The sequence below is a fragment of the Crotalus tigris genome, unplaced genomic scaffold, assembly GCF_016545835.1.
Source record: "Crotalus tigris isolate CLP2741 ecotype Arizona unplaced genomic scaffold, ASM1654583v1 scf7180000018227.753833, whole genome shotgun sequence".
Lineage (NCBI taxonomy): Eukaryota > Metazoa > Chordata > Lepidosauria > Squamata > Viperidae > Crotalus > Crotalus tigris.
The window spans coordinates 126,425-183,985 of record NW_024096893.1 but is presented as its reverse complement, the minus strand read 5'-3'; the positions used below and the strand labels follow the sequence as shown (position 1 = coordinate 183,985).

General features: G+C 35.8%; 2 protein-coding genes across 5 annotated transcripts; one reads left to right on the top strand and one right to left on the bottom strand.

The window, feature by feature from the left end:
* Positions 1 to 3,615: 3,615 nt before the first annotated feature.
* SOWAHC (sosondowah ankyrin repeat domain family member C) lies at positions 3,616 to 8,844 on the bottom strand. Its single transcript, XM_039349119.1, has one exon. It carries the CDS (start codon positions 8,568 to 8,570, stop codon positions 6,867 to 6,869), a length of 1,704 nt encoding a protein of 567 aa, XP_039205053.1. The 5' UTR covers positions 8,571 to 8,844; the 3' UTR covers positions 3,616 to 6,866.
* A 214-nt stretch (positions 8,845 to 9,058) lies between these two features.
* Positions 9,059 to 55,838, top strand: SEPTIN10 (septin 10). 4 transcript variants are annotated; one of them, XM_039349121.1, is made up of 12 exons: positions 9,059 to 9,231; positions 18,106 to 18,174; positions 20,657 to 20,765; positions 22,285 to 22,480; positions 25,882 to 26,068; positions 29,718 to 29,879; positions 32,047 to 32,143; positions 36,307 to 36,475; positions 41,395 to 41,430; positions 44,812 to 44,944; positions 46,606 to 46,796; positions 54,555 to 55,838. In XM_039349121.1, the coding sequence occupies exons 1-12, from the start codon at positions 9,202 to 9,204 to the stop codon at positions 54,568 to 54,570; spliced, it is 1,395 nt and encodes a 464-aa protein (XP_039205055.1). In that variant the 5' UTR covers positions 9,059 to 9,201; the 3' UTR covers positions 54,571 to 55,838. The 4 variants fall into 4 exon arrangements, with proteins under 4 accessions (XP_039205055.1, XP_039205054.1, XP_039205057.1 ...); XM_039349120.1 differs by having other exon boundaries at positions 20,654 to 20,765; XM_039349123.1 differs by lacking the exon at positions 54,555 to 55,838 and adding an exon at positions 46,973 to 47,734 and having other exon boundaries at positions 20,654 to 20,765.
* Positions 55,839 to 57,561: the final 1,723 nt, after the last annotated feature.

The following is a 57,561-nucleotide window of genomic DNA, read 5'->3' as shown; positions in this document are numbered from 1 at the left end:
TTGCTGTAATAGGCAACTGAATAAATGTTAGAAAATCTATTAGAACAGTTGTACTTTATATGGACTTGATCAGAATCACTTTAATTGATGGTACATCAGTTAAATATTCTGTATGTACTGACTACTGTTTACCATCAGTTTGAATGTGATTGGTTAATTCTGAACACAGAAATATCCCTACTTATAAGAGGGAGTGTATGCTTAGGCAACCATGTCATTGTATGTTTTTTATTATTTCCCTCCCTAAAAGATTTGTTTGTTTCTCAATTGAAAACTGATGTGTAGACTTTTTATATCCACTATAGATGAAAGAATGCGCCACAAATAGTCTGGCCATCTGTGAACTCAGCTATTGAATTTGCACTTTTTTTAAATGACTACACTAATTTCATCCGATGCTTGAAGTGCTATATTGGATAACACTTGATAACAGCATTATGCCTGCAGTTATATGTATGAATGTTGCACATATTATGTATGATTGATGGTACCCCTTCAGAGGTTAACTGAAAGTGTGACCAGTGCTGTTTTGGTACTGTATTCAAGTACAGCCTGTATCTTGCCTGAAGTGATTCCAGATAATTTCCTCCAGGACCCTGTTGAAGTTGTAGCCTGACTATCTTCTACCTTCTAGCACTGATGATATTACCTAGAGTAATAAAATGTCTGCAAGAAAACAAGCAAGCCCAGAGAGCATCAAGGACCCCTCATTTCAACCCTGAGCTACAAATATTCTTCTTCATTGGTACCTTCTACCTTTTGACATTTCCTAAAAAAAATAGTTAGTTGAAAATTGGACGAAAATTATCAGTATCTTAGTACTGTAGTACAGTATTTTAGAATACAGATAGCTTTTGGAGAATAGGGTTTGAGAAATAAGGAGTACAAAAAGGAAATATCAAAATAACAGACATGCATTCAGAAAGCTCAGGGATTGGAGCATTGGGCAAAATTGCCAAATTAGAAAGAAAAACTGCCCACGCTTCAGTGATGAATTCAAAATAATTTTGACCCACTTATGTTTGAGTTCTAATACTTCCAGAAACAGATTACATTAAACACAGCTCCAGAAGGTAATTTACAGGTTTACAGTGAAAGCCTGATATTTTGTCCCCTCCCCCCAACTGGAGTTCCCCTTCTTCTTTATTCCTTCTACACTGGTAAGAAAACATCAATTTTATCATTCTCATCACTTGGGCCTGAAGGGGACAGTTGCTGATTTCATCATTTTATTTTTAAAAGCAAGTTTGACTGAAGTAAAACTAGCGTTACAGGATAGGATAATGAAAGACAATTTTGCAGACTGAATTAACCTCGAATCTGTTTTGGAGTAGAGTTAAAACAATTCTGGATGCCCTGGCAGAAAGAGGATAATTGGGTCTACATTCCAACATTTTGTAACTCTGATAATAAGAGCTTGGAAACTGGATGTAGGAGAGGCTCATGAATAATGCATGAACAAAATTGATGTAGTAATATAAAAGACACACTACAAAAAATGAGCAGTTCTAACATGCAACAGCTTTTGTAATTGATGTTTGTTAGCATTCTGCCCTGGTTTATGGAAGGGGGAACACTTCAGAATTAAATGGACCAATTTGCACATGGGATAGCGAGTTAGGTGTTACTTTATATTTTAATGAAATAACAGTTCTGTAAAGTAACTCAATTTCAGTTTTTCTATTTACATCAATAAGTCTGTAGTATTATTCTTAACAAGTAAAAATTGCAGCTCAATTACTGTTAGAACAAAACTGATTGAATCTTGAAAGTATTTTGTAACAGTGTTTTAAGTTTGCAAAGTGCTCCATATGGCTTGTTTTTAAACAATCCAGTAAAATTTATATTTTGATACTGTAGATAAAATAGCAAATGTTAAGAAAGAAAAGCTTGTGTAAGGTCACCTCGTTAAGAAAAAAGGTCAAAATGAACTAATGATTTTCTGATATGTCACATTTGTTTGAGATTTACTGCATAAAAACAATTGGCTCCATTCACATATGTTAGCCTCAAAACTGAATCACAGAGTTTGGCTTACTGTTATGTGTAAACCCATGTTGTCTCATTTTTTTGCTGCTTGATATGCACCAGCTCTTTATGAAGGAAGAATTTTGCCTGAAATAATGTTCATAAAGAACTGGCATGCAATCAATAAATGTAGATTTAAGAAATGTTTTTTAAATTTCTAAGTACTTTTGGAACTCTCTTCATTTTTCGTTTAATGCAAACTTCTCATAAAAGACTAATAAAATATCAGACATTGTTATTCTTACAATATACAATTTGTATTAACATTAGAGCGGCGTGGTGGCCTAGTGGTAAAAATGCTCACCTCCCACTTGGAAGGTTACGAATTTAATCCTAAACAGTGACTAGGATTGAACTTCTCTCAAGGAGTAAGTAAACAAACAAACAAACAAACAAATCTGCTGTGAACTCTTTGTAGGCCTCAGGAAAGGCATCTGGCCAATAAACACTTCAGTTCCATTCAGTCACCCGGACTCTACCCAAAATTAAAGGATTACAGGGTTGTAAAAAGAAAAAAAATGTAATATTAGTCCTGCACATTCAATAGAATAATGCAATAATGATAAGCAAATAATTATGGCAATGTGTGAAGTTTTGCACTTGAAGAATTTCAAATCTTTAAACATGGTGCAATAACAATTCCTTTTGGTTTTAGAATATTAAAATAATGTATATGTTCTGGATGGGATATATTCCGTATCCAAAGATAGAAAATGTTTCTAGACCAGTGGTTCTCAACCTGTGGGTCGGGACCCCATTTGGGGTCGAACGACCATTTCACGGGGGTCGCCAAACAAGGCTGTCCGCCATTTTTTCTCCCTTTTCTTTGGCCACGCCCCTGGCACCTGGTGATGTATAAGTGGTTGGGGGTCACAACATGGGGGACTGTATTATGGGGTCGCGGCATTAGAAAGGTTGAGAACCACTGTTCTAGACCCAATGCTATCCATTAAAGTCCAGCTTCCATAAAAAAGTATGCTAATGTCAACTTCAGTTGCTATGTCTTTTCCGGGGCAGATAATTTTGATTATTGTGAATATTGTGACACAAGTATAGTTAATTTCAAATCTGTAAAGGAAGAGGTGTAGGACTTCCACTGAAGTTAGTTCAACAAAGCCAATGTTAAATGAGTACAAATAATTCCAAAATGAAAAGTACAATGATAATTTAAAAAGTTAGCTGTACAATAATTCTTCTCTCATTCATTCAGACATGTTTTATAATCAGTTTTACTAAGACAGTCTTGCAAAATTCTACTCTATTCAAGGATAAGGTAGCAAAAAACCACAACCTATTCCCATGTATGGTTGCTAGAATTCAGTTGAAGCAACCTCAATAGCAGGCGAGCATGGGGCAAAGCATTGATTTTGTATCTCCTCAGAAAGAAACAGCTCAAGATTCCCGGTTTCATTCCATGTAAGTCTCTTTTTATATTAAATGTTGGTATGCCAGTTATGTCACAAAGATTAAAACATTTCTATTAGTGGGAAGTAGACTTACATGTTTGTGCTTGGTAAATATGAACTGTGGTTTGAGCAAAAGACTGCTAGTGTTCTCCGTGTTGTGCAATTTACATATTAAGTCAAATTGAATTTTGTATTATCAAAATTTATTCTTCATATATTTCTACAATTTGCAGACCTTAATTTCTCATGTACACCTACCTGTAGTTGTGAAAATGCAACCTATACACAAGACATTAGTTTTTAGTATTTAGAATTAAAGTATTACACCTTCTGTAAGTTTTCAAAATTTACATTGTGCTCCAATGTCAAATACTATTTACATATTCTTGTACCTCTATTACTAGTTTGTGACACAGAAAATAGTGCCTAAAATTTCTGAAATTGATGCATTGATAACAAGTTTCAGTTGTTTGAGGAATACATTCAAAATATTTTCTGTGATTCTCAGATGGATTGTTTAGACCTAAGTTTCAGATGAACATTTAAATACACATGTACAAAAATACAATCTCAGTTATAAATATGACAGAGAGCAATTTAAATATGTTACAGAGCAAACACTTTAGAAAGGATGGGGAGGAGAGAGTATTGTGGTCTTTGAGATCTCAAATAAAGTTAAACTTTTTCATGCTCTTTTAGTAAGATTTATAATATTGGGCTTCAGACACTATTCTGCACCACAAAATTTTTAACCCTTATATAATCTTTGCTAAAATTATAAAACCTTTAGTGCTATAACGCAGAATGACACTTTGGAATATTTATTTTGCTACAAATAGTATGTTGGTAAGACACTAGTGGCCTTCAACCTACTGAAATAAGAGAAATCCTCAATAAACTCTTTTCTTTGTAGTTTGCAATGGTTAACAAAGGCACCTGTAATTATAGCTTATAAACTAAAATTGAAAACACATTTGCATGTTTTAGTTGTGTATATAAAAAAGTACCAAAGTAGTGTAACAATTGTACAGTAAGCAATTCTTTGCAATTTAGTTCTTTTCAGCAAAGTTTTTAGACCCTATTATATATTTCAATAAGGATATCATTACAACTTTTGTCAAACTCCTCTCGTGTTTCTGACAAGAATATAAAAAAAGATAACATTACAATTTTTTCCAATTTCCAGGTAGAAATTATACTCTATACATTAGTTGGGTATAGATAGCTGCCTACAGTGCTGAAAATTAAAATAAAGTTTCATTACCAATACATGATCATTAGATGACGTTTAACGTTCAAAAAGATAGTTGTAATGACAGAAGGGACAGCTATACACTTTTATTTTTTATACAATTTTTCAATTTATGGTAATTGTGATATTGTAATATATTTAAAACAACAGTAGTAACTATTGTTTCTGAACTACAATCTGCCTTTAAATCAGTATAAAACTATCATTTCCAAAATATTTGAAAACTAATTTGGAAACATTCTTTAGCTAGTTCTGCATTTATTTGGCAGCATTGAATTGTTAATAGTTACATAAGCAGCATCTGAGGACCAGCCCAGATACTCTTTGAAGAAAAAGTGCTAGTACATATTTAATAAAAATCACTACATTTGGAACAAATATTTTTAAAAATATTACTAACTTTCCAGACACTATTACTATTAAAGTAAAAAATGTGTTTAATTTTCACACTATAAAGAATTCTGTGCTTTTTAAAAATCACAGGTTTGTTCACTTTAAAAAAAAAAGAATTGTAAAGCAAAATGTAAGCAATGAAAAGATTCTCCAACATTCTGTAACATGCATCAGCAAATGAATCACATGCTTTTTGATTTCTGTATCTTATATATCAGATTGGATAAGCATACACCCATATAATTTACATTTCATTTCCAGTGATATAAATATGGATTCTTGTGGAACTGCTTGACTTTATCTGTAGCAATATTTATATACATATTTATAAGCTAAGCACTATATTTAATGGCATTTCATTTCACTAGACCATCTTCTATTGCAGACATGTCAAACTCACGATGTCACGTGATGTCATGTGATGTTATCAGGACAGTTTTGCCATTGCCAGCAATGGGGTGGGTGCGGCTTCCATGTGACGCATCTGGCCTTTGACACCCCTGTTCTATGGTCTCCTGATCTCTGAATCGGCAATGTTCCAAAATACTAAGAGATCTACTTAAGGTTTTAAGATTATTCTTACATTCTAAACTCCCATTTCATATTGAACAAAGTAATGGCAAAACACTAGAACTAATATTCAGGACAGCTTATCCAAATGACTATATTGTTTACAGAAATGACAACATAAAAAGTTGTGCTACATGCTCATTACCATTGCTCTACTGTAATCATTCAAGAGGAATGTTTAAATTATTTTTCAAATTAAATAGTTTTCAGGTATAGGGTAACAGTTGATCAATGTCTTGTCTCACAACAAAACCAAATCAACGTTATCTGTTAGTATCTCATCCCCAAAGGCATTGCACTCAGTAAATAAATCAGTCAAAGGTCAGAGCTCAAAAGTACCATCAGAAAACTATAATCTTACAAATTAGGTGCAATGAATATTCTTTAAGTCAATGGCACAATTGCCATCAAGTTTACATATTTTGGATAACTAATACAGCCTATATCACAGTTATCATATAGCATTTTATATGGATTTCCCAATATATATATCTTAATCCATGTCTTTTCTGACAAAAAAAGGAAAGGAAGCACGGGTTGCCTTGCCATGTTAATGTGCATGAGAGGTGACAGAGAACACTTGGAAAGGACCGTAAGAATGGTTAACTGTCCCCTTGTCCCATTTCTTCCTGCACATATACTCCCTAAGCAGGTTTAATCACCTGGTTCAATTGGAATCTGACTAGGCTAATCTTGAAATTGCCTTGCATGGCAATCAGTAAAACAATCACACCTGCCTGTTCATCCAGTGCAAATTCTAAATTCCTTTTCCTCTGCAAATGTGTAATGTTTCATTTGGCTTTTTTAAAAATAAGTATGTTGAATACTTTGACAAAAATAAAAATCATGAAGAAAAGTTAAAGCATTATCTTCTCCCCATTATAAGTTTCTATGTGTGATGAATTTTAATAAGTAGTTTTCCTCCTTGCAAGCCCTACCATATGCAAATTTAATTTGATAAGAGCCCAGAAATTTAATGTTTCAATAGATATCGCTTACACTGGAGAAACAGCAGATCTATGTAGCCAATATAAAACTTTAAAAAGTTTTAAATTTTGGTTCAATTAACCACTGAATATGAAGCCCTAAAATATATCTAACCTAAAAATCAAATTCCAAATCAAAATATTTATTCTGTTTAAGCCTGCTTAGAAACTAAAGGCATCACCTTTAGGGTTGATTTTAAAACCATCATAACAAAGGACACATTTGTTCTTTTAACCAAATATGTTGGATTTAGGTCTGAGCTTGAAGGAAGCTTTCAGGGACTTTTCCTCTTCTTCTGCATCCCCCCTGAAAGAAGGGGTAGTATGGATGATTTGAGTATGGAATCGGATTTTGTTGAGTCGGGGTTTTATCCTACCACTGCCAGAGATTTTTCTACTGAGCTCTTTGCTCTTGTTGGCTGCTGCCGACCCCTCTCCCGATTCCCTTTCATCCCCATGGTGATGGTGGGAAAGCTTGTAAGTAATGAGGTTAGAGGGGAGCACCCTGGAAAGTCTCCAGCGGCTGTTGCCATTGGATGCCCCACTGTCGACCTCATCCTGCAGAGCCCCTACGAGGTTGCGTACCTCCTCGGCGGTGCCCCGGCTCAGGTAGTGCGAGGCCTTGCGGCCGCTGTAATCCCGAATATCAATATCGGCGTCGTAGGCGCCCACCAGCAGCTTCACCACTTCCAAGTGGCCGTGCATGGCGGCCAGGTGCAGCGCGGTATAGCCGCCGCTCGTGCGCGCGTTAATGTCGATGGGCAGGCACTGCCGGTGGGCGAAGTTGACCAGCCTGGCCAGCAGTTCGGGATGGCCCAGCTTGGCAGCCCAGTGCAGGCACGTGAAGCCCGTGATGAAATCGCGCTTGGGCAACAGCGCCGGCTCGCAGCTCAGCAAACTCTCCAGGCTTTCCCAGCGTCCGTCCGAAGCGCACAACATCCACGCGTGCTCCAACGGATCCAAGGCCACCGAGCCCCCGCCGCCGCCGCTCTCGTCCTCGGCCGACGAAGACGCCAGGGAGCCGCTGTCCGAGTCCCCGCCGCGGCTCCCTCCGCTGCCGCCGCGGTGCAGGAGCCCGCCGCGCTTCTGCTGAGGGGAACTGCCCAGCATCCGCTCCCGGAAGATTTTATGCCCACACCTGGGTGTGTTGGCGCCGGCAGAGGCTCCGCCCGCCGGGGCGCCGACAGCCGGGCTCGCGGAGGACGGCGAGTCATCTTCGAGCAGGGCCTCAACGGTGCCTCCGCCAGGCTTCTCTTCAGGCACGGCATCGCCCGAGGGCTTCGGTACGGCCTCCAGGCGCCGCGGGCTGCTCTGCTCTTCCTCCCGGCAGCCGCCGCCGCCTCCTTCTCCCGGGCTGTCTGGGCTCGCCAGAGGTGCCTGGGGGATTCGGGGTGAAAGCGCCTCCGGCGGTGCTTCTGAGGCTGAGGTGGCGGCGGCGGCGTCGCTCTCCTCGGGCGGCAGCTCTCCAGAGGCGGCAGACGGATCCCCTCTCGCCACTCTTTCTCCCTTCAGCGGTTCGGCGCCGGCTTTCTCTTCGAGGGCCGCTCCTCCATCCTGGCTGTCCCCGCCGTCGCCTTCGCCGTGAGGAGCGCCAGGGGGACGAGGCGTGTCCTGGGGGTGCCCGACAGTCCCGGAGCCGTTCTCGGCTGTAGAGGCCGCCGCCGCCGTTGCTTCGGATTTGCAACTGCCGGCAGTGCGGAGATACTTCTTGCGCAACTGCACATACTTGGTCCCAGAGCCGGGCTCCTGCCGCACCGTGGCTACGGCGTTGACCAGCTCCTTAAAGTGCTCGCGGGCCCGGCCGCGACTTTCGGGATCCGGCGAGATGAGGAAGCCACGGAAATGCTCCAACAGGTCGGCGTTGCGAGTCCGGCCTCCGCGCTCTGCCAGGAACCGGAGCACCGTGTCCTGGTCCAGTTCCCCCGACGTAGCCATAGGCCCCCACGGACCGTTGGCGGCGCCTCTCTTGACGATTCCGACCGCTAGCCTTCAGCGCGGGATCCCCTCTTGACTCCTTCGCTTGGTCCGCCATGGCATCGTCGCTGCCACAAGCCGCCCGACGGCATCGCCTGAGTCCGGCTTCTCCTTCTCCGCCCTCCCTCGGTTGTTGGACCCCACCAAGCCCTCCTTGCTCACGTGATGTCCGCGAGGGAAACAGGGAGGCGCCTATTTGCCGTTTTCAAACTGCCCTCCCCTCCCTTTAATGAATCTCGGCGCTGGAGAGGCTCTAAAGAAGCTCGCCGCTGAGAAGAAAAGCTCGGGGTGCTCGCCCGAAACCACGCCCTCGCGATGCTCCTCCCACATTAAGAGAGTAGGTTTCCTACTCCCCCGTAGAAGATAGTGCCGCTCATTACCCTTCTCCCCCCTACGTTCGTTTGCGGTTTGTGCAGCATCTTCTCCCGTCGAAACGGGATTGGCTGGGCCTTGGTCCCGCCCTCCTTTCCGCGCGGCCTCTCATCGCCACCAGTTACATTCCAGCTGTTGGGATTGGAGTTGGAAGTTCGGCACTGGCTCCCACCCTCCCTCTCTATTGTCTTTGGCGCGCGGTGACCCCTCCCCTCATGTCATGGCTTCTTCCGATGTGGCTCGGCAGCTGGTAAGTCCGAAGCGCGCCCTGGGGTGTGGGCAGAGGGAGAGCCGGCCTTGACTGGGCGACAGCGGTCCCTCTGTCTGCGGCCACATGCCTGCTTTGTGGGTAGGAAATCCCATTGGCTTACTTTTGGTAAAGGGGAAGTTGCAATCCCGAGATCCGCCTCGCCCCATTGATTTCGGCGGGCAGAGTTCGTCTTACTGGGCACAGGATCTGGCCTAAATTATCCAAAAAGGGCAGCTCTGTTGGACCCAGATTGTTTTCATTCATCCCATATAAAGGCTTCCAACTTCTGCAATCACTTACAGCTTTGTGTAAATCCGAAAACCTCTTGTCATGACTGCAGGCAAATAAAACTAGGAAAGTTTGCTGTCCCCAAATCAGTGAGTGCTTGCTTAGAAATTTTTTCTACATTGTTATTGGTTAGATTTATACTTCTTTTCTCCAGGAATTTGAGATATTGTACCTTGTAAAGTAGCTGACCTGAGAGATGGTGACTGGCACAGAGTCACTTTCCTGATTTTCCATGTCTGAATATGGAGTTGAACTTGACTTCTCATCCTAATCAGGACATTGCATTAGCTTCTGAGAGTTCAGGAGATTTACTTTCAAATGTAAAGTTCTCAATTGGTGGTAGCATAAGGCTAGTTGTGTCTAGGTTAGAAACTAAGTAGGATTTGGGTTGGTTAGGACTTGGATGGGAGATTTTCTGAACTATAATATAGAATGGAAAGTCAGAAAAGCATTCTGGAAGAAGCAGTAACAAATCACTGCAATGATTATGTCTGTCTGTGTCTATCTATCTATAACTAGTTTTCTAAAGAACATACATGCATGTCAGCCTTGCTGCAGTATTTCTTAAATGACTCAGGTAAGACATTAAAGGCTGCTAACAGGCTTGTTGTGATACTGGTTTATTGGATTAAACCTGGTGTACTTCACAAGGTCTGTGGCCCTGTTAAATACTTTAAAGGTTTCTCCTATATTTTTACCTTATTATTTCCACACAGTATATACTACTGCTACAAATTCCTAGGCACCCCCTCTGTCATTAATATTTCACCTTATTTATTTTTCCTTATTTTCCTTTCCTGCTTGAGAAACTGCTTGAATATTCATCTTTTAACTTTTCTATAAAACTTTTGCTTTTTTTCGGAGCTTTTTTTTTTTAATTGTACCACTTCAACTTGAACATTTCTATATAAAAACTTCACATAGAGGAAATTAGGTGTTAGGAAAGAAGAGTATAGAAGTTGTTTCCCTTATACTTGCATGGATTTAAGTCTTGGAGTGTTGGAAAATTATCTCTTTGTATATGACAGCATTAGGCCATGTTTTTGCATATATCCAGTCTAAAGTATTACAACTACAGTAAAAATAGTTCGTCCTTCAATAGTTATTTGGCAGTTCAGTAAGTTTTTAAATGGTCAACTTTTACGCACATATTTAATTTAAAAATAAATTCACATATTAACCAACCAAATTGTTGCTGCTGTCCAATGATAATATGCTTGGAAGACAATTTCATTGAACACAAGAAAATTTATCTTTGAGTCAGTTTGAACAGCACTGCATTTCCAGTATCTTTATGGTACCAATGTAATTCAGTTGTATGTATCTATATGAATGTAAGCTGCTGATGCTATAGAGGCAATTTAGATATATTTGAAGGTTTGTGTATATATATTTGTGTGTGTGTATGTATGCGTATGTATGTATATACACATATGCACATATATACAGCTTAATTGCTTCTGTAGCATAAGCCAGTTTACATTCACAATATATTAATTTGTCAGGTTGCTCTTATTAAATACAGCCTTTGAATTACTTTCCATGCCTTTCTAAGCTTTTATCACGTCAAGATTTTCCTCCACACCCAGCACTATTCTATAATCAAGTATCTTTTATGCTGGTAACTCAACATTCTACCCTTATAACTAATAAAGCAAGACCCACATTTTCATCATTACTCTTTTGAATCTATTTAGCCCAGTCTTTTTTTCTATAAAGACAACATTTCCTAGTTATGTTAACATCTAGGGATTATAATTTTATCAGCTGTTGTACATATTTAACTTTTTGTATTGTGTTTGTAATTTGATTTTAACTGATTTTATGATTGTTTGCTGCCCAGAGTCACTTGTTTGAGGTGGCCATATAAATACATTGTTTAAAATAACTATTCAAATTATGTTTTAAATATTTAAAAATTTCCCTGATGTTGAAAAATGAATTGCATACTAATGAGGTAAAAACCTATCCATAGGCTGCTTCTATCGTGGATTAATGAGAAAAAATACTAGTGTTTTAAAATAATTGCATATTTTAGTGTAATATTCAGCTACAGTTCTGAACAAATCCTGTTTGTATATATACATTGAAAACCCTCATTCCTTACCCTATTTATAAGAAGAGTGTGAGGTAGCTTGCAGATTTAAAAGTGTATTAAATGCTGTGGCAATTTTCCACACAATTATGAGCAAGCCTAAAACTGCAGTATGAATGCATTAACACCTTCAAGGGAAATATTAGAAATATGTACAAGTAATCTTTTACTATCTTTCATTGTGAAAAAAAAAACATAAAAAGGTATCATCTATTATTAGTACTATATCAAAATTTAAATTGTTTGTGCTTGGAGGAATGTTAAGAGATTTTCTAAAATTTATACACTGATTTCCTTTGCATAGATTTGAATCTAATTTATTTGCTGTCCCCATTCTATTATGAAATAATTGGATTGAAAAGAACAATAGTCAATGATATACCTTCTATGATTTATAGACTTTTATTTTTCTAAGTTTGACTCCAAACTGTACTTTAGCAATATACAGATGTTGTGAGCGTACTTGTTTCATAAGAAATGGGCATATTTTGACTACTGTATAGCACTCTAGATGATAAAGCATTAGTCTTGTTATTGTTGTCCATTGTGTATGGCTAATTTTTGAAGTGTGTATGATAGATAAAGAATGCATTCTGTAAAGATAGTGGCTTCTTCAGGTAAGGATCTGTGAAGATTCAAGAGAAAAAAGTAATTAAAAAGATAGCTATTATTTAAATTTATAATACCAATATAAATGATTTATAACAAAGTTATTTAAATGTTCAAGCCCTTCGAAAGATTTCCGTATCGCAGACACTTGAGTCACTTAACTTCCTGATTAAAACTTGCATCTACAAGTATGTTCTTTGGCAAAGATTCAGGGACACAGAGAAATAATTGGCTCGGTATTTCTTATACACTGTTTGCAGCAGTGTAGGAGACAATTTGTATCCTGTTTAAAAATGCATATTCAGTTATATTTTCGTTCTAGAGATTTACTCTAGAAATGGGTTTTTTTTGTTTTCTACAGCAAAATGTAGATTTTGCTTTTTTTTTTTTTTTGAAAAAATAGATAATTTGCCAAATGGCAAATTTCATTGTTCTACAAGAGATAAAACAAAATTGCTGCTTCCGCTAAGTTTTTTATTATTACCTTTTCTTTTCCTTTATTTTTTCCTTTATTAAAATGATTAACAGGGAATTTTCAAGCATCATGAATTAAGTTAAAAATGCAATACAGTATTCCATTTTAGTTTAAAAAACTAAATATACTATATAATTTTAAAACTACAAATCGCTGTTAAGCTCCAAGTAATATATGAATATCAACAACAATGATCAGCACTGATATTAAGAGTTGTAATTTACCAAAGTAATTTCTGTTAAGAAAACCCCAAATTTCAGATGAGGTTCAGGTGCCTAAATAGAGGTATAATATAAAAATGGTTCTCCAACTGAATTAATTTCTTTAAATTCTTTTGAAATCCAAGCTGTTTTTGACATTGATCATATTTCCATAGTTTAATAAGCCATTCTTCTGCAAAGAGAATTATCCATACTCTTCAATAGGAAGTGTAGAGCAATAATCCCCAATCTTTTCAGCTCGGTGGATCAGTGGAAGTAGCAGTGGACTAGTTCCGCAGACTAGTTCCAAACCCTAGTTCCCTGGTGTAAAGTATCCTGGCAACAGATACCATGTTCAAAGTTAATTCAGTATAGTAGCTAAAGTGGATGTTCAGTGATGATGAAGGGTGAGACAATGAACAGTGAAAGTGAAGAAGCGGTGGACTGGTAGAAAGAGTCTGCTACTAGTTTCCTCAGTTGTTTGTACGATAATGGAGTAATTGCTGTCTTTATCTTCTACCTGTACAAGTAGTCCTCAACTTACGACCACAATTGAGCCCAAAATTTCTGTTGCTACACGAGATAGTTGTTAAGTAAATTTTGTCCCATTTTACAGTTGTTGCCACAGTTATTAAATGAATCACTGCAGTTAAGTTAGTCACCACGATGTAAAAAAGATGTTGAGACTCTAGAAAGAGTACAGAGAAGAGCAACAAAGATGATTAGGGGACTGGACGCTAAAACATATAATGAATGGTTGCTAGAATTGGGTATGTCTAGTTTAACGAAGAGAAGGACAAGGGGGGACATGATAGCAGTATTCCAATATCTCAGGGGCTGCCATAAAGAAGAGGGAATCAAGCTATTTTCCAAAGCACCTGAAGGCAGGACAAGAAGCAACGGGTGGAAACTAATCAAGGAGAGAAGCAACCTAGAACTAAGGAGAAACTTCCTGACAGTGAGAACAATTAATCAGTGGAACAGCCTGCCTCCAGAAGCAGTAAATGCTCCAACACTGGAAGTTTTTAAGAAGAGACTGGACAGCCATTTGTCCGAAATGGTGTAGGGTTTCCTGCCTGAGCAGGGGGTTGGACTCGATGACCTCCAAGGTCCCTTCCAACTTTACTGTTATTATTATTATTACAGTTGTTAAAGTGAATCTGCCTTCCCCATTGATTTTGGTTCTCAGAAAGTCATAAAAGGTGATCATATGGTGATCACACTGCAACCATCATAAATATGATTCAGTTGTCAAGCATCTGGATTTTGATCACCTGACCATGGGGATATTGCAATAGTGGTAAGTGTGAAAAATAGTCATGAGTCACTAAATAAACTGTTGTAAATCGAGGACTGCTGAATACTTGGTGGCAATGTAAGATCTAATAACATTTTTTAAAAAGAGTTAGAAGGGAAATTCAGCTTTTAAAATGGGCTTCAATCTATTTAAATCGCTTTCCATAACAATTGAGCTTTACAACAATTCTACAAAATACAGAAAAATATTCTAAACTGGTTGTTATATTTTAACAATTTTTAGAGAAGGAACTGACCTTCAAAATGGAGTAATATCCTGGCAGTAAAGCATCTCGTATACCAATTTTCTTTAAGTACAACATTCAGTGTGCATTTCTTTTTGTGTATCAATGATTTTATCTAAATGTTGTCTTGCATTTAATTGTACAGTTTATTACTTGTAGAGATTCAGAGTTATAGTTCATGATTTATTAATAAATTAGGCCTAGCAAATGCTTATTTGAAGAAATTAAACTGATCAAGGGATGTTGATTCAATTTAAAAAAATAATCCATTCTCATTTCTAGTATTTCAATAAAACATTTGCAGTCTACCTTCATTAAAGAAATAGGCTGGATAATTTCTTTTTTTGTAGATGATAAAGATGAAGCTTCTTTCCATGATGAAAGAGTTTTTTGTGTTTTTGAGTCTCATCAGTTAGGTAGTGGTTTGATCAAAATGTCTTGAAAAGTTTTGTAGTATATTATAGATATGTGATCAGAATCAATCTTTTATTTTGGTCACAGCCAGAATAAAAATTAAAACAAAACAGGACAAGATATAATATTATGTATTAGAAATAATGGTGAGATCATCAATGGGTGGCCAAAGTCTATTTTTGCAGGTAATATAGCAGAATTTAGTTATCTTCAAAGAAACTGTATCATAGTCTGATAGTAACAGCTATCCAATTTTTCCAGGTACAGTATTTTGTCAGATAAAGAGTTATAAAATGAGTCCCTGAGTCCTTATAGAGCAGGGGTGTCAAATGTCCGGCCCATGGGCCGGATGCATCACGTGGAAGGCGCACCCACCCCATTGCTGGCAATGGCAAAACAGTCCTGATACGTCAAGTGATGTCACATGACATCGCGAGTTTCACATGTCCGTTATAGAGGGTGCAATATAACAGGAAAGTGGTTTCAAGGCCCCTTGTCCACAGGCCACCATCTTGGCTCTTACCAGATGTTTTTGTATTGCCCCTCCAGAACTGCTGTGGAAAGGGCATTACAATTTGATAGAGTTAGTGCCCTCTGAAATTTGGAGACAGTTATATGCTCCAAGTATCAAGTCTTAAATTCTTAGTTTCAGCTTTTAAAAATTAATTCTTTAGTTTTATCTTTTTTCATGGGTTTATTAAGTATCACCTTTTGGGGATCTTCAAGGGAGGCAAGATTTGTTTAATATCCACATGATTCACTTAACAATTGCCATGATTCCTTTAACAACCATGGCAAAAAGTTCACAAAATGGGGCACACTTAGCAAAGGAAATTTTGAACTCAATTGTCGTAAGTTGAGGACTACTTGTATTGGTTTTTCTACTAAAAGTCCAAACATATTCTGCACTCTGAATGTCTTAAGTTTTGTTACAAAGGTGAAAAGCTAGAGTAGACTTTTTTTATGTCAGAGCTCCCTCTTCTGGTTACTGTAGAAAAATCTTATAAATTCCATAAAAAATAGAAAAATATAAAAGATTAACCTTATGCAGATAAAATAAAGACAATTGCAGGACAATAAACCCCAATAAGGCAAATAAGACAATAATAAAAATAAATTATTTCCAGATTGGCAAAATCCTTACTGTATCATTGTATCAAATAGGCATTGATCTCTGGATTTGTCACACAACAGAAAAAATGTAATGAGCTATCATCTGGAATCCATTATGCAGCTTTTAAAATATCTTAATACCTAGAATTTAGGTATTAATATTATGTTATGAAATCAAAGGATTCCTATTGCAGTGGTTGTTGACTGTTTTTTCTTGATGGTTAATCATACAGAATAACATTTCATGATTTGTTTGGATTCATAATCTTTCTGATCAGGTATAAAGCAGATCCCAGTCTTATTGCTAACCTTGGGCAGGAAAATGCAACTAATAGGTTGAAATGGAATTTGAAAGAACCTATGTGAGCAATCAGTTTCAGATTTGTTGTAGAGGAAGAGAAAGAGTGTGCTATCTCTGACTTGGATGCTTTCCTGTTGCCAGTGGAAAGCCTCTAACAGGAACTTCAAAGGGAAAAAAAATCACCTATTGTTCCCTGAATCAAGAGTAGGAGTGGATAACCAATGATTTTCCCATTGTTGAATTATCATTGGTGGGATTCTTTGCTTTAGAACATGCTGGCTAGAAATGCAAGGAGTTGTATTTTAGCAACAGGTCCCAAATCTCCACTTTTATAACTGTTCAAGACCTACCTCTTCTTCTGGTACATACATTGTGTAATGTGCAGTTTTTTCTCTTGTTCTTTATTGTGTGGTGACAGATTTAGGTTATGGAACTTACATCACTAAATTAGCTGACGCTTAAGGTGAATTCATAGTTAAAGTAAATTTCCAGTTGCCTCTATTTAAATTTTGGTCTTTGCCTTTTAAGATAATGTCAGTGGCATTAAATTTTTGGTAGGTTATCATATCATAAAATATACAAGTAATTTATGGCACAACTATTGAAACACAGGATTAGGGTATTAGAAATGTAAAGCTAATAAAAGTGTAAAATGTTGACACTACATAGAAAAATGTTACACCGTAGTATATTTCTGTAGAACAATCAGTGAACTCTCTTCATGCTGAATATAGTTTCAGAAAGGATTGTGGAGCAATCTTGGCATGTCTATCCAGAAGTAAAGCCAATTTGTTTATTCCAAGGGACATTGATATAAGGATGCTTTTTTACTGCTGTTGTTTTTATGAAAGTGTATATATATTGAATGGGAGGATTGGTAGGAACACTGAAATTTTAAGAACATGTTGGAGGTAGTTTCAAAAATCATTACTGTGAGGGACATGTCTACTCACAAATCACATACCGATGAATTTGTTCCCTAAAATATTATTTCCAGTTCAGCCTACCTTTGCTTTTTTTTAATAACAGTGGCTAGGTAGCCTCAGATGCATTTATGGAAATGGACACTAAAGGCTGATGCTTTGCCTTATAGCATACTATTTTATTTACTTTTTTAAATAATTAAATAAGCAATAGGTAAGATCTATTAAGTAGCGGGAAAGTGTCTGCTTGCAGGCTGAGTTGCCATATAGCAATAACACTTAGATTTATATACCTCTTCATAATGCTTTACAGCACTCTCTGGGTGGTTTACAAATGTCAGCATATTGCCCCCAACAATCTGGGTCTTCATTTTACCAGCCTTGGAAGGCTGGAAGGCTGAATCAACCTTGAGGTGGTCAGAACCAAACTCCAGCTATGGGTAGAGTTAGCTTGCAATACTACATTCTAACCACTGGACCACCATGGCTCCATATTACAATGTTTTCTACAATACTGCTTAATTAATGTATTTAATTGAAATACTTTTAATTAACCAAAAAGTTATTTCTTTAAATGTATTTATGTCAGCCCTTTGTGGCTGGCCAGTTTAAAAAACTGAAGTGATTAGAACTAACCTCATTAAGATTGGTTATAATAACAGTTTCTTGTAAGTCTGATTATGTTGATCTGTCCTCCCTCTCATATTCCTGTGAATCATGGAGGAGCTTGCCTATCTTTTTTCTAAATAATGACTTGATTCCTAGGACTTAAGAAATATTTCAGTCCTCATTTTTTATGTAATGGTTTTTCCCATGTCCTTTATTCTCTATAATTTTGCAGTTGTGACCAGAATTATTTCTCTTTCAAATTTCTTTAATTTGACTCTCACAAAATTATTTGATTTACTATTTCAGTACCATCAACCTGATATTGGAATGAGAGGACCCTTCGCTTCACCAACAGATAATCATGATGCAGGAAAAGTGAGTTGTTCTATTCTATTCTGTTCTGTTCCATTCCATTTATCTGTATCTCACCTTTATTATTTTTACAAATAACTCAAGGTGAGAACATATCCCACACATCTTTCTCCTATTTTCCTTCAATGACCTTTTGAGGTGGTTGGGCTGAGAGAGAGTGACTGGCCCAAGGACTCCCAGCTGGCTTTCATGGCTAAGGCAGGACTAGAACTTCTTCCCTTCCTGTCCGGTCCAAGGCACTTAAATGTCTGCAAATTTATCACAGCATTATATAAGTTCCTTCCCCTTCCTCCACCTTACCATCTACATTATCAGAGCATTCTTTGCATTCTTTGGATATTTGTAGGGGATCATGAACAATTACTTGTTTATTCTGGCTCCGGGGAAGACATTTCTCTAAGTGGGAGCAGTGGCTATTCAGAGAGGATTTCAGCTGATAAATCTCTTGCTGCCGAGAGCTGCCCAAAGCCATTTCACCAGAGTAGTTCCAGTTTCCATTGCCACGTTTCATAGGACTGCACTTCTCAAAGTGTGCAAGGTTATGCTGTACTCTGATGTGGCCGACAGATATTTGCATGGCATTATTAATAAATGTATGGGTCTAGAAAGATCCTTCCTTTGAGAGAGCACTGCTGTCATCAGTTCTCTCCTGGGCATTTGTCTGTTGCCCTAAAGTAAGTGCTACTTACCTATAGTGGGATGCACAGAAACCTCAACAAAGAGTAGGAAGCTTACTTGTAGCTATAATTCCTAAAACACTCATGTGTGCATTCACACAGCCCCATTCTCTTTCCCCTTTCATGTGCCTTCTTTACTAAGTATCCTGTTAATAATGAATATCAGTCCTTTAGAATGAAAGAAGAAGAGGGAGCATTATCTTAGCGATTCAAATTTCCTCAGTTGTGGAATACTGTATTCCCAATGAGACTTTTGCACAGGTGCAATATCTATATGCATGAATATACTGTTTACCACTTGATACATGCCTCGGATTTATTAGCTAAGGACACGTTGTTATGGGTAGCTTAATGAAGACATGTTATTATTTTAAATATTAAAGATCAAAATAAATATCGTAATACTTGTGATGTTACTGAGTAGTTTTGGCTATGCTAAGGAATGACCAGAAACCTATTCAAGAATATATTTTAGAATTTGGATTTAATCTGTAAGGATATCTTCTTATGACATTAATATTGCAAGCTGCTCAGAGTCTCCAGAACTAGAGCAATATAAAAATTCTGTGAACACATAAAATGTCTCCAAACTAAGAACTTCCAAACAGTGCTTGGAAACAAAATGAAGTCCCTGAAGTTATCTATATCTATAGATTCTCCAGGGAATGAAATGTCTCAATAATTCCTGAGCACTAGACATTAGAGAAGCTGCAGACAGAGTTCACAAGGCTTCTTGTCTTTTCTAAATCCAGCAGAAGAGTTCCTGGCCCTCCTTGAAATTCTCAATATATATACACATGACTAAGAGATAGAAAATGTGTCTTTTTTTTCAGCTTATCCATTTTCAAGGAAAATTGAAGCAGTGCTAGACTTCATGCCTCTTCTGTTTCTCCAAAATCTTTTTTAGAGTGACAGAACATTTTGGATAGCTGGAGTCTGTGGCAATCAGAATTAGTTGTCAATCAATATTGTGGAACCCTCGTAAGCAAACATTTAATAGCTAGACATCATCATAGATTTGTTTGATGTGGTGCTTATGTCATGAAAAAAGTGATCCAGTCAGTTTTTCCAAATGTACGCTTGTTGAATTTTAAGGATGTGTATATACCTATATTGTGGCCATATGTTAAGCTTGCTGAGAGAATCAGCTGTGCATTCCATAGGAAACATTGCAGGGCAACCCAATTTTGGGGGAGGGGGACATTTTTTAAAAAAAATTACTGTTGGGCTAGTATTGAAGCTTTGCAAATGAAAGGCCAGGTGATTTGGTAATATAAGCATCAAAAAGAGTACACAAGTTTACAAGAAGGAAGGAATAGGAAACAGAAGGAAGCAGAAAGCTTCTGAAGGGATTAATAAAAAGAAGTGGTTTAGGCAAAAAAGGATGGAATTAATGAAGGGGTTGAGGAGAAGAAATGACATACAAAAAGGAGAGAATAGAATGATAGGAACCTAAACATGCATCTTCTTTGGTGTTAGGCTTATTGACATATACTAGTACTTATTCAAGAACTGGAAATGATTACTCTTTAGTAAATACCTTGGAAGTATTGTAATAAAGAAAAAATAACTTGTAGTGATTGTGCAGCAGATTAGTAACAGTTGTGTAGGCTTTTAAATTCTGTTTGCAGATTAACTACCCTCAGTGGTTTTTATTTGGTTGAAAAAAATTAAACCAAATGTCACCTAGTGAAAACTTTTAATATGTAGAATATTATCATGTTTAGATTTGTCAATATTTACTAGTATCATAGATAACTGTATTGCAGTCTTATACCCTAATTTTTTTTACTGTTTCACTTCAGCAGAATTGTCGATCTTTATTCTTGTCTGGCCATGTTGGTTTTGATAGTTTACCAGATCAATTGGTTAACAAATCTATCCACCAGGGATTTTGTTTCAACATTCTCAGTATTGGTAAGTAATTTAATTTTCAAAAGTGTAAATTAATTTGAACAGGTCCTGTTGAAAAGTCTGAAGCAATGAAAATAATAAAGATATTAATGTTGACCCTCAGATACTGATTCAAAGGTGACATAACTAAGTTTATTTACCTTTTTACAGTAAATTTCTTAATTTGTTTAATTAAATTTATTTAATTTCTTAAGTACTTTATATTTCTTAACTGTTTTCATTCTTTAAGCTTCACAAACATTATAAAATCTACTGATAGCTTAGTGCTTCTTTATGGTTAGCAATAATTCCACATTGGTGTATTTTGATAGTAAAAAATAGCTTTTACAGCCTTTGTATTTATTTAATGAAAATGCTATTCCATTTTTTCTAGAGAGCATTTCTAAACATTTTCCTAACTATTTTCAGGAAATACTTATCAGGATTAAAAAAACTTAGTGAATAATTTGCAAATACAACCTTTAATAAATATTATTGTTCCTTTTTAAACTCAGAACCTCATCTAAAGCAGAATAGGCTATAAGCCTAATTTTGATAAAAAGTATGCTATTATGAATTAAGCAGTGGAGTTTAATAATACAGATAGTTCTCAACTTATTTAACTGTCAACTGTTTAACAATGGTTCAAAGTTACGACTTGGAAAAAGTGACTTATGACTTGTACTTGCACTTGCACTAATGACCATATCACTGCCATTTGTGCACTTGACAACTTATTTACAACCAGTTGCAGCAACCTGCAGTCACATAACCATGGTTTGCATTGTTTTTTTTGCCGGTTTCTGACAAAACATGCCCACTGGGGAAGCTGAATTTGCTTAACAACTGCCATTAAAATTGGTGCAACCTGACTTATGACCACAATGATGTACATTGAAAATTATTGTCTCAATATATCATAAGTCGAGAACTACCTATACATATGACTGATTAAAAATGGATATTTTAGCCCATATCAGTCATTATGAACTTATTGTTTGGTTCAGTTATTGTGTCTCAGCTTATTGTATTTTAGAAGATTAATATGAGAGTAACAGAGAATAGAAAGCCATGTAACTTATGAAGACAGTGTGTGAAGACAGTTGAATGACATGCAATGTTTTAAAATGATAGCATGTTAGACCATCTTCTGAAAATTCAGCACTTTGGTTTCAGTTTCTTCAATATGGTTCCCACAGAGCAAAAGAGAAAAACTGAAATGAAATAAGGGATATGGAAATGACAGGGGAAGACAGAAAGAAATAAAGACTTGATTAGAAGGAATAGTTCTTGCAAGTTGCAGAGTGAAGCTAATGGGCACCTGATGTCTTTTTGAGAAATGTTTTTGCATATTGTTCAGATGTTACTATAAAAATTACAGAAGGAAACCTGCATTTCTAATTGTATCCATAATGAAGTTATAACAAAACTCACTATTACTTTTAAATGGTAGAAATGAAGTTTTTCTTTTTGTGTTTCAGTGACATTTATGAAAGTGAATTTGTGATATAACTGTACTTTTTAAATCTCTCTTTAATTTTAGGAGAGACAGGAATTGGAAAATCAACTTTGATTGATACCTTGTTCAATACCTCTTTTGATGATCATGTGTCAACACACTTTCAGCCAAATGTGAGGCTTAAAGCTCAGACTTATGAGCTTCAGGAAAGCAATGTCCGATTGAAGCTAACAATTGTAAATACAGTTGGATTTGGGGACCAGATAAACAAAGATGATAGGTCAGTATCTTTTAATTCAAATGAACTGCCTGCTGCTGATCTGGATTCTTGACATTTATTTTATGTAATAGAACAAATACAACTGTGGATATCAGTAAAGCATAACATCTAATAAAGCCACTGGTAATCATTTCCAGATAGTTGGCTATAGTTGAAAACTATGTTCTTTCTTAATGTTGAACAGGAGACATTTTGTTTTCCTCATTAGTTTATCAACAGAGTATTAGGATCAACAAATTATATTTGACTAACGGCTTCCATGTGACAACTTCATTTTTTCATTGAGCAGCTGTAAGCTGCTCTAGATTTCCATCTGTTGTAAAATAACTTCAGAGAAAAACAAGATCTTCTAAACTTGCAAATGATCAATTGTTTGGATTCTCATGTTATGGTCACTCTTTGGACTAAGTGTGTGCACACACAAACACACACACACACGCATGCAAACTTTCTACTTGTAGAACTCTTTGTGGATCTACATTGAGACTTTGCCAGTTTGCCCACTGCCTTGGAATGTCTCCCACAATATTTAATTGAGCCCTTAAATCAGCCTCACCCTTCATGAAAATTTCTACCAAGTCTGGCCCCCAATATCACAGCAATACCTTACTGGTTTGACCTCTCATATCTTCTGTTTGCATAGATATCTCTACCAAATGTGACCTTAGATGATCATTATTACCCCCATCAATTTGGCTTCTAAGATGTTTTTCTCTCTTTCTCTCTAATTTACATGCTGCCCATCTCGCTATCCAGAGTGATATTTCTTTTCAGAGATGCATTCCTTACCTTTTCAGGCACAGCCATGCAATAACGTTCAATGTTGTGCCCTTTATATTCTTTAAATAAGCTGTGTGCATGAGGCTTAAGAATCGGACAAGGTTTGGATTTTACTGTTTCGTTACTTAAAGCTTAGTGGATAGCCATAAAAGGTCAGATATTGTTTCTTCTATTTGAATTTTAGTCAATTGTTACAAAATTCAACATTTAAACTTTGATGAGTGATTTTACAATTAAACATCAGAAGTTTGGTAAATGATTAGAAAGTTAAACAGCCTAGTTCAAGGAAATAGGGAGGGAAGAGAAAAGGGGAAAGAAGATCAGATACGTCTGATATATTCAAGCTGTGAGTTAGTTAAATTGCCATTATATGCTACATAGTTTCTTTGTATTTCATTGACGTCTCAGAAACATGGAAAGTGAGTGCTGGAAAAAATAGGAACCAATAGGCTGGTCCAGCCCAGTCTTCTTTTTCCTCCCCTTTCTGTAGGCATTTCCCTTTCTTAAAAACTTAAGATACAAGATCTCTTCTTCTCCTTATTCAGCCCAGACTTATCATTGATTCTTTCTATACAGGTAGTCCTGTATATCACTGTCACTTAATGGCTGTTTGAAGTTATCACAGACCCTCTAAAAGCTACTTAGAATCCTAGTTTGAAGTTAGATCGCGGCAGCGCCCTATGGTTATTTGCCCTTACAACTGACCATAGGGATGCTGCAGTTCTCCCCACCTCTCTTCCTCACCAGTTCCCCCTATCCTGCCCCACCGGGACCCCATAGGCCTTAGACCTGCCCATCACCCATCACACACTTACCTTTTGAAGATCTCCAGCTGTAGAAAGCTTCCTTTTCTCATGAAGACTGGAGTTTTTCAAAAGGAAAACTTTTGCAGTGCTGTGCAGACCGCATTAAGGTAGCAAAACAGAGTGGTTTGTCCCTGGACTATGTATTGGCCTTGTAGAAGCAGCCACCATTTTTGCACACCCTCAAGAAATAGCGGGCATGCTGAAAATGATAAGTGCTTATGGGAGGCAGCCATGTGGCCCAGGGATGTGTGGTCTGACTTTCCTTAACATGATATCTGGAAATCTTCAAAAGATAAGTGAGGAGGAAGGTGTGGGGCCTGGTGGAATGAGAATCAGACCTAAGCCCTGCAGGGTCCTAAGGCCTGAGAGTGGAAAGGCCTGTGGAGACCTGGTGCAGTAGGTAGAGTCCTGCAGGGACTGGAGAGGGAATGCCTGTGGAGACCCAAGCAGCTGGAAGCCGAGTACAGGGTATCTCTGAGGGTGGGGAATATTTTAGAAGGCCTGGGGCAGGTGGGCCTGGGCCTGCACTAGGCCTCCCAGGGCCTCCCACACCACTAAGGTACCCTATTCTCCACTTAATGACCCGCATGTTTAACAATTGCATCAGGGAAAGCAGTGGTTGAGGGTCATTAAAATGAGGCCATCTTACTTCACAGTCATCATCACTTGCATCCGTAACAGGCAGACTCTATTAAGGTCATATTTCGAGGACTACCTGCACATGAGATAACCTTGTTCTCTTAGTTTGCCTCAGTATCTTGTATCAATTTGTTGTTCTTCTTCAGTGTTCTGAATCAACTTATCTATAACATTTCGAAGGAGGTGCAAGGAAGGAATGGTTCTCTATATTTTGACAGAGCACATTTTTTGCAGAACAAATTTATATTCAAGCAAAACAAGAATCAATGATTCTGATATGACTTTATTCGTTGTTTATACCACTGGTTAGTTTCTAAGAAATATTTGGCACAAAACAGAGTACTTGGATGGAATTTTAGTTACTAGAATTTTTGTGAATTTCAGCAATCCAGGAACCTCTCCACACTGGTTAGTATGACAAGTCATCCATCTCTCAAGTTTGAAATGTCCTTCAACCCTAATTTAAAGATTGCCCAGTTCTTGTTTTTCTCTCTCTTTGTCCCTTACAACCCACAACCAATAAAATTACTGGTGCTAAATATGTTTTCCTCCTTCCTAGGTTTCACTATACTAAGTAATAGTGTTTGGATTAGTATTCTTATGTCCTACCCTTCCATTGTAAATTGAGTGAAATAAGTTATGCAACTTGCATAATGGACAATAATAGGAAGATTAAATTTGACTCTGCTGTAGGACTTTACAGTTTAGTTTGTTCTAAATTAAACAAAAAATTGCTGTCATCTGCTTGGTTTTTTTCTAGTATACATAGGGAATGGCTCTTAGGAATGGTTTTATAACATAATGGAATGAGTTTTGCTGGAATATTAAATGAATCTGAAAGGAATGAAGACTGCTGAATTATATTTTTAAAAGCTATTTTAGATATAGATTTGTTGCACTTGTTAGAAAACATTTTCTGTCCTTGGACAGAATTAGATTATATTTGCATGCATTTTTTTCTTCTGTACAATCATGTCTGATTCTGAGACTGTTTTACAAGATCTTGAACTCTACAGATTGTTTATACCTTATAATATTCTGAGTTATTAATATGTAGTAAAGTTTTATAAAAATAGAATTGAATTGTTAAAATTATTGTTATCCTCTCCAATTTCTGCGTGCATATTGGAATGGAATTTAACTCCTTGTTCTAAAACGGATTCTTGTTCTCTCTAGTTATCAGCCAATTGTTGATTATATCGATGCGCAGTTTGAGGCCTACCTCCAAGAAGAGCTGAAAATTAAGCGATCCTTATATAATTATCATGATACTCGCATCCATGTGTGCCTGTATTTCATTTCACCCACAGGGCATTCCCTTAAAACTCTTGATTTGTTAACAATGAAAAATCTTGACAGCAAGGTAAGATTTTAAAATCATAGCTCTGAAAAAAGCAAAATACCCAACCTTTTAAAATAATGTAGGGATAGTCGTTGATTTACAACCACAGTTGGGACCAGAACCAGTTGTTAAATGAATCATGCCCAGTTTTATGATCTTTTTGTCATGGTTGTTAAGCATATCACCATGGTCATTAAATTAATTTGGCTTCCTCCATTGATTTTGGTTGTTGGAAGTCCCTTGGGATGGTTGTAAATGGTGATCATGCGACCTCAGGATGCTGCAACCATCATAAATATATGCCAGGTACCAAGCACCTGAATTTTGATCATATGACCATGACAACATATAGGATCAGTGATAACTTTGAACAATAGTAAAACAAGTGATGGTAAGTTGAGGACTATCTCTAATAGTATTAGCTACTAACAACTAGAGCCACACAAGAGTTCAATTAGCTGTTTTATTGCTGAAGCCTATGTACAGGAATCTTTTCAAACTGGGTAAAATTAATGTTCAGTGGCACTCAGGAGGGGTCAGACTTCTCCATCTTGTGCCCACATAGGAATTCCAGACTAATTCCCCATTTAACTCTCCACCTGGCTCAGCCAGTCTCTTTCCAACATAAATATTCAATGTAATATTTTAAAATGTAATGCATTTTTTATTGTTGTAGCATCAAAAAAGGTTTTAGTAAAAATAAACATTGTCTTAATTTGATGAGTAGGTCAGTGTAACTGAGTAAGACAATTCACTTATTTTGGAAAAAAATCAAGAATAAAATTATTTTGTTATGGAATAAGGAAAGGATGATCTTATCTATTTTATACAAGGCATTGGTGTTTGTGGCAAAATCTAGTCAAAAGTCTGTATGTTCCCAGTGGTGTAAGTTACTTGCTAAATAAATTGGCAATCTAAGATTGCTATTAGGAAATATAGGATGACTTTTTTCCTGTTTGGAAAAATAATTTAAAAATATCAGATTTGTTTCTGGGGATTTATTTGGTCTATAGTGCCCATCAGAACACATATGCTAATTAATACGCTAATTAATATTAATGTCATGGCGTCTACTCAACATCAACTTCTTCTTAGATATTAATATATTTGTGTAAGGATATTCTCTGTTTGCTCTAAAACACATCTAAATTTCAAATAAAAAAATAAAAATTAACCATGTTTTGACATAAGGTATGAGCTGCCTCTAAAAGTAACCATGTACAGGCCTTGGTGCATTTCAATATATTGCAGAATTGAATAGTAGTAGAAAACAAAATCAACCTTTAATCAGGCTGTGCAGGGAGGGGAAAGAGGGGAAAGTGTATAAGAAATAAATGGGAACCATTGTTATCAAGTAGCTACATTACATAACTAGAGGCGTGTTCTGAAATTATATTCTAATTAAAAATCTTCTATGTAATTAGGATTGTTTTAAAGTAATGAAGACTGAAGGAGGATATTATGATAATAATAATAATAAAGTTGGAAGGGACCTTGGAGGTCATCTAGTCCAGTCCCCTGCTCAGGCAGGAAACCCTATACCATTTCAGACAAATGGCTATCCAGTCTCTTCTTAAAAACTTCCAGTGTTGGAGCATTCACCACTTCTGGAGGCAGGTTGTTCCACTGGTTAATTGTTCTAACTGTCAGGAAGTTTCTCCTTAGTTCTAGGTTGCTTCTCTCTTTGATTAGTTTCATGGTCTATATAAATCTGAAAGTTAATCATGTTGAAGAGGGAGTAGGTCGTTTTTGTTTTGAAACTGAGGTTAATATTGAAATTGAAAGAAAAGACATTCAAGCTGAATATTAAAAGGAATTTCTTGACAGTAAGAGGTCACTAACAGCTGAATGGTCTGCCTATTACAGTAGTAAACTCCCCTTTTTAAGTTGGATCTTAGTAGCTATCAAGGATGGGTTGGAGTAGATGACCATGAAGTCCCTTCCAATTAGATTCTAGTTTCCTATGAAATGAATAACTGCCTATATAATATTTCAAGTTTATATTGATTTCATATGGATCTATTTAAATATTACAGCTTTGGACTAGACTTTCTATAAGTGCTTTCAGCAGTGAAATAATCTTTGTGCTGACATTCTATTAAGTAAAATGTTCCATGGTATTTAAAGCAATTGCTCATCATCATTTTAAGACTAACTAACATTAATAGAAGTACACCTCAGAGGGAATGAAAAAATGAGTTCTTTATATATTTAAATACTAATTTGTACTGCTCCAGCTAGTTCTGTTTAAAGCATTTTTTTACAGTTGCTATTTATTATCATAAGTAACTGAACTGCATAAGCAAGTTAATTTAAACTCTAGGTTAGTCATCTGAGCAAAGTTAATTCCTTATTAAATAACTGCTACTCATCAAATAAGTCCTGTCTGGATTCATTTTTTGTCTGTTTAATATGGACTAACTCTAATGAAGATGTCACGAGAATAGATAGCAAGACACCCACATCTGATAGTTGTGAATGAGTTGATAGGGAAATTGGGTATTTGACACAAGTCTCTTCAGCTTCAAAACATTTTTTTAATAATTCTTTTTATCAATATAATGTAAAAATAGTTTAATTTTAAGGCATTTGTTTATTTTTTGAAGATATTGTTCAGATTTGAGACTAAAAACATTGTGTAGGAATCTGATTTTCTGCTAATCTAAATTGGCTGCAGAATGCTCATTGTTAGTGATCTATGGAGTGGTAAAATGGGGTGGAATGGGATCTGGATTTAGCACTTTAGGGATGGATTGTTGGATTATTTCCTTCACCTCCTCCCCATTTCTAGGCATCATTTATATTTCCATCCATTCCTTGCACTGATGTAGTTCATCTTGCAGTTCTTACCAAACATAAGTAAAGAAGCTAAAGAAACTATTAGGGCAGAGACAAGTTGTCATAAAAGACTGTTAATTAGTTGGAAAGTCAGATTTTAAAAATGATGAAGACAGATCTGGTTTTTAACTTGTAGCTGAGTCTGGAGAAAACATCTACATGCCTTGATACAGTCACTACAAAAGGATCATTTTACCCCAAAGCAGCAATACTCATCTCTTTAACAAAATGGCAAGAAGACATGAAAAAGCAACCTTTCTGCATTATTCATAAGCATATCAAAGGTTTCACTTGGGATTGCCGGTATTCAGACGCTCTAAAATATTGTCTGATCACAGATATCCAAGCTTGCTTAGCATTTAATTGAAGAAATCAAAAGAAACACAGTTTGTTGGGACGCATGTAAATACTTTTTTAAAAATGTGTTTTACATGAAATTAGTCCCAAAATAATGTTATCTTTCTCTTTGAAAATGTAGGAAATACCAATGCATTCTGATAACAGTAGCTACTCCCTTTTCTTTCTTTAAAGGAAAAGTTCTTATATTATTTCTAATGAAATTGATACCTCATATTTCTTAAATAACTTTTATCTAGTTATATTAAAGCCTTCTGTGATATACCTGATCAATTTAATGATGGACCAAAAGCTAAATGGACTATACAGATGGGTGAAAATTGTTCAGGTTATTAAAGTATTATTTTGTATCTCTAAAAAGACAATATATTGTGCAATCTAAAAAACAACGTACCCTGTTCAGTGATTGTAACTGATAATCTAAAAAGTTCAAATGAAGTTTGCATATTTCATAGCAATCTGATTTCTTTAATAGGTGAACATTATTCCAGTTATAGCCAAAGCAGATACAATTTCTAAATCTGAACTGCAGAAGTTTAAGATCAAAATAATGAGTGAGCTGGTCAGTAATGGAGTTCAAATATACCAGTTTCCAACAGATGATGAGAGCATTGCTAAAATTAATGCTACCATGAATGTAAGTACATTACCAAAGATATTATATTTAAACTAGAGACTCATTGTCTGCAATTACTGGCTTCGTTTTTGGATAGAGGGTAGCATTTTAATGGGAACTCCTACTGCCATGTTTCTTCAAAAATTCTGGACTGTTCAATTATATTTTATGAGAAAGTATTCCACCATAAATGTGTTTTTCTTCCATAGAACACAATGCTCATATATGAAATCCGAATTGTATTTGCATTAGCGGCACTTAGAGCATAATTTAAAATTCTTGCTAGAACCCATCTTTACATTCCAATTTTCAGTTTCTTTGAGTACTTATGCTGAAGAAAGTTCTTGAGTGGCTACCTTAACTGCAAGCCTGAAATTACTATGGATATTTTCTTCTTTATATTGTACTCTGAGTGTTTAATTTTTTGTTCTAAGCCACTATGCCTCTGCATCATGGTCTAGTTCAGTGGTGTACAACTGCCGGCACACAGGCCAGATGCGTCATGCTGAAACCGCGCCCAGCCCATTGCTGGCAATGGAAAAAAAGTTGAGATATGTCGTGACACGTTACATGATGTTGTGAGTTTGACACCCCTGGTCTAATTATTAAGGCACCAGGCTAGAGATCAGGAAACTGTAAGTTCTAGTCCTGCTTTAAGGATGAAAGCCAAAAGAGTGACTTTCAGGAAGTCAGTCTGTCCTAGCCTATGATGCCAGGTTCTGATGACAAGCCAGTTGGTCAATTCCTGTTGCAACCAATGATTCAACACTTGGTTGATCTGAAAAAAGGAGATCCTGCACTTGCAGGATCAATGGATGGTTGGTTGGTTGGTTGGATGGATGGATAGATGAATTATATGAGAGAGAGAGGGGGTGGGTGGGGGGTGGGTTAGGGCTAGGCCTTCTCAATCTTTCTGCTGAGGATAACTCCTTTTTCAGTTTTATAAATCTCTAAAATCTGTTTATGAAAGTAGGAGAAATTAAGTGTATATTTTACTGATGTAATACATTTATTAAATATACTCTCTGATGTCTGCATTCCCTATTGGCTGTGTTATAGTCTAGCATGAGAGGCCTTAATGCAGTACAAAACGTAATATAGTACCTAGTTCCTCCTTCTGTCATAGTTGTCTCCCTTTACTATGGTGGCAGTGCAAAAGTTCTACCACCTTCCATTAAAATTGTCTTAGACTGTCATCTATGTGGGAGGTAGTTCCTTCTTGAGAAAAAATTTATCAGGCCAGTATTTAGAGGCACAATGACTCTTGACCAATTCAAAATTTGGGTAAGGATTTCATTTTTGAAAGAGTGACGCTAACATAGGAATCCTACCCTGAAGCTATTACAGCTTTATTTTTTTTCCAGGCATTAAGACTGCTTTTCAGACATATTCTTCTCAATTATCAGAAGTCAATTGATATCCTGGAATAGTTATATTAGTATTTCTGGAGTTGCTGCTTGAATAACCCAGATTGTTCCACTAGTATCTCTACAGTTCATAATTTTTCAACTCGTTGGTTGACAGGTTCAGTTATTTATATCTGCTAAAGTTGAAATGAGATTTGTGAAAAATATTCCTATCCAAGTTTCAGCCTGAGAAGGTGAGGACTGTTTTCTCAGTATAGTTAGAAAACTGTCTGATCCCTTTTTACGACCGGGAAATTGCCTAAATAGAAATATTGCCCTCTAGGAATAGGAATTTTATGATTTTTTTCCCCTTTTCCCTTTTAGAATGGAGATTTTAATAAATCTAAATAATTTATAAAATTAGATCTTTGCTTTTCACTAGTACTTATGTTAATCTAGTGTTAGAAAATGAGACAGATTTTAGTGACATTGCTTTGGCAGCTAGAGGATAAGATGTACAACTGATGAGGATCAGCCTATGTGTTCTCTAGAAAGTCCCCAAGTTCATAAACAAAGTTTCACATTCCACTCTTCTGATAGCTAAAAGAATTCCCAGGTAAATATATCCCCTCCCTTGCCCTGCCCTGAGGTTGTGGCAGATATCAAACTTGAAACTCAGATGGCCATGTTTACAGGAGGGTAGCCCTTCCCATTCAGGTTTTGGTTAACACATGCAACAGCAGCCCTCTCATCTGTGATAAAATATATGTATAAATTAGTCAATATGCTAATGTTTTATTCTAGTTTCATCTGTGCTATTTAATGTATTTTATGTTTCTCAGGGACACTTGCCATTTGCTGTAGTGGGGAGTACAGAAGAGATAAAGATTGGTAACAAAGTCATAAAGGCTCGCCAGTATCCTTGGGGCATTGTGCAAGGTAAACAAGAGTTTAGACTCTTATTAAATTTTTGATTAAAGGTCTGCTTTTAACTAAATAAGTGTGCATTTCGCAACACTTTAAGGAACTTATTTCCTCTATTTTTTTTAACAGATTCCAGACTAGAACCAATATTTTTTCATATTCTGGAGCCGAATATATTCCTTAGGTTTTATTAAATAAAGTTGTTGATTTCAGAAACTGTTACAATGCTATAAACCTACTTTTAAATAAAATCCTTATCTTGGCCACAATTCTCAGCATTCCATTTTGAGAATAATAAGAAGTAGTTCTTTTGTAAGTATGATATATGAATCATAGAGGTTTTTATTAGACCCAGATTTAGATTTCCCACTCAGTCACCTTCATTTTCTTTGTCTAACTTGCTATATATTAGGATAAAATGTAAAGAAGCATAAAATGCATTATCTATAGTCTTCTGGAGAAATAAATAATTAAAGATAATAAACAATATCAATATGTATGAAACCAGTTTTGGAAAACTCTAGGATAAGTGAGTTTTGATATCTTAAGATCTTTTTTTTAAAAAAAACAAATGTAAGATCAGGTTTTAGAAGTATCAAAATGAACTATATGGATAACAATATGTGCCTCACTGATATATTTTTCAGTCTACAGTTAACACATTAATTTATGAGTAAATTACTTTTGATTAGCTCTCTTTATAAGGCATCATGAAAGAATGCTGCTTATTTAAGAACTTTATTTAAAATTATAGAAAGCCTTCATTTCAGTCTTGACTGTAGTTGACAACATGGACAAGTCCCTGCAGTTTTTCCTGGCAGAATTTTTGAAAGTAGCTTCTATTGCTGCCTCACATTCTACCAAATGGGCTGTCCACTTTTAGATCTAAACTACTTATTTTTGACATCTTTTTAAATATGTATTAGACAGATATTGATCCACTCTATAGCTTTTAAAATATAAATTTAAATATTAATGGGTTATTATTAGCCAAAGAAATAAGTAGGAGTATTATTTTTTGCCATAGGGCATTACAGAATTTTAAAAAGGAAGTAACATTTTCAAGAGCTGCTCATTTACATAAATTTAAATTAAAATTAAGTAGTACTGGATGCCACTTGCAATTAAATAATTTCTCCATCTTTTATCCCATTTCCATTCCACCTAAAAGTTTCTCCCTAAGAATTTAAATATCTGGCATAGAAGAGAGGTAAAAAAATCATGAAACAGTTGATTGGAGAAGGCTTGTAAATTGCCATCATTAGCTTTTTTTCTTTCCAGTTGTGATGCTTATTCTGTTCAATTCAAAGTTTATTTTGGTCAAAAACCAATATAGAGCAAAATAATGAACAACTGTTTCAAAGTAAAATAGGAAGGGTGCTAAAAGGATGGTACAAAATATTGTTACCGCTGTTTTTGCCAGTATAAACTTTGCCTTTAAAATTAAAAAATAGAATGCTATTTATTTAAAATTATCTTAGTTTATGTAAAACTAACTCCTAAAGCTAAAATTCAGAAATAGGTTCTACACAAACACAAACAGACAGACAGATAGACAAAGAGAAAGAGAAAGAGAGATATTCAGGGTTATTCAAAGATTAGCCATAGTTGTACCATGTTAAGGAATGGGGATTAGTCTGCTTGGAATTTATTTTGCTGGTTGCATAACATAATTTTTTTTAAAAAATATATTTTATTGGTTTTATAGTTTTAACAAAAAGTGTTTGAGACACAACGTGGTGTTGGGGTAAACAAAGATTCCCAACATAAAATCACAGAATAACAGCTCAACTTAATACATTCGCTATCATCTCTCTATTTCCCTCAAGTAACATAATAAATTTAATATATTTCATTTCTATCCTAAATTTCAATTACTACTAAACCTGTTTATTAAAACTTTATCAATTTCGATTACCATAACCAAATAATGTTTTACATCAACATATTACCCCTTCAAATATCTCTTGCAAATAAATTCAAGTTCTTAATCTCTCTCATCCCTTTTTTATCACCAATCTTACTTATTTCTTCTTCCAATAATAGCTAATTTAGTTTAAAAAACGACAATATTATCATATCTTATCAAATCATATTACTTTGGATAAATATCTCTTAATTAATTAAACATTACACATATATGTAGTTATAATTTTCTTACTTCTAAATCTAGATCATCTTTAATCTTTCAGCCAGTAAGTCCATTTTTGTTGCTTATCGTAATCATTGACTTAATTCATTTCCATTCATTAAGCAAACCAAATTCCATCCATTTAATTACCATATCAAAACATATTATTATACACAAAAATCTCCTAATTAATTAAACATTTCAAAATTCCAGTCTAAATCAATCTATTACTCCAAGAAATGCATTCTTAGTCTCTGTAAAGCCAAGTTTCTTTTTTCATTCCACATTTAACTTTCATATTTCCATACCAAACAAACTTCCATAAAACAAAAAAAATCATCAGACTAAATTAAACACACATGAATATAATTGTATATTTCTTACTTCTAAGTCTAAATCATTATCCTTAAAACAATCCATAGAACCAACATTGCCTTTTAATCCATTCAACAACTTTTACTAATTTAAACATAATTGCATTTTTCAGCTCTAAATCACTATCCTTAAAACAATCCATGAAGTCAACATTGTCTTTTAATCCATTAAACATTTTAAAATTTGTTTTTGAGTCTAATTCTGGGTTTCTTTCTCTGCCACATCGGCTTCCATGAATACGCTTTCCTTTCAACCAGTAAATCCATTCTCAATGCTTGTAGTAGTCTTTGAGCAAATGTATGTCTCTTTCTCTGTAGTAAGCATCTTTTTTCTCTTTCAACCAATAGATCAATTCTTACTGCTTGTAATAATCTTTGAGAAAGTATAACTCTCTTCCTCTGCAGTGAACGTCTTTTTCTGCTCTCTTTGTGATGTAGTTGCTTTGTATTTTGAAGTCTTAGTCTTTGCTTCTTCTGGTTCTCTAAGTTGCTGGAGAAGGGATTGTCAGATGAAATAAATTCCACTTCTATCTCTGTAAATTCTTCTTCTGGCACATTTTGATTTATGTCATAATCAGTTGTAACCTGGACATCAATTTGGGCAAATATAGTAGAGTCTCTAGATCTTAATTCTTAAGTACAGTTTTTAAATGTAGCACAAATTTCTGCAGTGGTCTCATAAATCTTTTCCAATATAAGTGCACAATTCAGTTATATCTGAGGTTTCTCCATTTTAATACTAATGCTTAAAAGGAGATCTCTTTTTCTTTTTTGTAGAGGCTTTGTTTAACGTAGAAACATCCACCCCCACAGCTTCACAGGTGCATAGCTTATCTTTAGTGTTTTAAAGTTCATAAGAAAAAATAAGCAAAGTTGAAGTATTAAATTTTCGCCACTAGATGTCCTCAGTAAGTTAAGAAAGTCCTTTCCAAAAATCAATTCTCCCCCCCCCCCTCTTTTAAGGTAATGTATATATAAAAAAGTAGAAATAGTAAATTTATTAAAAAGAAAGGAGAGAGAAACCTTTTCTTTGTTTTTTCCTTTTTAGTGTCCCAATAAAAATAGATTATAGCCTTTCAGTGTTTGTGAAATGCCTTTCTTCCCATACAAAAGCAGAAGCTGCCTTTCCAAACCAGGGAAATAATTTCAAAAGCTCTTTACAGGCACACAATCGAAAAAATAAACGGAAAAGAGAGAAAAATAAAAAAAAATTCTCACCCAGATTCACCACGGGGGCACTAAAAGCTTAGATGTTGTTTGACTTACAGTCTGAAGCGGCAGGGCGATCGGCCATTTTCATGGCCGATCTTCTTCTCTGTTGGTCCTCAGAGTTTCGTCCGGACAGCTAGAGGAGCTCCCACTCCTCTGCAGCCGGATTGCAGCCTCCTCGACAGAAGTCGCACCCTCCAGGGCGACTTTGGACCCCACCAACGGAGGGAAACCTAGTCGACGAGGAGAGAAGTCTCCACGTGTGACTAGTGACGCCGCGAACTGGAACTGGAAGCCGCATAACATAATTTGACAATGTCCAATCTCCAGGGAAGTAGAGTCCTTTTGACATGTTATGATGCATATTTGCATAAACAGTTTTTTAGAAAGTTTTTCTTCTGCCATATATACTGTTTTGAATATATTCTAAGAAAGTGCTACTCGTACTATATTCCCTTCCTTAGTGGAGAACGAGAACCACTGTGATTTTGTGAAACTTCGAGAAATGTTGATTTGTACAAATATGGAAGATCTCAGGGAACAGACTCATATGCGCCATTATGAATTGTATCGGCGATGCAAACTGGAAGAAATGGGTTTCCGAGACACTGGTCCAGAAAACAAACCTGTTAGGTAAGTACATTAAAAGTAATTATATATTTCAGCGATATAAGAATGTATTCACACTCTTTAGTCTTACAACTTCTTATTTGTAAAAGCGGGGGGGGGAGGTGACTTTTTAAATTGTTAAACTGTCAGTAGAAATAAGCATTTAAAATAATTGTGTAACTAAAATCTGAAACTCTTTGTTGAAAAAAATTCTGACATTGCTTGGGCCACCACCTGTACCTCAATGGCTAGTTAGCCACATACAAGATATCTGGCAACTACAGCTTCAGCATTTGCAGCAGAGCAAGTATTGGGAAATATTTATTTGGGAGTACTTGTTGGTCATTTGATGGATTTAAACAAAGCTGCAATCATTCTGAAGGATGCCCTATTTGGATTGTAAGAATAGTTAGTGCTGTGTCTCACTTACAATTGAGTATTGCTGCTTTCTGTGATTCTGTAGGATATTGACTTCATCTAAACTGGGGATTATACTTTAGGATTAATGACATCTTCTAGTCAAGAATGGCTTGAGGAATGTTTTGTGAAAATGGGTCAGTCGTATTCTCATTTTAGGGAGGATATAACTAAAACATTTCATAATTTTGAAGTGATATTATTCATGTTTGTGATATGTCATTTATGCATTCTTCCTTTTTGCATATATTTTTAAGGATTTTAATTACAATGGTATAAATGAATACAAACTAAGAGAAAGAAAAAAAATACCAAGAAAGAAGTGCAACAAAAAGAAAAAGAGAAAAAAGAAGGAATATGATAAAGATTCTGGGGTTCCGCGACCATTGTAACTTTGACCGGTTGTAAAATGAGTAGTTGTTAAGCAAGGACTAACTATATTCCCCTTTCACTTTTTCTGCTACTAATACCTAAAACAGAAGCTACTCTGCTGATAGTCTTCGGAATCTGAACAAGCTGAAGCAGTTACTGGAAATCTCTGGTATTAATTTTAGCAGTCTGGAATTTTCCCATTGCTGGTGATGGGTGTATCTGAAATCAAGATAGACCTTTTCAAGATATTATAGTGCTAAAATAAAATCTCAGTTATTGGTGGGCAATCCAGTAGAAAATAATTTCTTAATTAGATGTTTTATGAATTATTATTGAACTATCAGACTGATAAAATTACCAGCATATTGCTGAGAGTCAGAGTCTAGCCACTAAACTCCAATGCCTGGCCATTGCTTCTGCCATTGTTTTTCTTCTGGCTGCTCAGTTCGTAATGATGGTAGTTTTCTCCAGTGGTCCCAGGTAAGGCATGCTGATAGAGCAATCCACCCCTAGCCATCACTTCCAGGCTTGAGGCTTTCCTTGCAGTAACTCACAATGGTAGTAGTACAGTTATTTATTATGTGCTGTAACTACGTACAGGTAGTCCTTGACTTACAATAGTTCATTTAGTGACTGTTCAAAGTTAAAACAGCACTGAAAAAAGTGACATATGGCCATTTTTCAGACTTAGACCATAGCAACATCCCTATGGTCATGTGATCAAAATTCAGATGCTTGGCAACTAACTCATATTTATGACAGTTGCAGTGTCCCAGGGCCATGTGGTCACCTTTTGCAACTTTCTGACAAGCAAAGTCAATGGGGAAGCCAGATTCACTTAACAATTGTGTTACTAACTCAACAACTGCAGTGATTCACTTAACAACTCTGGCAAGAAAGGTCATAACATGGGACAAAATTCACTTAACAAGTGTCTCACTTAGCAATATAAATTTTGGGCTCAGTTGTGGTCGTAAATTGAGGACTGATTGTACAGGTAGAAGATAAAAAATAGCAATTACTGTAATAGCAGACTGTTTCTACCAGGTAGTCAATCACTTCTTCACTTTCGCTGTCCACTGTCTTCCAATCTATAACTCACCCTTCACCATCGCTGATCATTCATTTTAGCTGGTCAATCATCACTGTTGTACCACTATTTTAATTTTTCTAACTTCTTCAAGCTATATTCAGTCCCAATTTATACATTCATTTCCTCTTTCCAACTCATTTAACAAGCAACTATTTCCTAAAATAAAATCTGATGTGATCCTTATTCATATGCATATTCATTGCCCGTTTGTTGATTTAGAGCACGTATATGATAAACTATGCAATGTTTGCATAAATAGGCAATTAAAGTTTGTTGAATGTGATAAGAGTAGCATATGACAGAAATAAAGCATGTGTGAGAATAAATGGAATTCTTACTCAGATGGTCCAGCACTGAGCAAGGGGTAAGAAATGGATATATGACTTCCCTTTGGTTGTTTAATGCTTTTATGGATCAATGTAAGTGACAGTAGAGGTGTTGAATGTAAATCTATATGCACTTTTGTATGCAGATAATGCTGTGTTATTGGTTGAGAATATGAATTATTTGCAGGGAACATAGAAAGATTATATGATCTAGTGAGGAAGATGGCCTGAAAATTAATTCATCAAAAGGCTAAGGCAGTTGTGTTTGACAAGGGAAATGGAGTGAATGATTGCAAATTATACTTGAATAGTGAGCAAGTAGACATTAGTTGGTAGAATAGTTTGTAAAAATGAGAAGAATAGAGTAATTCTTAGATATGCAGCTGCTACTAGGTGCTATGGGGGTCTTTTGCTAAGTATAAATTAATTTAAGCATAAGTTAGGTGTAGTAACATTTCCTTGATTTTTATCTCTTGCCTGTTATTATTACTTGTTGCTTAGTATTTCCTACCCTTTCTATGCTTATGTGGGAAAAAAAGAAATAGTGTGATGGGCTTGTATGTCATATATAGAACAGAAGTTCTATAAATATGTTGGAAAAAATAATCAAAACCAGCCCTGTAGACTGCATTTTTGTAATGTGTAATAATCACATATATTTAATGCATGAAAGTTGCATGACGCCTTCAGTTTCCACTGAAGGAGAAATATAGGTATTACTTTACAAGTTCCATTAATACCACAGATGTACTGAAAAATAGCCTACACTTTTTTCCTGAATAGCCCTCAAAGTAAATAGGGAGTATGTGCAGAAGTATTTCTAGGTAGGGAAGGCATTGTGAATTTTTTTTCCAGCCTCTTAATAAAAACTGACTGGCAGGGAGGGGGCTGAGAATGCAGCAGTTGGCAGCTTTCTGAGCTGCTGCCCTTAGGGGTGCATTTGGGTAGTTTTTCATGGTTTTTTTTTTTTCTCCCTTCCTGTCCTTAGTTATCCTGTGGTCTTTTTCTTTCTTTCTTTCTTTCTTTTTGGCATCTCTCGTTATACCAAATTTGCCAAGGTTCTGTTCACTGGTACAAGAATTATCCTGCTGCTGGGCAAATAGAGATCCAAGCCCCTTTATAGAATTTCTTTCCAAGAAACACTCAATTTTAGGTAGCTGTGGAGCCTTTTTGTATTTACTTTTTAATGCTTGCAATATGTTAAGTATCAGTATGATGAGTACTGTACAGTGTGTTGGCTACAAATTGAGACTAAATTTGCCAGCTGTTTCTTCATTTGGTTTCAGTACAAAGTAGTGTCCAGTTTGAAATTTGCATATCCAACTCCAGTACTTAATGGAGGGTTAGTGCCTACTCAGGGCAATTTCTGGTGAAAATTGGGCATTCATTCCTACTGATAAAGGGGCAAGATATTATCGAAGGTTCCAGTTTTGAAACTCAAGTTCTTTTGCCATGAGTTTTACCCTCTTTGTTCCTGACATGAAAAGATTCTGAATGTTTCTTATGTCAGTCCTTTTTAGTTCAGCCGTCTCCAAATTTATGAGGGCAATTGGGAAATAAACCTCCGTTTGGTTATCAATGACAGACACTCACAAATACAGAACTTTTATTATACACATTAGAAAACTACAACATGACATTACTTTTCGACATAATTGCGGTACTTGTTATAACATCTTACAAGGTTTGAAATTCCTTAGTAGTAGTCGCTCGGCACCAAATCTGGGCTATGGAGGGGGTGATTAAAAACACACCAACAGAACTGCTTCAAAAGTACTTGGATGTATCAGGCAGTGTGTGGGAGAGCATTATTGTGAACCAACACCACACTGGAAGTGGTGCCATAGAAAATCCCGCCAAATATGAAGATGCCAAAGGAGTACTGCTAGTGAAGTTCATGGAGCTGGTTTGGACCGTCAATTCAGAAGTCTACTGTGAAATGTTATGAAAACTCAGATGAGCCATCCATAACAAGCAACGGGGAATGCTGACTTCTGGTGTTGGTTCATGATAATGCTCGCCCGCACCCTACTAGACACACCCAAGAACTTTTGAAGCAGTTCCTTTGGAATGTTTTTGATCACCCCCCACATAGCCCAGATTTGGTGCCGATCGACTACTACTAAGGAATTTCAAACTTGGTAAGATGTTATGACAAGTGCCGCAATTATGTCAAAAAGTAATGTAATGTTGTAGTTTTCTAATGTGTATAATAAAAGTTCTGAATCTGCGAGTGTCTGTCATTGATAACCAAACAGAGGTTTATTTCCCAATTGCCCTCGTGTTTAGACCACCCTATAATCTGTACAAATGCAGGTACCAGGTTTTTTTTCTCCCAGAGTAATAAATAATCCATGAAACCTTTCAAAATGCCACAAAGCTCTTTGGTTTTGCTGAGCAGGTTAAAATAGCTACAAACTATATTGGTTGGGTCTTTATTAATATATTTTGTTAAGTGTTAAACAGAAACTTAAATATTATAAAAGCAAATTATATTTTTGTAGGAAAATTTAATTAATTTAACTTTTGGAACAATGCTACAGCTTTTATGGCACCAAATGCTCAATATTCTTTTGTAAAAATAATGTAAATTGGATTACAGTCTCACATCCACTCTCTTGAAACAATTTTCTTTAAACTCAGTAAAACTAACTTTTGAATAAACTTGTATAGGGTTTGAAAAGGTTATTTGGACAATAACATGCCTTGATGAACCTGTATACCTTTCTTTTTAGGGTACCAGATAGCAAGAAGACCAGTTATAGAGAAAGGTATATTGTTTTGTAGTATAGAATGATTAAAACATAGTTTTAGATATATTGCTGTTTTAATATATTGCTGATTTTTTATCTTTATAGAAAGTGATAGCACAATCTTACATGAACTGACAATGCCTTATAGCTATATTGATTCTAAGCTTTATAATGAATTAATTTATATCCAACAAATTCAGCGGCCTTTAAATATAGCACAGAAACCGTAATGTAATAGTGGTTCAATAAGTTCCCAATTCAAAAGACTCAATATTGTGAAGAGAAACACTTTCTTCTGTCCAAGAACACAGAAAGCTACTTGTTTTTGAACACCAAGATCTATACTGGATTGACAAAAAGAGTGTGTTAACGAAAGAAAATTTCCTTTGTTCTTAAATACCCATTTTCTTCTGTCTTCTTGATATTCAGTAAAGATTTCCAAGATCCTTGCAGCCATAAGATTTAAGCTCCTGTACTGAAATAAAACATGATTGGTGAGGATAAAACATTAACAGTGGAGAAATGAATAGTTAGATTATCCTAACTCTGAAAAAGAATTGTTTTAATATAGATTTTAGGAAGTTTATACTTAAGTTGTCCCTAAATTGATGTGATCGTTTATTTATTGGCTATAATTGAAAAGAAGCTATCCTTCCAGGTTATACAGATACATACCGGTACTTCCACACTACAGCTAATAAGACTTTTTTTCAACAATAGTATTACTTTGGTTTTATTTTACCTCCATTTTAGGCACATTTGCAACTTTTAATTCAGCAAACTTTCTCTAGAAGTTTAAACAGGCTTTTTTTTTTTTTCAAATCAAACCTGCCAGAGCATAACATTAACCCACCCACTCTGTAACCTCTAATCAAATTCCTTATGAAGAAGGCCAAATTGTTTTTGACATTCTTTCAGGAAAGCCAGAAAAAAATGAGTGCAGTTCTACTATCAGCTTGTTTAATTTATATAACCTTTCATGCAAGATGTATGGATAGTAAAGAAATGAGATATGATTCTATAATCCAGCATACAAGGAGGAAAGGAAAAAGGTTGTCAGATATAGTCACTACACTTTCAATAAGAATGTTGCCCAGTGAAGTAAAAAACCTGCAGTTAAACTGTGCTCATATCTCAACTGAATTAGTCATGCTGTAAATGAAACGCTCGAAATTTAATGATGAAAATAGCACCTTTGCTCTTTAATAGATTTCAAGGGTGAAAAGTTAGGAGAAACTCCAGATGCTGCTGTTATACATTAGAGAAAATTATATTTTATTTAAAATATAAATATCTAAAGATCTTCTAATAGGTGTGACTACTTCGGGCAACTAATCTGGTTTATTTAGTAAAATTATGGACATATAACATGAGATAGAAACCAGTTTTCAAATAGCTTACTTTTGCTTGTCTACTTTGCAACAACATCTTTACTGAAACATGACTTTATTGAAAGAGCATCTAAGAGGCCATCATAATGGCAATATATTAGAAAGGAAGCGTGTTTTTAACAGTCATTGAGAAATTTTAGAAATGTTTTTAAAATTAAGAAGAAATTCTTAATAGGTAAATAAAGAAGAATAAGCCAGACAATAAAAAGAAAATGAATACACAAAGGAATCTTTTTAGAGTTTTTACATGAAAGTATAATTTTAATAAATATATTAATCAGCTAATGTTGTCAGATATGTTGGATGATCTTTAGATGTCTATATTTTAAATAGAATTTCCTGTATATTATATGCTATTACATATTATTACATCAAGTAAACTTTGTGGCTAAAAGTTCCAAACCTCTTTTGGAATTTCAAATATTTTTTAAAGCTTTCGCTAAATTAATCTCACTATTTTAGCAGAGTTAAATTTCATTTCACTCCATAGGCCATATGTCCAAGCTAAATGAATTTAAGATCAAGGCTTAAGAATGCCCTAAGCATATATGGTTTATATGTATCTTAAGATTTTTTTTAAATTTTTTTTTAAATTAAGCCTGTATTCAGCTCTGGGAAGGTTGTGGGAGGGTAGGGGAGGGTTGGGAGGGTTGGGGAAGGGAATTTTTTTTTGTAAAACTCAAAAATTTTCAATTAAAAAAAAAAAGAATGCCCTAAGCATATTCAAATTATGCAAATAATTCTTAATCATACTGTTGCTGCCTATCTCTTCCTAACAGACTTCTTATTGCATCCTATTTGTACAAGACATTTTTTTTATTGTGGAAATAAATTCTGTCACATATATTTCACATACAACAAATATAGTGTTGCATTTGAACTTGTATGTATATGAATATATCTGTAACCTATTATTTTCTACTTCAAAATGAAACTGAGGCAATAGATTATTGAATATGTAATTACAATATGCCTTGTTAGTATTAATTATCAAATATGTATAGGGTAATTTCTTCTTTGAGTCACCTGATATCTTCATAATGATTCCGCCTGGTGACTCTTGCAATTTTCTTGCTACTACACTAAAAGAATTTGCCATTGCTTTCCTCCAGGATTTTTAAAAAAATTATTCACCACTCTAGGATACAGCTATAGTATTTTATGGTGGCGGTGTCCTATCCATATAGCAAGCAGTTTCAACACTCCTTAATTTGTTGAGATCAAAGTCAGCTAGATGTTGCCAGTTGACTTCCATGTCATATATGTATGCCTACTACTAATCAAAAATGTTATTTGACCCATAGAATCATATACTACATTCTATATTACAGTTGTCTTCTTGTAACAGTATTTTTATAAGAGGATGTATAGGATAACAACAGTACTTTGAATTGTTCCTGGGAAGTGAGTGAAGTAGTTTTACAGTTGAAGATGAATATTCCCAATGATTATCTCATTATTATATTTGCAGAATTCACATAGTCTGCTTCTCCCTGATACTCTTTGCTCCTGCCTTTAACAACTATCTTCAAATACTCAGGGCAGAAAAAAACAATATATAACCAATCAAAATAAATAAGCATGTTTTATGCAAAAATAACTGAAAACTGAATTACACATAATTTTGCATTTTTTGTTTTGAAAAATGGAATGTCCTTGATGTAAGCAATTCTGTATTTGTTTCCAATCTGTCAGATGCACAGCTGCTGAAATCTGTTTGTGTTCTTTGGTTGCTTTTGTGACTGATGCTTTTCCTCTGGAAGAAAATGTTTTGGATTTCTACAATTAGAATATTCTGACCATGGAGTCCTATTTTTAATGTAAAATAAGTATCAGCCCAAGGCATTTATTCCACATTTTTGGAATCTCCAAGAGAGCATTAACTTTCTGCAAGAAGGAACCTTTTCAGAGGTGCTCTGATTTTTTTTGTTGAGCACAATTCTGAAATGTTTAAACATTGTTGCCTGTCACTAAATAATGAAAGCTATTTACATTTTATGACTCTCAGTCTACAGGAGACATATGAAGCTAAAAGACATGAATTTCTTGGAGAATTAGAACGGAAACAAGAAGAAATGAGACAAATGTTTGTGCAAAGAGTCAAAGAAAAAGAAGCATTGCTAAAAGAAGCAGAGCGAGAAGTAAGTATATATTTACTCTGCTTAGGTGAGTTTGGGTGGTTGTAGAAACTTGGAATAGATTTAATCAGATTCTCAAATTTTGGGATGCCTTGTTCTCCTAAAACAGTCTAAATGAAACTATCAGATCATGTTTTGTCAGTGATGCACTGTACCTGGACAATCTGGATGCCAACTTGTACTTGCAGAATGGGGACATGACCTAGCAGAGATCCAGCTGTGCACATGGAAGCTAGACATGCACTCCGGCAGCTGGATCACTGTCAGAATTCTTCCCTGCTGAGACTGTTCTTGAACAGGGGCTGTTGCCTAATCTCATCTTTCCTTATCCAAGGCAATTCTTCCTCTTGGGGGTGGGCAGGACCTTGGATCCTGTGGGCCTGCTCTAGACATCTTGAGCATTTTGAGTTCCCACTGGTACTGTAGGAGTTGTTGTTGTGAGTACAAAAGTTGTTAAATAAAGAGTTTCAGCAAATGAAACCCATTCGGACCAGCAGCTCAAAGCAGATAGTAGGTCAGTTCATGACATTCCCTCCTCTCCCACCCCACCCTGAGAATTCCTTAAGCACACAGATATGGTCATAACAATCTCATTTGCCTACAAATAGGCAAGGGATACTCAGATGTGATTCACTGAACTCCCATTTGATTAATTACATATGGCCATTGACCACTGGGCTTTTATAGGCAATTGAAAAAAAATCTACTTAAATGTTTCTGAGTCTAGATTAACAAATCCCTACCTCGAATTGTATTGATCAGACTCAGTGGCAGCATTCTGTGCTGTTTGATTCGAAATCTCAAGGGTTAGGGATATCATTCTTACTAATCTTTGTAACCTCTTGGTCTCTAAATGGCATATATTTTAAAGTTTCTGATCCTTCTAGAGATTACTGTTCCTTTCAATGGATTAAGAGGAAGTATATTTAGCCCATTTATAATAACAATATTCCAATTCAGACAGTTTAAATAGAACAAATTCACAGTTCTTGACTTGGGGTAAGAAAAAAATATATATTGATAAATGTATTCCAAATAGAATACATGTCCCCCAACCTTTATCACAACAACCTTCCTCCCCCCCCCCATAATATTAACTGGTAGGTAGACATTTCTCTTGTCTCCCCTCTTACCCTCATAAATTTCCTCTCCCGGGATCTAATAAACTGTTTATCCTGTTTGTTAAAAAAAAAAAATCAATTTTGTCACAGTTTTGTAGTTCTTGCAGGGCAATGAACATGTTCAGTTAACATTAGTTGGAGGCTGGAGGCATCTAAGAAATGTGCAATGATTGCTGTGCATGGAATTGTGTGACCTGGTTTTCTCATTGCTTGGCAAAGGAGGAAAAAAAAAATGCAACACTGATGTATATTTGATACAAATTCCTCTTCAGTTTTCAACACATTAAAATGAGGCGTTTGATATTCTCAAAAGTTGATCTAATATATAGTTGCTCAACTTGGTTGTAATTTGTTAAATAGAAGTCAGTTTTTGCATTCTGAACTGCAAGCTAATTAAAGCAACATCTGTATTCAGAGTATTTTAAATCGCACATGAAATAATTATCTTAAAAACCTCCTATTTTACAATGTAATTATTGAGCATAGACCAAAGATGAAGCTAAGCACTTCTGGTAAAAACAATGCTTTTATGATTTATTTCAGCTTCAAATGAAGTTTGAACATTTAAAACGACTACATCAGGAAGAGAGAATGAAAGTGGAAGAAAAAAGAAAGCTTCTCGAAGATGAAATTATTGCATTCAACAAGAGGAAAGCTGCCTCAGATATATTGCAAGGGAGGCCTCTGCCTCCTACACCTACAGCTGGTTTTAAAAAAGATAAAGATCGGAAAAAGTAAGTAGCTCATTTTGAAAGTTTGGAGGAAGGGGAAACTTAAGGGACAACATCTTAAGCAACATAAACCACTCAGAGATTCCAATGGTAAAAATGATGATTTTAAATTTTATAGGAAAAAAAATTGATTAGGCATCTAGATGAAAATACTTGTTTTTCTTTTTTTTTTCCTTAAGGGATCCAGGTTTTCGGCTTGAGCTCCTATGCTTTGATGTCAGAGATCAGGAAGTTGTGAACGTAGATGATGAGAGAACAAGAGAGAAGTTAGAAAGGGACAGATACCATCACAGGGAATACCAGCAATAGCCTTTGGCTGTAATCCACAAAGCTTTCAGTGGTTAGGGCCTGATAGTAAGTCACAGAAACAGAACCTTATATTGAATATTTTTAATACTTAGAGGAAGCTGTTTACCCAGTCCTAAAATTATTGGTACAACTCACATCAGGAGTTATAGTTTCCTTGCTATAATTCAAAATATTAGTAGAATTTTTACAATCCTAAAGGTATATTGTGAAATGCAATGCAGCAACTCTGGTAGTCAAAATCTCAACTGCACATTGAACAATATTCATTATTTTTAATCCTACAATTCTGCCTTAAACCGAGAGTAGAACAATCCAGAGTGAAACTGCAGGAAGCGAGAGAACCAAAACATCCAGGACTGAAAAGTAAAGATGTTTTTTTAAAAAAATTCTTCCAGTTTATTTTTCATTATAGTTTTTTTTTACTTTTTAAGTATACTATCATAACAGGAAAATCTTTTCCAATGCTAGTCTCCTCCAATGGAGGAGAAATCAAATTAGGCCCTTTCTGAGATTACAAGTAGTTCTCAATTTACAACCATTCATTTAGTGACTGTTACAACAGCACTGAAAAAAGTGACTTATGACCGGTTTTTAAACTTACAACGTTTGCAGCATCCCTATGATTACATGATCAGAATTTGGGCACTTGGCAATTGGCATGTATTTATAACAGTTGCACTGTCCCAGGGTCATGTGATCACCATGTGTAACTTTCCCAGTTGGCTTCTAACAAACAAAATCAACGGGGAAGCCAGCTTCGCTTAACAACTGCATGATTCCCTTAACAACTGCAGTGATTGTGGCGAAAAGGTTACAAAATGGGGCAAAACTCACTTAACAATTGTCCTAACAATGTAAATTTGTGATTGTAAGTCAAAGACTACTTGTATTACTTCTTGGGCAACTAAACTGGTCATCCTGTCAAAAGAAATCAGATTAATTTAACGTGACTTGGTCATCCTGGTTCCTTCTAAATGTTCACAAACTGACTTCTTTTTTTTTTTTTTTATTGAAAGTTTTATAAATTTTACAAAAAGACAAAAACAATACAAAACAAAAGACAACATATACAAAAAAAAAACTAAACATTACATACATAAAAAAAAAAAACCCCATCCCCCACCCCTCACAAAAACCCTCCCTTCCCCCCCCTGAGCTTCCCAGAGCAGAATATAGGCTTAATTAAAGATTAAGAAATAAAAATAAAAAATTAAATTAAAAAATTTATATTTATATATATATATATAAAAAATATCTGTATATATATATAAAAATAAAACTTATAAAAAAGCTATGTGATATTTTTGTATACCCAATCTAAATTGTATAAATTTTATCCATTTGTCCCAAACAGCAAGAAACTTCTCTTGCGTTTGTTGCTTTAAGAAAGCCGAAATCTTTGCCATTTCCGCCAGATAAGCTACTTTAAGAAACCATTCCTGCAATGTAGGCAAAGATTCCTTCTTCCAATATTGTCCTACTAACAGCCTAGCGGCTGTAATCAAATTTAACATCAATACAACCTCCTTTGTATCACAATCTGTAACAATGCCTAACAAAAATAATTGCGGAGTAAATTTTACCCTCCTTCTAAAAATTCTCTGGATATTCCACCATATTTTGATCCAAAATGCTTTTATCTCTCTGCATGACCACCAAATATGATAATAGGAAGCATCCTTATAACCACATCTCCAACATTTAGGTTGCACGTCAGGGTACATAAGAGACATTTTTTGTGGATCAAGGTGCCATCTATAAAACATTTTATAAAAATTCTCCCTAAGGTTCTGTGCTTGTGTAAATTTGACATTTCTCACCCAAATGGTTTCCCAAATGTCCAATGAGACTGGGACACCAAAATTCTGCGCCCATCTAATCATACAATCTTTAATTAATTCCGTTTCTGAGTCCATTTCAACTAATACCCCATAAATTCTCTTAATATGGGTTTGTCTTTGATCCTTGACTTGCTTAATAAGATTTCCATCTTCTCTAAGAAAACCCAATTTACAATCCACCTTCCATTTATCTACTAGTTGCCTATATTGAAACCAAGAATAAATAATATTTTCTTGCGCTAAATCTTCCCGTATTCTTAACTGCCAGTTTTGCCCATCCCATCTAAGTAACTGACTATAAGACACCATGTCCATTTTTACTCCTCTTTTTATTCCTTCTATCGCATGCCAAGGTATAGCCCATAATGGAACTTTAAAATCACTTTTATAATATTTTCTCCAAATCCTAAGTAAAGAAATTCTTAAAATATGAGATTTAAAGACCCAGTCCATTTTTTTATTAAATATTAAATAGGCATGCCACCCATAAAGTAAATCCCATCCCTCTAAATGAAGTATCTCAGGATTTGTCAAATTTACCCAATCACTGATTAGTGTTAAAACCACCGCATCGTAATATAATTTCAAATTTGGTACCTTAAGTCCACCCCTCTCACGGAAGTCTTGCATAATTTTAAACTTAACCCTTGGCTTTTTCCCTGCCCAAATAAATTTATTAAGACCCTTCTGCCACTCACTTAAATTAATCTCATTTTTCAAAATCGGTAACATTTGAAACAAAAAAAGAAACTTGGGTAGAATATTCATTTTTATCACTGCAATTCTTCCCATGAGGGATAATTGCAACTTCTCCCAATTCTTCAAGTCCTTCTGTACCCTGACCCACAACCTTTCATAATTATTTTTAAATAATTTTACATTAGAAACAGACAACATCACCCCCAAATATTTTACCTTATTAACAATCTCAAAACCCGTCAAGTTAGCCAAAATCTGCTTCTCCTGACTAGACATATTTTTAGGTAAGATTTTAGTCTTATTTACATTAATCTTGAAACCCGAAACCAAACCATAATGATGAATCAACTGTAATAAGTTTACTGCAGAATAATCAGGTTGCGACAAAGTAACAACCAAGTCATCCGCAAAAGCTCTCAACTTATATTCTTTTTTGTTAACTTCTATTCCTTTAATTTCCTGAGACTCTCGAATTTTGATCAATAATATTTCCAGTGTTAAAACAAACAACAATGGCGATAAAGGACACCCCTGTCTAGTACCTTTCTCTATTGTAAAAACCTCCGACAAACCTCCATTAACGATAAGTTGTGCTGTTTGTTTTTGATATATTACCATAAGAGCTTGCAATATCTTTTCACCAAAATTCATCTCTTCCATTACTCTTAACATAAAATGCCAATTCAATTGATCAAAAGCTTTTTCAGCATCTAAAAATATCAGCCCTGCAGGAACTTGGTTGTTTTTATCTAAATATTCTAATAAATTAATAATTTGTCTGACATTATTTTTCATGTACCTTCCAGTTATGAACCCAGATTGATCTTTATGCACAAGGTGATGCACAACCCTCATAAGCCTATTTACTAAGATTTTTACAAATATCTTGTAATCCACATTTAAAAGAGATATAGGCCTATAATTTTTTGGTAAAGTAAGATCTTGATCCTCCTTTGGAATCAATGATATAAAAGCACTACGCCATGAAGGAGGAATCTCTAAACCCTGTAAGATACCATTAAAAAGATCATTTAATGGTTGGATCATCTCCTCCATTAAAGCTTTATAATAAACAGCTGTTAACCCATCCGTACCCGATGCTTTCCCTAGTTTCAATTGTTGAATTGCTGAGGCAATTTCCTCCTTAGTAATTAAGCCATTAATTTCATGTTTCTGATCCTCAGTCAGTTTAGGAAAACTTGCCTCAGCTAGATATTTATTTATATCTAGCAGTTGCACATTAGTAGATTTGTATAACTTTTGATAATAATCCAAAAAAGATTTTTTAATCAATTCCTTCTGAGAAACTAATTTACCCTTGTAATTTATTTTCTCTATTATTCTCTGTCTCTGTTTCTTTCTTAATTGATAAGCCAACCATCTCCCAGGCTTATTAGCATTACAAAATGTATTTTGTTTCATAAACAATAAATTGGTTGCCGCTTGATCTGCTATCAACATATTAAATTGTGACCTTAGTAACTTTACAGATTCTTTAATACTTTCATCAGAAGGATTTAGAATCAAGGCCCTTTCTTTTAATTTAATTTCATCTTCAAGTTCTCTACGTTTCTGCAACTGCTTCCGCTTATGACAATTATTCATTTTTATCAAAACACCACGCATAAATGCTTTACCTGCATCCCATACCATTGACATTGAAGTCCCCTTATACATGTTCAAAGCAAAATAGTCCTTTAAACACTCCTTTAACTTTTGAACATTCTTCTCTTGTCTGAACAAATTTTCATTAACTCTCCAGGATCTCCTTTCCTCTTTCTCTTGAGTCAGCTCCATCCAAACTGGGCTATGATCCGTCAGTGATCTAGGAAAAATCTTTACATTCTTTACTTTATTATACAAATCCGTAGTAATCAAAAAAAAGTCAATTCTTGAAAAAGATTGGTGTCTATCAGAAAAAAAAGTGAAATCTCTCTCCTCTTGATTACATTCCCGCCAATAATCCCTTAATTCCCAGTCTTCCTTCATATCAAAAAAAGCTTTAGGTAACCTTGCTTGTTTAAGAAAAGGAGAGGAACCTTTCTTGTCCCTTTGTATATCTAAGACACCATTCCAATCACCCATTAATACCACTGATCTATAGTCAAGCAATGTTATTTTTTGATGTAACTGCTTATAAAATTGTTCCTGTTGTTGATTTGGAGCATAAAGTCCCACTATAAGTACTTTCTTACCATATATACCAAGTTCAATCATCACATATCTCCCCTGGGGATCTGATTCTACCAGACAAGCTGGTAGGTTTTGTTTAACATATATAACAACTCCCCCTTTCTTCCCAGGAGCAGAAGATATAAAATGAGATCCCAAACGAGCATTGACTAAATATTTCTGATCTTTAAGTAAAATATGAGTTTCCTGTAAGCAAATAACATCATTGGTATGTTGCTTCAAATAATAAAAGATTTTTTTCCGTTTCTGAGGAGAATTCAATCCATTAACATTCCAGGTCAAAAACTTTGCCATCTCCCTTGGCACGCAGCCTGGAGAAGACACCATCAAGATCTGAAAGAGCTGCATGTGTTGCATAACTCTTGGGTCTTGCTCCTCCCACCGGCGATGATGCACTTCCAGAAGAATTCTCTTTAGGCTCTTTTTTACGTTGCTCCTTCTCTTTACGCTTATAAGCTGCACGAGTCATCCTCTGCTCTTTAACCTCCATCTGGCGTTGCCTTTCAGCTTGTATCATCCCAGCGGAAACCAAACCTAATGCCTCAGATTGCTGCTCGACTTCCTTGCCGCTCGGAGATTTCTGACCAGATGAAGTTGAGCCTGCACCCAGGACCGAAGTATAAAACTCTCTAGCTTTGTCAACTGTATTCAATCTGTAGCGTGTCCCCGCATGGCTCAAAACAATACCCATCGGAATTTCCCATCTAAATGGCATCAATCTAGCTTTGAGCTCATTGGTTAAAAAAGCGAAGTCTTTCCTGCTTCTTAAAATTTTGGATGGGATTTCCTTTAGAATGATAACATCTTGGGCAGCAATCTGAAATCTTTTGTTATAAAAGGCTTGTATAATCTCATTCCGCAGGGACTTCTTTGTAAAATAAATCACCACATCTCTAGGCAAATTCTTCTGCTTAGCAATCCAGGAGTTAAGTCTATAAATTTTTTCCACTTCTCTATGTAATTCTCCTTTATCCATATCCAAGGCCACTGCCAGATCAGTAAGGACCACCTCCACCAAATCTTGATTCATATCTTCCTTGAGGCCTCTAATCCTCAGGGCATACTCCATCTGTCTGTACTGAAACATCAAAATATCTTCTTGTGAGGACTCCACCTTCCTTTCCACATCTTGAATTTTATCATCAAAGGAATCAACTTTGTTTTCCACTTCCTCAAGCCTTGCATCGAGCTTAACCACCACAGTAGCCAAGCCTGAAACTGCTGCGAGTATATCTTGTCGTAAATCATTATTATTTTCTTGCAATTTAGTCTTTATCCCTGTTATCTCTTCTTTAAGATCAGATTTAATTTCTGATTTAATCTGTGAGGCAAATTGCTTCATTTCCTCTCTCATTTGAACTACAATCTCTCCCATTATGCCTCTGACCTCTTGTGCTGAAAGTCCAGGCAGAGGGGGGGAGGGTGGTGGCTGAGCCGGTGGTACATGTTTAGATTGTTGTTGTAATTGTGCAGTGGAAGTTATAGGAGAAGAAACAACCTTAGGTATTGAAGCAGGCTGCTGTCTCTTTGAAGCCATTTTAAAAAGCGCAGTTCTCACTTCCCTTTCCCCTCCACACAAGAAGGGAGGAGGAAAGAAAAAGAAAAAGAATTTAAAAAGAGACAAACTATAGTCCTTGAAAATCCAGAGAAAATCCAAAGAATAAAAGATAAAAGAGCAAACAATTCAAAAGAAAAAATTCTAAGCCAAAAGCAAAAGCAAAAGCCAGTCCTTAAAAAGGGAAAGTAAAACAAAAGGGAAAGGAAAAAAAAACTCCGACACTTTCAAAACGCCATCTTAAATCCTTTCACTAATATAACAAAGAAAAGGAGGAAAAATAGTAAAAATCAAATAATAAAAAAAATAAACACCTAAAGTATATAACAAAAATCCTTTAAACTGCTCCGTCCGTTTAAAAATTACTCACCAAAATACTATAAACACGGAGATAGAAGCGGCGGTTTCTTTTGCTTCCTAGGAAGCAAAAACAGCTGGGAGGCGGAGATCAGCAGGAGCTCCGAGGGAACACTCCTTTCACCCCCCCTAGAAATAAATCCAGAGGGGGTTTAGGGGTTCTACCTCTATTCCTGCGTTCTCTGTCCCTTCCCTTTGCCCGGGAAGGGAATTCCGAGCCGCGGGCCAGCTGATGCGCGCTGTGCTCCGCGGTTCTGACACTTCCCCAGCTGGACGGCTAAAAGATAGCCGCCATCGCCGTCGCCTCGTACCGGAAGCTTCCCACAAACTGACTTCTTAATCTGCTGCAGAGATTTGCTTTATATTGATATCAAGTTGATTGTTCTCTCCTCATTTTTGAAGATGGAAATAACTTTCCCTTCTTCATTTCTAAATCTGTCTTTCGTGATTCAAAGATCACAGAAGGGGCTCCCAGATGATATCTACAAGTCCTTCAGAGCTATTTTATGTCATAGTTCTGCTCCTGGAGACCTCAATTTTCATACCCAGATATTTCATAACTTATCTCTTTCTTACCTTGGGTTTCCCCTCCCTCCCCTTAGTTAGCTGTTCTAGTTAGGTCTGTGCAAACATAGTTCCTACTACAGGAAAAAATAGAAATAAAATAGGAATTGAGAAGCTCTATTCTATTTCCATCTTACCATGTTCAAACTGTGGATCTCCTCTTCCTTTTTTCTTTTACTCCTCTTAGATAGCTTTAAGATACACTTTTAGTGTTGTAAAACTAACATCTTTCTTTTGTTTCAGCCCCGGTTTTATGTGAATTGGAGAAGAAATTCTTCACAAATCTGAGAGGAAGAAAGATGGATTGTTACCTCCTTTCTTTTTCTTAATGTTTGTTCATTTGAAAACTGACCGCTGCAACTGTATTAAAATATATAATCAGTTCTGCATTCTGTACTATAAGTTGCTGTCCAATTAAGAATGCAGTCAAATGGACTTATTTTTTTTCAGTAGCTTGCACTTAAACTATGTGCTTTTGCCCACAGAAATGCACATCAGCCTTCTGTACCAAAGATCACCGTGCTATGAACTATGGCTCTTGTGCTTTGGATCTGAAGGCAAATGACAGCTTCAGAGTGCATTGGGGCATAACTCTAGCATGGGTCTGCAACTTGCTTTCCTGCCACTGCTCAGTGAGGGAGGAGAACAGCTGCTCAGTTGCAAGGAGAGCTTTAAGGAAAGCAGAGAAATGCCACATTCATGGGCCTGAAGCCTCAGAAGCTCCTTTTGCCTTAGAATCTAAAGCACATCAAAGCCCTGATATAAACAGTTTTCATTTAAGTTACGAATACTGTGGTATAATAGTATTCATTGAGTACACGTTATAACTTTTAAAGAATTTGTGCCTTAACTATATAGTCTTTAAAGTGCCTTTTATTGAATTGTATAAAATATGTAAACCAATATATTTTAAAATGTGCACTTTGTAATTTTGTAATGATGACAAGCTTTAGAGTTAAAGTGGATCATGGTTGCCTTTACCATTGCAGTATTCATGCAAGTACAGACATTACTTGAAAACCGATACTGAAAATTAACTTGGTTGCAAGGGTGTCTTCTTTTTAAGCCACTTTTTCTCATCTACGCTAAATTACACAATATGAACGCTGGGAACAGTCATTTTGAAAATTAGGCCTGATTTTAATAAAAATCCTGACGTCATATTCATTTAAGCATGTCTTGTGTTCCTTGACACAAAGCCTTCCATCAATTTTAATTCTTATAATTTAACATTAACTAGATGCACAAGTGGTAGAAGAAGAAGAAAATAAAAGTGAAACTATTTTTTTTCCTGAAGTGAGCTTGAATAGGATTGAATCTCATGCTTGCTTACTTGGACAAAAGTTCTATTCTTCAAAGAAGCAATATCTTAATTTTGAAATTATCCATTACTTAGACAACCAGTGGTTCTGGTGCTTCCTGTTTACTAATAAATATAGCAGTTGCTTATGTAATAGATTTCTGCTAATTATTTTATAAAACACATGTAATTTGACAAATAAAGTTATTTGGTTAAACAATTAGTAAGTATTCCACAGTGCAACAGTGCTTGGATTTATTGGATAATAGAACTGTTCTAGCTAGTCTCACTGTTTTGCAAACTACCAGTCAGACACTGGGGCCATCAATGGTACTTTAGCACTACAAAGATGAGATAAATATATTCATAGGCACTGGAGAAAATATCAGTTGGATGGCAAAATTGTCAACATCTATCTAAAATCTTGTTTGGGTAGATTATTCCATAAGAAATAAGATCAGTGCTAATATTAGTTTCCTGGATTTTTTTTTCAAGTATGTGTTCTCTTATAGAATGTTTTTTTTCAAAAACAGGTATGAAATCTGGGAAGTGGGGGGAGGGCTCATCTAGTGCTCATGCTTCCTAAGGCCCCATCTAGTGCTCATGCTTCCTAAGGCCCATGATAGTTTTTCACAAAGATACTAACAGATTCTTAGCTCTACTCATACTCTGTGGTATAAATCCTGCATACGAGCTCTGTTGTCATTCATATTGGATTGGTTCCCGCAGCTAAGCCTATGCATCAACCTCCATTTTGCTCTAATTGTGACCAACTACTAGGGGTCTCAAGTGAAGATACACCACAGGAATGTTGTGATAAGCAGGTCCCTCCATACATATCAGGGAAGTTGCTAACCTTTTCAGCAGTTTTACAAAATTAGCATTAATGATATGATTGGTACACTTACTGGGTCTGAAACAAGAAGAGTTTCAAAGAGTTGTGATGATTTCCTTTGTAAAGTAATTATTTATAAAAGTGGAGAGAACATATTAATTTATATATAAACTTTAAAATTCCACTGAGTATATTTAGATAAAAAGTTGAAGATTTGCCATTATTTAAGATCAGGGGTGTCAAACACGCAATATCACGTGACGTGTTGCGACATCGCGACTTTTTTCCCATTGCCGGCAATGGGGTAGACGTGGTTTCAGCATGACGCATCCAGCTGGCAGGCCGGCAGTTTGACACTGCTTAAGATAAAGATGGTTTTTGATGCAGGATGAGACCATAACAAATATAAGGCAGGTGGCTCAGAGCCTTTTCATACAGACTGACATTGGAGAAACAATAAAGGATCCTATATCAAGTCCCTGAGGCAACTATTATTAAGGTAATTTTAGGCCCATAGTATGTGTCAATAAAGGAACATTTGAGCCTCAAAAACAAAAATTGGGTCCACGCAAGGAAATGGGAAAATATCAGGTGCACAGAAATCAAAGATTATAAGAATAAGTGCATGTAAATTGTAAGGATGACAAGGTGGAACAAAAATTAGCTCAACTCTTTAGCAAAAAATAAAACAGTAAAATTCCTGCACTTTGATTGTAAACATCAACAATGTGCCTTTAAACTACAGCAAGACAGTTGCAATATTTAATGACTACTTACAATGTTGTATTATTCTTAACGTCTTTTTAACCAGCATTCCATAACTTACTTTCTTGAGAAACCTTTTTCAATAGTACCCCAAGTAAAGAAGTTTGAACATCTCTTGCATATATTTCATGAATTTTAGTCGATTTCTCCATTGCTGAACTGATTCACAGAATTTCTTTGTGACTACAGTTCCTTGTAATTGCTTTTTAGGTTAGGCATGGAAAGATCACTTTCTCTTCTGTTGTTATGACTGCAAAGGGAGTCATCTGAACTTCCTTCAGGAGCCATATGGCTTTAAATTTGAGCAGATGAAACCCTGGCAGGTTAAGCTAATTAAGTGTAACCACTGG

Coding starts and splice junctions, on each gene's coding strand:
- SEPTIN10 (XM_039349123.1), top strand. CDS start 9,202: ATGGCTTCTTCCGATGTGGCTCGGCAGCTG. Junction 20,766..22,284: donor TTTCAACATTCTCAGTATTG/GTAAGTAATTTA, acceptor CTTTAATTTTAG/GAGAGACAGGAATTGGAAAA. Junction 44,945..46,605: donor TAAAAGAAGCAGAGCGAGAA/GTAAGTATATAT, acceptor GATTTATTTCAG/CTTCAAATGAAGTTTGAACA.
- SOWAHC (XM_039349119.1), bottom strand. CDS start 8,570: ATGGCTACGTCGGGGGAACTGGACCAGGACACGGTGCTCCGGTTCCTG.